This window comes from Papio anubis, chromosome 1 (assembly GCF_008728515.1).
Source record: "Papio anubis isolate 15944 chromosome 1, Panubis1.0, whole genome shotgun sequence".
Classification (NCBI taxonomy): Eukaryota; Metazoa; Chordata; class Mammalia; order Primates; family Cercopithecidae; genus Papio; species Papio anubis.
Window position 1 is genome coordinate 11,851,324 of NC_044976.1, and position 71,558 is coordinate 11,922,881.

General features: G+C 49.1%; 1 protein-coding gene across 1 annotated transcript; it reads right to left on the reverse strand.

Moving 5' to 3' along the window:
* Window positions 1-4,273: 4,273 nt before the first annotated feature.
* Window positions 4,274-47,149, reverse strand: LRRC38 (leucine rich repeat containing 38). Its single transcript, XM_003891145.5, has 2 exons — window positions 46,112-47,149; window positions 4,274-5,395 (listed from the first exon to the last, which is right to left on the reverse strand). The coding sequence occupies exons 1-2, from the start codon at window positions 46,740-46,742 to the stop codon at window positions 5,142-5,144; spliced, it is 885 nt and encodes a 294-aa protein (XP_003891194.1). The 5' UTR covers window positions 46,743-47,149; the 3' UTR covers window positions 4,274-5,141.
* Between the last annotated feature and the right edge of the window lie 24,409 nt (window positions 47,150-71,558).

Consider the following 71,558-nt stretch of genomic DNA (forward strand, 5'->3'; position numbering starts at 1 on the left):
ATTGTGGGGACAGCCGAGCTGATTGGAAACTGCTCCCTTTCTCTTCCCACCCCCAGCTCCATCCTGCACCTTAGGGGTCTATGCACACCTGTGTGGACATCCCACCCTCACATCCAACCTCTATTCACATTCCCCGCCACCATCTTGTGTGGCCACTCAGCCTGCTCTAAAGCAGGGTTGCTGGGAAGATGCCCACATCTAAGCTTGCAATCGTTTTTGCCAGAAATCGGGGGCCCCAGGTACCCAGAAAATGTTCTAGAAAGGGACATGTGTGGGTGGCCATGGATTCCTTCCTCCCTAGGGAAGAGCACAGTTGGAGGACTGGAGCAGGGCCCCCTAAAGCCTGGAGGAGGACTGGAGCCAGGCCCCCTAAAGCCTGGAGGAGGACTGGAGCAGAGCCCCCTAAAGCACTGGACCCAAGATAGCGCCCCTCTTGCCCAGGTCCAAGGGCTGTACTAGTTGTATCCGCTGTCATCATAGCATTCATTACTGATGAATTTGATTGTGATGTTGGAATCCTCTAGTCATAAGGTCTTGAGAGCAAGACAGTAAGACATTTTGGTGGTTTTGACTCTTCACTGGGGGGATCTGAGATGTTGGATTTGAGGCTTGGAATAAAGTCATCTTGGGTGCATATGGCAACTGCAGGCTGCTTTTCCAGAAGCTCAGCATGCAGCCTCAAGAAACATGTCCCTCCACGCTGCTCTCGCCAGGCCTGCACCTGCTGACCTAAGAAGGGAATGCAGGTGGCTAAGAGAGGCAGTGCATGCAGGGGTCAGAGCACCTGTGGCCAAATCCCACTCTGTCACTGACAGACTGCATCCCCCCGGCAAGTTACTCCCAGACCCAAACCAGCTCTCTCAATGGCAAAATGGAAGTGATGGAATCGTAAAGACTAGGTAGTAATGGTACCTGCCTCATACAATTTGAGTGGTTTACAGGAGGAAATCCGCATGAAGGCTTGGTCCAGCATCTCATACAGAGTATGCCTCTAATACACATGAACTATGAGCAGAACCAAGAGTACAGGCTTTGGAGTCCAATAGCCACAAGTCTTTTCGGGCTCAGTTGCTTCCTGTAATCTACCTACTTTCTCTGAGCCTCAGTTTCCTTATCTACAAAACTGGGATGATAGTGGTTCTTACCTGGAGTTGTAAGGATGCGTACATAGACCTCAGGTTTGTGGGGTAGCTAGTGTGGCAAACCATTTGCTTGCTCTTTCAACCAATACCTATGCTGGCTGTCCCACTGCTATGTGCCGGGTATGGTTCTTTTTTTTTTTTTTTTTTTTTTGAGACAGAGTCTCGCTCTGTCACCCAGGCTGGAGTGCAGTGGCACGATCTCGGCTCACTGCAACCTCCGCCTCCTGGGTTCAAGCAATTCTCCTGCCTCAGCCTCCTGAGGAGCTGGGATTACAGGCATGAGCCACCACACCCAGCTAATTTTTGTATTTTTACTAGAGATGGGGTTTCACCATGTTGGCCAGGATGGTCTCAATCTCCTGACCTCATGATCCGCCTGCCTCAGCCTCCCGAAGTGCTGGGATTACAGGCGTGAGCCACCACACCCGACCATGCTGGGCATGGTTCTAAATGCTGGGCACATGAGCTGCCCAAGTCTCTGCCCTTGGGAAGTTCAAGTTCTAGTCCAGGACGGAAAAAATAAACATGTGCACACACACATAGATCAGATCGCGGTATGAGCTGTGCAGAAAATAATACAGGGTGGTGTGATAAGGCTGACACTGAGGAAGTGATGTTTGAGCGGAGACCCAAATGACACCTTTGGAGATGTGGGAGACCCTAAACTGGTGTGTAGCCTTGTCGCTGTTAATAACGGCAATAACTTGAGGCCCAATGGTGAGTCAGAGAGCTCTAAATCATTGCCTATTGTTTGTGCAGTGTCACGTCTCAAAAGGCATTTCCCCAGTTGAGCTGTGGCTCCTGGTCAGTTTATTTTCTTGGGCCTGACTGCACATCCTCCCCACTCCCAGGTCCCCCGTGTTCTCAATGTTTTATAAAAATGTTATATGCAGGCAGTAAAGGACCGTTTTAACTGGACATCTTTTAAAGCTCCTCTTCTTCCCAAGAATCACGTTCACTCCAAAATTCTTTGGTACAGCCAGCAGAAATGACTGCCCCTGCCCTGCTCACTCGTTTATTCTGTGAAGGAACCCTGGCCCCTGTGCCACGCAGGGTTTGTGCCTTCTAAGGAAACAACTGAACCTGCTGACCAGCATGAATCACCTGAGGCAGACAGAAGGGATAAAGCAGACTCATTAAATGGGAATTCATCCACTAGAACCTACTAGAACAAGGGTCTAGTGCTATTTCCCCAGCTTAGGGTACCATGTCCCCAGGACTCTTGGAGGTACATATTATGACCTTGGCGGGGGCCAAAACCCAGTTGGGTTCAGGCCTTTAAGTCTCAGTAGTGGTGCTCCTGGGGTAGGGAGCAGGCCACGGCAGCAATTCCAACCCCACGTAGGTCTCAGCTGAATGTGTGGCCAGGCTGGGGAGGTGCTGACTTTAGATTGTGTGTCTTGCATCTAAAACTCCCAGGGGGAGCAGTGTGTGCACCAAGGGTCACAGAACATAGATGGGGCTCTCACAGGAGCTGAGGTTACCATGGAGTTCTGGAAGATGCCACTCACTTCTCTGCTGGCCCAGGGTCTCTGTGAGAAGGTAGCCCTCCTGAGTCAGGGGTCTCTTCCACTGGAGACTGCAATGCTGGGGAGCAGAGGGGTGACCCAGAGTCTCCTCTAGGCCGAAGGGCAGAAGAGTGGAGAAAGAGAGTGGGAGAGTAGGCAAGAAGGGAGGAGGTTAGGAGGCGGGAGAAGGGAGAAGCAGGACTCAGCCCAAAAGCCACCCAATCATAGGCCTTCTACGATGTGATGGTTAATTTTGTGTCAACCTGACTGGGCCATGGGGTGCCCAGATATTTGGTTAAACTATTTCCAAGTGTGTCTGTGTGTTTTTGGATGGGATTAACATTTGAACAGGTGGACTGAGTAAAGCAGATCTCATCTAATCCAATAAGGGCCTGAATACAACAAAAAGCTGGAGGAAGGAAGAATCTGCTGTTTTTCTACCTGACTGCTGAGCTGAGTCTTCTCCTGCCCTTGGCCTGGGACTACACCATCAGCTCTCCTGTCTCCAGCTCACCAACTGCAGATCACGGACTTCTCAGCCTCCATCATCTCCTGGGCCAATTCCTTACAATAAATCTCTTTGTCTGTCTGCTGTTGGTTCTGTTTCTCTGGAGAACCCTAACACACCCCACTGCCTCCGCTGGAGTGTCTTCTCCCAGTGACTCTCTGTCAACGGACCTCGTTTATTTCCTTCATGATACTTTACCTGCAATGGTAGTTTTGTTTCCCTGGTTTTGTGTGTGTGTGTGTGTGTGTGTGTGTGTTCCACCCATAAGAATGTAAAGCACAAGAGAGCAGGGAACCTGTGTTTCCTATCCAATGCATAGCCACAGTGCCTGCACCAGTACCTGGCACTTAGCAAGCACTCAATAGCTATTTATGAGAGCAAAGATGGAAGGGAGCAATGGAGGAAAGAAACAGGAATATATGATAGGAAACAATAGAGAAATGATTCTCAAAAATATCTCGAGAGTTGGTGTGAGCCCCTCATCCAAGTCTTAGCCCCCAGCCTCATCCAATGCTGCTAACACAAGCTATCTTGTATTAACGCACTGGGGCGTAAGACTTGTTTGTTTCGTATTGTCTCTGAACCAAAGTGCTGCATTCCACATCCTGGAAAACACTGCCTGTCATAGCCTGGGCACCAAAGCAATGTCACATACACCCTAAGGGCCACTGATGGGAGTTTTTCAGAGGCTAAGTCCCAGTGTTTTGTTTTGTTTTGTTTGTTTGTTTAACCATTTGGTTGATCCAATGCAACATGCTGTGTGGAATACTGGCCTCCAGGCAAGTTTACCCAAAGATCTGGAGATGATGAGTCCAGAACTGTGCCAACATAGAGAGTAGCTGGGAAGGGACTCAGGAAGCGGGTGATGGAGAACCACCTGTCTGTACTTCAGAAGGAAAAATGATGCTGAGCAGAGAGACCATCACAACGGTACAAAGCAACTAATTCTTCCTCTACAAGTCGCTACTGCTTAGGATAAAGATCAGGGTTTGAGTCATGTCAACTCAAAGTTTTCCCAACAAGCTTACCAAAATTAACAACAGACACCCTCTGGCCAGTTCTTAGCTTCTTCATGGGTCCATTTCAGCCACTATAACAGAATACCAGAGATTGAGTGGCTTACAAACAACAGATATTTATTTCTCCCAGGTCTGGAGGCTGGAAGTCTGAGATCTGGGTGCCAGCATGGTTGGGTTCTGGTGAGGGCCTGCTTCTCGGTTCATGGGCGGCTGATTTCTTGCTGCATCCTCAAGTGTTGGAGGGGTGAAGGAGTTCTCTGGGGCCACCTTTCATGAGGGCACTAATCCCATCATTTGGGCCCCATCCTCATGACATCATCTAAACCTAATCACCTCCCCAAAGCCCTACCTCCAAATACCATCACATTGGGAATTAGGTTTCAACATATAAAATTTGGGGGGAAATAAACATTGTGTCTATTGCACACGAGTTTATTAGTTCTCAGTATAACATCCCAAGGTTGCTGAGGCCTATTATATAAAGATCAAAGTTCTCGCTATTGTGGTGAATGACCGGAATTTGAATCTCCACTGTTTGAGCTGCTGTTTCTTGGAAGGAAGGCAGATGCTTCATGATCTCCCAGAACAGGTCAGAAAAAGAGTGGCGCAAAATTGTCTTTGCCATTGAAAAGCTACCAGTCCATATCTCCTGGGGGAGGCTTTTAGTCATCAGCTATGAAGCCCGACTGGGTCATCCTCTCCCCCAACACACACCTCAATCTGAGAGGCAGGTTATGCTCCAGGAATAATTCCCTCCATCCTTCCTGGGCTTCTCTGCTCTGTTGATTCTAAACTCTGAGATTGGTGGTCCCAGCAGGTGTACCCAGGGGCCAAGACACGGAACAGGCTCTGTTCCGTTCACGGACGGTGGCCAGTGCTTTTCCATTTGCAGCATTTCCCTCTCTTCTTGGAGAGAGCTTCTGGTTCGGTGCTGGAGAGTAAGAAGCGGGAGGGAGGAGGTGGCTCACTCATCCTCGTCCTCGTCTTCATCCTCCGCATCTTTGTTGGGTGCACACCTCTGGAAGCACTGCACCACGGTGGCCAGGAAGAAGCTGGAGATGATGGCCGCAATGGACACAGCCACGCCGGAGAAGATGATGATGAAGAGGTCTGTGAGCGACAGGCTGAACCTACACTCGCTGAAGCTGGCCTCCGACAGCTCGCGCAGGGATATCCTCCTGCTCTCCATGGGCAGGGAGCACTGGATTTCATCAAGGCCTGAGAAAAGGCAGGCAGAGGAGAGAGGGGTTTAGACTGCAGCTCAAGGTTGCCTAAAAGTTGACAAGGCAGGTGCTTACAAAGCTAGCAATATGCAAGCATCCTCCCAAAAATAAAGGGGGGAAAAAGACTAATTTAAATGGAATTTAAACTATAAAAAAAAAGCCTTAGAGTGATCACCATGGGAAAAACTGGAACGTGCTGGTCTTCACTGACCTATTTTCAGGGTTGTTTTTTTTTTTTTTTTTTTTTGAGACGGAGTCTGGCTCTGTCGCCCAGGCTGGAGTGCGGTGGCGCGATCTCGCCTCACTGCAAGCTCTGCCTCCCGGGTTCACGCCATTCTCCCGTCTCAGCCTCCCGAGTAGCTGGGACTACAGGCACCTGCCGGCACGACCGGCTAATTTTTGGTATTTTTCGTAGAGACAGAGTTTTACCGTATTCGCCAGGATGGTCTCAATCTCCTGACCTTGTGATCTGCCCGCCTTGGCCTCCCAAAGTTCTGGGATTACAGGTGTGAGCCACCGCGCCCGGCCTCTTTCTGTTTTGTTTTGTTTTGCTTTGTTTTGTTTTATGAGATGGAGTCTCTGTCGCCCAGGCTGGAGTGCAATGGCATGATCTCGGCTCACCTCAACCTCCACCTCCTGGGTTCAAGTGATTCTCCTGCCTCAGCCTCCCGAGTAGCTGGGATTACAGGCGTGCACCACCACACCTAATTTTAGTATTTTTAGTAAAGACAGCATTTCACCATGTTGGCCAGGCTGGTCTTGAACTCCTGACCTCAGGTGATCCACCCACCTCGGCCTCCGAAAGTGCTGGAATTACAGGCCTGAGCCACTGCGCCCAGCCAGGTTTAGTACTCTTTTGATTTTGAATTACTCAGTGCGGGGATGGAAGGGCACCATTATCTGTTTCAGGTTTAGGACCTCTGTAGACCCTAATCCAGACCTGGCTAGTAGCAGGGAGTGGAGGTTGGGGCAGATACTGTGGGATGGGTCAGTGCCAATTAGTGGATGGACCCTCCACTTGGTAGTGCTATTTTCCAAGTTAGATACTGTCCTCCTTTTCACTGTCCTCTGAGTGGAAGTGAAAGGAGAGTTAGCATGGCATTGTGGGAACCCCACAACCCTGAAAGGATTTTCCCTTGACAGGGGTGGAGAACATAAGGATGTATCTGAAGGTGGCCTTCAAATAGTACTTGGTACTTGGAAGCTTGGAGGAAGCTTCCATGTGCTTAGGAGTCACCTAAAGACTGTTAAAATGCAGGTTCGAGGCACCACCTATGGGGAATCTGATTCAGTAGGTCTGGGGTAGGGCCCCAAACTCTGTATGTTTAATAAGTATTTTTAATAACCAGGTGTTTCTGATGCTGTGTGAATCCTGAGGCCCACTTCAAGAAGCATTATTTTCTAGTTGTCAAGAGGAGGATGGGAAGGGATTTGAGAACTTCTAGGACACTCACTTCCACTAGGACCAGAGAAGCCCTTTTTTTTTTTTAATTTATGTACTCATTTATTTTTGAGACAGAGTCTCGCTCTGTTGCTCAGGCTGGAGTGCAGTGGCACGATCAGGGCTCACCACAACCTCCACCTCCTCGGTTCAAGTGATTCTTGTGCCTCAGCCTCCCGAGTAGCTGGGATCACAGGTGTGCGCCACCACACCCAGCTAATTTTTGTATTGTTAGTAGAGATGAAGTTTCACCGTGTTGGCCAGGCTGGTCTCAAACTCCTGGCCTCAAGTGATCTGCCCACCTCGGCCTCCCAAAGTGCTGGAATGACAGGTGTGAGCCACCGCACCTGGCCTCAGAGGAGCCCTTCAAAACTGTGTTTTGTATGTTAGGATTGTCTTCCCAATTTCACTTGAAGAGTGTTTGACTAATTCATGAAGACGTTTCAAACCCTCCAGCCTAGAAAAAGACCACAAGTGAGTATGTGCTGAGCGAGAACTTTATAATTACTAACATATACGCGCTACGCAGACCTTACCACAGGCCAGGCATTGCTCTAAGCATCTGGCTATATCGATTCATTTAATCCTTCCAACCACTCCATGGGGGCATGTTCCATTATCATCCCCATTTTACAGACAGGGGGCAGGCTCAGAGTGGGAATGTAACTTGCCCAAAGCTGTACAGCTAGTAAGTGGCTGAGCCTGGATTACAAGTCAAGCAATCTGTCTCCAGAGACCTGGCCTGTAGCCACTATGTCTCCAAAAGGAAGAGAAAGGAGAAGAAAGCCAAGAAGAGAAGCGCCAGGGATGCAGGTGATGCAGACACAGGAAAGTGATGCTTTCTTGCCATGGCTGCTATCACATGACAGTGACAGAAGCTGCCAGTCAGCTGGTGGTGTCCTAGCATAATGGGCTTATAACATTCTAGAGACACCTCCCAAGGACGGTTCCCTTATCACTAAACTACCGCTTTTAGGGAATCCCACCGGCCACCACGTGCGGTAGAAGGCAGCTTTGAGAATGACAGACAGGTGGATTCTGTACCCTTCATCTACTCATATGAATCAAAAGGGAGACCTGCCTGAGAGGTGAGAAATTGGGCACCATGAGAGGTGGCTCTCCATATGCTCATTTATTCATTTAATAAGATGTACTGGCTGGGCGTGGAGGCTCATGCCTGTAATCTCAGCACTTTGGGAGGCCGAGGTGGATGGATCACTTAAGGTCAGGAGTTCGGGACCAGCCTGGCCAACGTGGTGAAACCCTGTTTCTACTAAAAAATACAAAAATTAGCTAGGCATGGTGGTGTGTGGCTGTAATTCCAGCTACTCAGGAGGCTGAGGGACGAGAATCACTTGAACCTGGGAGGCAGAGGTTGCAGTGAGCTGAGATCGCGCCACTGCACTCCAGCCTGGGTGACAGAGTGAGACTCCATCTCAAAAAAAAAAGAAGTATTGAAGATGGGGTTTCACCATGTTGCCCAGGCTTGAACTTGTACTTTTCCTGGGCCAAGGGGTTGGTGATATACAAGGCAACTAAGTCCTCTACCCTCAGAGAGTGTAAATTCTAGTTCAACAAGATAGACATTGATTTATGCTGCCGATGTTTTTGAGTATTTGCCATGTACTAGGTCCTGGGGATACAGCAGGAAACAAAACAAAGCCTTCATGCAGCTTACATTTTAGACAATAAATGAATAGTTCAAGACATATGTAAAATGTGTAGGATGAAACAGCAGAGTAGAATGATAAAGTCTGGGACAAATAATTGTCTTTAGAAGGGATGGTCAGGAGGTATTATTTCAGTTAAGGGTGAAAGGATGAGATGAACCAGCCATGAGAAGAACACTCTAGGCAGAGACAAGAAGCTGGGAAAGAGGCCGGGTGTGGTGGCTCATGTCTACAATCCCAGCACTCTGGGAGGCCAAGATGAGAGATTCACTTGAGCTCAGGAGTTCGAGACCAGCCTGGGCAACACAGCAAGACCCTGTCTCCACAAAAAATTTAAAATTTTGCCAGGTGTGGTGGTACACACCTGTAGTTCAAGCTACTCAGGAGGCTGAGGCAGGAGGATCATTTGAGCCTGGAAGACTGAGGCTATGATCACGCCACTGCACTCTAGCTCAGACAACACAGTGAGACTCTGTGTCAAAAAAAAAAAAAAAAAATGTTAGGAAAGAGCTCGGCATTTGGGGAACACAATGTAGCCGGGGGTAGCTTAGTGAACATAGGATAATTTAGCATTAGCTTAGGTGAGAAACACAGCATGTGTTGAGATGAAGCCCCTGATGGTTAAGGTCTCTGAATAAATATTATGAACAGAGCACCCCTCCCCATCCCCATTACCAGCCCTCCTTGGACATGAACCAAAGAAATAGCTTATGTGGTACAGAGCTGCTGAAGACTGTTTGTTACCAAGCATAATCATCCTGACTGATACACAATACAACCTATGTTCAAATTCAAATGATGACCATGATTTTACAAACCTCAGTAATAAGAGAATGAATGGTATTAGAATGCATAAAGAGCTCAGATCTTTTGTTTCTGATCTGGAAGAGGAGAGAAAAATAAAGTAGTAGTAACTAATGGTCATGTTGCACTTACTATGTGCAGATCTTGTTCTAATCGCTACACACATTTTTACTCACAACAATCTTATGAGGTTAAGTACTGTTATTATGCCCATTTCATGAATGAGAAAACTGAGAGCATTTGCATAGCTTGACTTTGGCAATACAGCTTCACAGTGATGAAGCCAGGATTTGAACTCAGCCATTTGGCTGTGGAAGCTTACTCTTATCCTTTGATTAACAAGGTGCCCTTTTCCCAGTGAGAATAGCCAGAGAGATGCAAGGACGCCATGTTGACATGAAGCTCAACTGCCTTCAGCCACTGCATGCCTCTGGCTTCGTTCAACTCTCAGGAAAACCTTCACCTACTCTCTTTTTTAGTGCTTCCAGGTTTCAAAAAGCTGACCCTTAACCCATTTCCAGCATCATGTGAAAATTGAAATGATGTCTTCACACCTCGCTAATTAGCAGGCTTCTGTCCTGCAAAAAGCAACCCTGCTAATTACACAGCAAGCCTGCAACCACCCTGGGGGGTTTTGTGTGTCTTTTCTTCTCCATCTCAGAAACTGAAGATGGAGGAATAGTGTCTGAGCATCCTCCTTCCTTCTGTCCTGCGCCATCTTTTATGTAGTCTACAGCCAACCCATCGATGCTTCTGTCCCATGGGAACCATTGCCTAGCAACAAGACTCTGCCATTCCCTTCTTTGCCGGAATCAGTGTCTGCTTTATATACCCAAGGAATTAGCTGGACCAGAGCTCTGCAGGCCTCCTCAATTTACACTTGATTACTGTTTTTGACTGGTTCTTTTTCTTAAAGAGGCCAAACTTCTGCCTACTTCTGAGAATTTTAAATGTATTTGAATAAAACAGGAGAGATTTATCTTTTCAAAAATAAAAATAAAAACAGGAGCACTTTAAAACAAAGTTATACTGGGCTTTTTTTTTTTTTTTGCAGACACTGATGTCTTCAATGAAAAAATGGAAAAATAGCAATCAACCTACCTCCTAACAGCCCACCCCAGCCAAAAACGTTACGAAAATAAATAAGATGGACACCAACAGACTGTGTGAAGCACAGACAGTTTCTAAAGCCAGCAGATTATTTGCAGCCTCCAAACAAGTGACAGATCATTATTTAGCTGGAGAAATTTTCTAGAAATCCTCATCTTCAGGAAGCGGTATCAACCGGAAAACAACCACAACCCAACAACGTAATCCCACAGCGCCTGCCGTTTAAATCCAACCTTTGCAAGCCACGACTTCCCAAGTCAGTTCTGGTGCCTTGAGACTCATCTTGGCATCTTTGCAAAGTGACAGTTTTAGAAAATGTCATCTCACATTTCTGTGTGGCTAGAAGAAATGGACTTGTTTGGAAAATGGTGCACACAAGCCCACCGGGGTGGGGACTTTGGAACGGCAGTGCTTAGTGGAGCTTTCATAATAAGATCCACTGACTTGATGAGCTTTCATAGCTCACAAAGGGCAGAGAAATACGAAGAGTTGGACAAAGAGAGTCTGCCAGGCAGACAGAGCCCAGCACAAGGCTGAGGGGGGTATTGCTACAAAAGCTGTCTACAAAGGCTGTAAAGCCAACAGCACAACTCTGGACTTGGCATAGGCAGATTCCAGGGTCCCGTCTTCTCCCCTAGCGGACCCTTGTTTAGACCAAGGTTTCTCAACTTAGCCATTACTGACATTTGGGACAGGATCATTTTTTGACATAGGGCCTGTCCTGTGTCCTATAGAATGTTTAGCAGCATCCCTGCTGGCCTCCACCCACCAGATGCCAACGGCACACCCCACCCAGAGTGACAATCAAAACTGTCTCCAGTCCGGGTGCAGTGGCTCATGCCTGTAATCCCAGTACTTTGGGAGGCCGAGGCGAGTGGATTACCTGAGGTCAGGAGTTCGAGACCACCCTGGCCAACATGGTGAAACCCTGTCTGTACTAAAAATACAAAAATTAGCTGGGCATGGTGGCACATGCCTGTAATCCCAACTACCTGGGAGGCTGAGGCAGGAGAATTGCTTGAACCCAGGAGATGGAGGCTGCAGTGAGCTGAGATCATACCACTGCACTCCAGTCTAGATAACAAGAGCGAAACTCTGTCTCAAAAAAAAAAAAAAAACTGTCTCCAGACACTGCTATATGTCTCCTGGATTGGGAAGGACAAAGTCACCTCAGTTGAGGATCACTGCTTTAGACTGAAATGCTCTACTAAGTATGCAGCTATTATGTAGACTTTTAAATTTTTTTTTAAAGATGGGGTCTCACTATATGCCCAGTGATATGGTTTGGCTGCGTCCTTACCCACATCTCACCTTGAATTATAATAATCCCCAACTGTTACGGTGGAGATAATTGAATCATGGGGTTGGTAGGTTTCCCTCAGACTGTTCTCCTGGTAGTGAATAAGTCTCACTACCAAGACATTTTTATAAAGGGGAGTTCCCCTCTACCTGTGCTCTTGCCTGCCACCACGTAAGACATGAGTTTGCTCCTCATTCGTCTTCCACCATGATTGTGAGGCCTCCCCAGCCATGTGGAACTGTGAGTCCATTAAACCTCTTTCCTTTATAAATTACCCAGTCTCAGGTATGTCTTTATTAGCAGCATGAGAACAGACTAATACACCCAGGCTGGTCTCGAACTGCTGTCCTCAAGCCATCCTCCCACCTCAGCTTCCCAAAGCTCTGAGATTAAAGGCGTGAGCCACCAGGCCCAGCCATTAGGTGGCTATCATAGACTAAACATTTAGATCCCCAAAATGCAGATATGGAAGCCCTAGCCCCCAGTGTGATGGTAGTTGGAGGTGAGGCCTCTGGGAGGCAGTGAGGGTTAGATGAGATTAGGTAATTAGGGTGTGGACGTCCTGATGGGATTAGTGTTCTTCCTCCCCACCCCCGCAAAAGATGGACTCTCACTCTGGAGTGCAGTGGCATGATCTCGACTCACCACAACCTCTGCTTCCTGGGTTCAAGCGATTCTCCTGCCTCAGCCTCCCGAGTAGCTGGGATTACAGGTGTGCGCCACAAGGCCCCGTTAATTTTTTTTTGTAGTTTTAGTGGAGACGGGGTTTCACCATGTTGGCCAGACTGGTCTCAAACTCCTGACCTCAAATGATCCACCCACCTTGGCCTCCCAAAGTGCTGGGACTACAGATGTGAGACACCGCATCTGGCCAGGGATTAGTGTTCTTATGGGTTTTTTTGTTTGTTTGTTTGTTTTGTTTTTGTTTTTTTTGAGATGGAGTCTCGCTCTGTCACCCAGGCTGGAGTAGAGTGGCGCAATCTTGGCTCACTGCAAGCTCCACCTCCCAGGTTCACGCCATTCTCCTGCCTCAGCCTCCAGAGTAGCTGGGACTACAGGCACCCGCCACCATGCCTGGCTAATTTTTTTTTGTATTTTTTTAGTAGAGACGGGGTTTCACCATGTTAGCCAGGATAGTCTCGATCTCCTGACCTCGTGATCCGTCTGCCTCGGCCTCCCAAAGTGCTGGGATTACAGGCGTGAGCCACTGTACCCGGCTAATGTATTCTTATAAGAGACACCAGAGAGCTCTCCCAATCTGTCTCTGTCTCTTTCTTTCTCTCTCTCTCTCTCTCTCTCTGCCATGTGAGGACCCAGCAAGAAGGCGACCATCTGCAAGCCAGGAAGAGGGCCCTCTCCAGAGACGGAGAGGACCCTCTCCCAGCCCTGCTGGTATCCTGATCTCAGACTTCCACCTTCCAGAACTGTGAGGAAAGAAATGCCTGCTTGTTAAGCCACCAATCTATGGTGTTTTCTTATGGCAGCCTGAGAAGACTAAGATAGTAACCTTCTAAGACAGACCTATTTTTAGTCAATAAATAGACATTTAGTTATTAAATGGCTTCCTTTAATTCATGCATTTAGTGAAACAGGTGAGGCTTCATGCTACATGCCATTCAGGATACAAAAGGAAGGAAGGGAGGATGGAAGGGAGGCAGGGAGAGAAGGAGGAAGAGAGAGAGACAGAGAGAGGTGGCCCTGGCCTCATGGAGCTTAGGTCTTACAGAAGAGGCATCAGGACACAGGCACAAAAGAGAACATTTAAAGTAGAAAGTGCAAAGCCCTGCCAGGCACAGCGGCTCACGCCTGTAATCCCAGCACTTTGGGAAGCCGAGGCTGGTGGATAGCCTGAACTCAGGAGTTCGAGACCACCCCGGGCAACATGGTGAAACCCCGTCTCTACTAAAAATACCAAAAAAACTAACCAGGTATGGTGGCACACACCTCTAGTCCCAGCTGCTTGGGAGGCTGAGACAGGAGAATCTCTTGAGCCCCAGAGGCAAAGGTTGCAGTGAGCCGAGATCGCGCCACTGCACTCCAGCTTGGGCTACCAAGTAAGACTCTGTCTCAGAAAAAAGAAAAAAGAAAGTGCAAAGCCCCACAGGAGAGGTCAAGGGCAAGCCCAGAGGGGGCTTTGGGGGCTGGATCAGCAGGACAGTGGAAGGGTGGACTGGCAGACGGCATGTGGAGGTAAGGATGGGATCCCTGCAATGTTCCTGCTTGACCTTGGAATGTTCTTTTCCCGACCCGTCCCTTCAGCTGTCTAAGTTAAGAATAGCGAACGAAAGCCAATACTTCACAGCACCTGGTGTGTGCCTGGCACACTTGAAGCTTCACAGAACGTACTCGCCTTGTTTATTCCTCAGGCCAACCCGATCGGAAGGCCACTGCAAATATCCACATCTTACGGCTGACCAAACTGAGGCACAGAGAGGGCAAGTCACTTGCCCGGGGCCACGCAGCAGGGAAATACCAGAGCTGGGCCTGACCCCAGCTGGTCTGGCTCTGCAGCTTGGCCACTGCGTCGTGCCTCCCATTCTCCCAGGCACGAGACCCAGGGCTGCACCAGCCTGGCCCAGCCCCTCCCAACAAGCCCCTTCGAGGCACAGTATCTTTTTAATTTTACTAATTAATTTATTTAATTTTGAGACAGAGTCTTGCTCTGTAGCCCAGGCTGGAGTGCCGTGGTGTGATCTTGGCTCACCGGAACCTCTGCCTCCCGAGCTCAGGCAATTCTCCTGCCTCAGCCTCCCGAGTAACTGGAATTACAGGTGCACGCCACCACCCCCAGCTAATTTTTGTATTTTTAGTAGAGATGGGGTTTCACCATATTGGCCAGGCTGGTCTCGAACTCCTGACCTCAGGTGATCCACCTGCCTCGGCCTCCCAAAGTGCTGGGTGAAGCCACGGGGCATCCAGGGAGCACAGTTTCTGGAAACCCTTGTCAGAAGGGCTTCCTGGATGCCCCGAAAAACAGAATGGAGAGATGCTGCCCATGTTAGGGTTAGGACGGACCCCAGGCTGGGCCACTGTACCTCCTGGTGCCTGTGTGACCCTGGGCCAGGCCTAGCCACCCTGAGTGCCACCTGGAGGTGACACTGTGAACATGAAACAAGGGAATATCTGAAAAGCTCTCACCACAGTACCTGGCCACACCCGTACTCAAGAACCCTGTGGTTAGCATTGTTCAGATTTTTGAAGTTGCAGACTGAGCCTGCATCTGACTCCAGACATATGAGGAGGGTGCCCGTGTTAGGGTGCTCCAGAGAAACAGAACCAACAGGGGAGTGGAGGAGCAGGGAGGAGTGCGGAGGCGAGGGGAGGAGGGGAGAAGGAGCGAGCACGCGTGTGCGTGTGCGCGCGCGTGTGTGTGTGTAGAGAGATTTATTATAAGTACCTCTAGTCATTCCTCTGCTCAACCACCCTCAGTGGCTCCCCATCTCTCTTAAAATGAAATCCACAGTCCGTATCATCCCTGCTAAACCCCTCCACTCTGCCTTGCTTGCCGTTCCTCAAACACCCCGGCAGAGGCCGTGCCCTCGCGGCCTCTGCACCTGCCTGCTCTGCCTGGCTCACTCCTTCCCTTTCTTCAGGCGACTCTAGGCGGTCACCTTCTCAAAGAGGCCTCCCTGCCTCCATTCAAAGCAGGTGCTCTCCCCACCCCATCATCCTCCATCTCCCCCTTCCTTCTTTAGTTTTCTCTGCGCAGGTATTTATTTTCTGCCTCCCTGCTCCTCCCCCACCCCCAGGTCGGCTATGTGAGGTCCAGCATTTTGTTTTGTTCCCTGCTGTATACCTAGGACTAGAACTTGTAAATGATCAACCTATGAATAAAGACAGGATCAGAGAACATGGCTTAGATGTGTGGCCACAAAGGAGTTCTGAAGCCAGTTCCCCTATCAGACAGGTGGATCCCCAGTGGCCGATGGTGCTGGACCGGCACAGGCCCCTGCCTTCCAGGACAAAAGTTCTTTTCCCCAAATTCACCAGCAGGTAACTTGCAACTCTCTGGAGGAGAGAGAAGCTGTGTATGTTTTCATGCTTTCCTCTCTTGGGAGGCGGAAATTCTCATTGATCTTTGGAAACAGAGTGGAGATGCATCAGCCAGCCTCTCCTGCAGCCTCACCATATGCCAGATATTCTTCTAAGCACCCTGCATTGCCTGCACGCCTTTTGTCTACAGAACAAATTCTGCGGCTGGTCCTGGGATGATTCTGGTTCGCAGATAAGCAAACTGAACAGTTATGTTACCTGCTTGAGGTTATCCAGCTAAGATAACTGGAAGAGCCACGATCTAGAATCAGGTGATCTCACCCTAGTGCCTATGCAGTCAGCCAGTACCCTTTCCTGTTGCCTTAAGAATGCTTGCACAGGCGGGACGCAGTGGCTCACACCTGCAATCCCAGCACTTTGGGAGGCTGAGGCAGGCGGATCACTTGAGGTTGGGAGTTCAAGACCAGCCTGACCAACATACAGAAACCCCGTCTCTACCAAAAATACAAAATTAGCCAGGCATGATGGCGCATGCCTGTAATCCCAACTACTCAGGTGGCTGAGACAGGAGAATCGCTTGAACCCGAGAGGCAGGGGTTGTGATGAGCCGAGATCGCGCCATTGTACTCCAGCCTAGGCAACAAAAGCAAAACCTCGTGAAGAAGAAAGAAGAAAGAAGAAAGAAGAAAGAAGAAGAAGAAGAAGAAGAAGAAGAAGAAGAAGAAGAAGAGGAAGAGGAGGAAGAGGAAGAAGAGGAAGAAGAGGAAGAGGAAGAAGAGGAAGAAGAAGAAGAAGAAGAAGAGGAAGAAGAGGAAGAAGAAGAAGAATGCTTGTACAAGTTATTGCCAGGACACTAAGACCCACAGGGTCCTATAATGATGCCAAAGCTGCACAATGTCTTGTCAACCTGGTTTGGGGCCCATGCTACCTCCATTGGTGGCCTGAGCCTGGAGTACTCAGGGCAAAGAGCACTAAAAGGTCATTCTAGGAGGGTTGAATGCTGTGTTTGTTTTTTGGGCTGCTGTTACAAATTACCACAAACTGAGGGGCTTAAAACAAATTTATTATCTCATAGTTTTAGAGGCCAGGATTCTGAAATCAAGGTGTCAGCCAGGCTGGGCTCCCTCCGAAGGCTCTGGGGAGAATCCTTCCTGGACTCCTCCAGCTTCTGGTGGTTCCTCTTTTTTTTTTTTTTTTTTGAGATGGAGTCTCGCTGTGTCCCCAGGCTGGAGTGCAGTTTGCCTCCCGGGTTCAAGAGATTCTCCTGCCTCAGCCTCCCAAGTAGGTGGGATTACAGGTGCCCGCCACCACACCCAGCTAATTTTTGTATTTTTAGTAGAGATGGGGTTTCATCATGTTGGCCAGGCTGGTCTCAAACTCTTCTGGTGGTTCTTGACATCTTTTGGCTTATGCCTGCCTCTCCCTCTGTCTCCACACAGCCTCTGCTCCGAGTCTCCAATTTGCAAGTCTCCCTCTGCCTTTCTCTTACAAGGACATCTGCCACTGGATTTGGGACAGTCCTACCCTCAATCCAGGATGCCCTCATCTCCAGATCCTTCATGTAATTGCATTTGCAAAGACCCTTTTTCCAAACACAGGTCACATTCATAGGCGCCAAGGCTTAGGACTTGGACAAGCCTTTTCAGGGGATGCAGTTCAACCCACTATAGGTATCACATATTTCATAGCCACCTGTTGCCCCCTGGCTTCTCCCCCTTCATCTCTCCTGAGGCAAATCCCCAGCTTCTTTTGGGGCAATCACTTCTCACCCATTAAATATGTCTTGGTGCAGCTAGCTTCCTTCCTTCCTCCCTCCCTCCCTGCCTCCCTCCCTCCCTCCCTTCCATCTTTCTTTCTTTCTCTCTCTCTCTCTCTCTTTCTTTCTTTCTTTCTTCCTTTTTCTTTTTTTTGAGACAGGGTCTCATTCTATCACCCAGGCTGGAATGCAGCGGCATGGTCATGGCTCACTGCAACCTCCACCTCCTGGGTTCAACCAATCTTCCCACCTCAGCCTCTCAAGTAACTGGGGCTACAGGCATGTGCCACCACACCGGGCTAATTTTTATATTTTTAGTAGAGACGATTTCGCCATGTTGCCCAGGCTGGTCTTGAACTCCCAGACTCAAGTGATCCACCTGCCTCAACCTCCTAAAGTGCTGGGATTACAGGTGTGAGCCACTGCACCTAGCTTAACTTTCTTAAAATGTGGGGCCCTCTCCTGGCATAGAGGTTGGTACCCAACCCACACTGAGCCAGAGTCTGTCTGTCCCAGGACACTGAGTCTTGGGTGGATTGACTGAATAGAAGGCTGGAACCCGTTCAGTCCAGCCAGCAGCTCTGCCTGGAGAAACTGTCCATTCGTTCTGCGTTCTCCACCTGCAGAGCTACCCCATTCTCTTCTGAGCCTGCCTCTCCAGGCTTCTCTTCAGTTCTGTGAACTATCTGACATCCCTGCAACAAATTCCTTCCCTCCCTACATTAGACAGAGTTGGCTTCTGTTTATGCTCAAGACACCCAACCGATGGATTCTAGGACAATGGAATTCAGGAACGAATTGGGCTCCTGTCCTAACTGTCAGCCTTTGTCCCACAGCCACAGATCATTTAACTGGGTCCTGCTGTTCTATAAAACCACGTGCGTGGTGGCACGAGGGCTTCGGCAGGCAGCGGGAGTCATGCGGCTCTCACCTCCCCACAATGGGCAGGTTGACTTCCTAGCGTTCGTCTTGTGATGGGTCTACCTCCAACCCACTGAAACCAAAGTGGGCTCCATCTCATTCTGGCCTAGGCAGAACAGGGTCCGCAGCACCCTCCCCTTATAACCACGACTTCCTTCTCTTCCAGGGCACATTCAGAAGAGACAGGCATCTCCCTTGTGCAGGGCGGCTCGGTGGCCTGCCTGTCACCACCTGTCTGGACTCCCTCCCCTTGAGTGATGCCTTCTCCCCAGCAGCTGACACCTGAGCTGGAGAGGGTGAGGAGCTGCCATTCTCCAGAAATAGACAGTGACACAGCGGATGTTAGATTGAGATTAATCTCTTGCACCGGACCGGCCCCTTGCCAACAAACAGGCCTGCAGCCCCAGGATCTCTCAGGGCCTTTCCCCTCATCTGGCCCCCTGGGAACTGCATAACTCAGATTAACAACAGGCTCTGGTAAGCACTTTTTGTCATTAAAAATATATTTTTGTTTTCCTAACTCCACTTATTAGGCAAAGCTCACATATATACTGAGACAATAAAAATAATCAAAGAGAAGGTAGAATTAAAAAAAAAAACAGTTAACATTTGGCTTATACCTTTCTAGACTGTGTGTGTGTGTGTGTGTGTGTGTGGTGTGTGTATGTATGTACATAAAACTATCAAGTAGAAATATACTCCACCACTCTGTCGGATAACCATACTGGGAACGTCTTTCCATTCAACAAATATAATTATAAGATACCATTTTTAATGGCTGCAGGGTATTTTACTGTGTAGATGAGCCATGATTTACTCACCCAACCCCAGGATGTTTCCAGTTTTCTCTCTTAGAACTAATGCTGCTATGAACAGCCTTGTACACATTTTTTTTCTTTTTTCTGAGACGGAGTCCTGCTCTGTCACCTAGGCTGGAGTGCAGTGGTGGTGGGATCTCAGCTCACTGCAACCTCCGCCTCCTGGGTTCAAGCAATTCTCCTGCCTCAGCTCCTGAGCAGCTGGAATTACCGGCACTTGCCACCATGCCTGGCTAATTTTTGTATATTTAGTAGAGACGGGGTTTTACCATGTTGGCCAGGCTGGTCTTGAACTCCTGACCTCGTGATCCGCCCGCCTCGGCCTCCCAAAGTGCTGGGATTACAGGCATGAGCCACCGCGCCTGGCTGAACACATTCTTAATTATTTCCCTAAGATACATTCCCACAAGTTGAAGGTTGTGGGTGAGTCCTTGAACTTGTGCCAACACTGGATTTTGTCACTCTTTCATCTTTATCAATCTGATAAGCCATGAAAGGATATATTGTTGATTTGGTTTGCATTTATCTGATTATCAGGAGAGCTGAACGTTGTATTACGTGCTTACTGGAAACTTGGATGTGTCCTTCTGTGAACTGCCTGCCCAGGAGCTGTGACATGAGCTTTGCAAGTCTTCCCAAGGTGAGAGGCCGTCGTGCAAAGGGGGAATTGGAGAGAAATACAGTGGATCCAGCCCACCCAACCCCACCCATTTCCACAAACTTCAACTTGTGGGAATGTGTCTTGGGGAAATCATGAAGAATGTGGGCAAGGCTGTTCACAGCAGTATTGCTTCTAGGAGAGAAAACTGGAAACCTCCCGGGGCTGAGTAAATCGTGGCTCATCTACACAATAAAATATCCTGCAGCCATTACTGTAGCTACAACTTCAGGGAAGGCAGGTTCTTCCTCCCATGGCCTAGAGGAAGGACCAACATGGAAGGTTCTCCAGGGACCACTGGGCATTGGTCCCTCTGCTCTTGGCAAGAGCTTACTACTCCCCGTCACTCTCTTCTGCTTTCCCTCCCTGGCTAAGAGAGCCCAGCCTATGCTGGTAGAATACCTTCCCCTGCCCTCCCTGCCAGCCTCCAGGAACTCCAATCCCAAAGGCCCAGGAAATAACAGCGGCTTTTTGGCCTTTCAGGCCACAGCCAGCCTTGGTTTCACAGTATCATAGAGGATCTGAAGCCATCTTTGGTATCTCTCACTTTCCCTCCCTCCCTACCCCTCTCCCTTATTTTACATATGAGAGGCCCAGAGAACTTGGGCAATTTGTCTAAGGTCACTTGGAGTCTAGACTGGAACCCAGGTCTCCTGACTCCCTGTGTAGTGCTCTGCCCAGGCACCAGGTCCTTAATTCGCCCTGAGCATCTGGGGAAGCTGCACGTGCTACAGTCGCTGCTGCAGCCGCTTCAAGCCGCAGAAAAATATTATTCTTAAGGAGGCAGCTGAGAGGGGACCGCAGGGCTTGCTCCTCTCCTGGGGACACGGGTGCCAGGAACACCAGCTCTAATTTCTGATAGTGCTGACCTGTGTTCTCTACCACCACTTTCATTAAATATCGACAGTGGCATAGGGCAAAAATTCCCAATTAAACTCCCGTCTCGCCTCCACCGCAGACACTTCGTCTGATTGAGTAATAAGCTGATTTTGCTAAGAAGAAGCTGCATCTGCAGCTTTGGGTCAAGGGTTCACCCTGGCTTGTCCTGGCTCCACAGAGTGTGTCCTGTAGAAGGGGCAGTGCAGTAACGGGGACCCTGCACCAGGGGTGTGACCTGTGTCTGAATGCCACACGCTAGCCTGAGTCCCACCCCTCATCTTAAAACACTGACATCAGTCACACACATAAGCGAGGAAAATCGACTGACCGTTCATGTGATTTTTGTAATCTGTCCTTCCCCTGGTAAGAAACGAGCAGAGGATGATCATAGAATTTTCTTTGTTTGTTTGTTTTTGAGACAGAGTCTCGCTCTGTCACCCAGGCTGGCATGAATTGGTGCAACCTTGGCTCACCACAACCTCTGCCTCTCGGGTTAAAGCCATTCTCCTGCCTCAGCCTCCTGAGTAGCTGGAATTACAGGCACCTGCTACCATGCCTGGCTAATTTTTGTATTTTTAGTAGAGACGGGGTTTCACCATGCTGGCCAGGCTGGTCTTGAACTCCTGACCTCAAGTGATCTGCCTGCCTCAACCTCCTAAAGTGCTGGGATTACAGGCATGAGCCACTGTGCCCAGCCTTATAGATAATTATACTCTTGGGAAGGAAGCAAGAGTTTCCACTATTCTCACTGATGTCACCATCACCCCTGTCATCTCGATCATCCCTGCCACTGCTGCTCCCATCACCTCCCCACGTCCACCCCTACCCCGACCTGCTCCATCATCCAAAATAAACACTTCCTAAGAGTTGAGCCCTATGCTGAGTACTAAGGAACTAACCTGTGTCTGGTGACTACAGATGATCTGGTTAGAGAGAACCTTCTGGTTAGGCAGTGTGAGGAAATCCAGGAATGGTCCATGAGTCTCGTACCTCCCATAGGCTGTCATGGTGCTCAGAGCTCCACACGGCCTCTGGATGGACAGGCACCCACTGTGGCTCCCTCCCAGGCCTGCCCTTCTAAAGTCTCCATTGTCCCAAGTTCATCTGTAATGGTGGGCTCACCGGCACGCTGGAAGCAGAGACGTGTTGTGTGTCTCAGGATATGCAGAGGTGTGTGTCCCCTCCCATGACACTGTCAAGCAGGCATCCTAATGGGAAGTAACATTTCTAGAAACTCCTGCTATTTATCAGGAACTACAATGAGTACTTCCCAGTTACCATTTAACCCCTTTGCCCAACAACCCTTTAGGGCATTGGTTCTCCGCTGGGGGTGATCTTGCCCATCAGGGGGATTTGTCGATGTCTGGAGACATTTTTGGTTGTCACCCTAGGTGGGGCACCAGTAGCATCTGGAAGGTGGAAGACAAGGATGCCATGGAACATCCCATACTGCACAAGACAGCACCCACAACACAGAAGTAGCCAGCCTCACTCACACAGCAGCTGTGCTGAGTGTGAGATGCCCTGCCTTGGGGTATTTTTTAAATCCAGTTCAAAAATTTTTATTTTTCATTTTTTAGACAGGGTCTTACTCTGTCGCCCAGGCTGGAGTGCAGTGGCATGATCTCAGCTCACTGCAGCCTCGACCTCTTGGGCTCAGGCGATCCTCCCACCTCAGCCTCCTGAGTGACTGGGATGACAGTCATGTGTAACCCCACTCCTGGCTAATTTTTTGTATTTATTTGTAGAGACAGGGTTTAGCCATGTTACCCAGGTTGGCCAAAACAAATTTTTTTTTTTTTTTTTTTTTTGAGACAGAGTCTTGCTCTGTCGCCCAGGCTGCAGTGCAGTGGCACAATCTCGGCTCACTGCAAGCTCCGCCTCCCGGGTTCACGCGATTCTCCTGCCTCAGCCTCAAGAGTAGCTGGGACTACAGGCGCCTGCCACCACGCCTGGCTAATTTTTTTAATTTTTAGTAGAGACAGGGTTTCACCGTGTTAACCAGGATGGTCTCGATCTCCTGACCTCGTGAACTGCCCTCCTCGGCCTCTCAAAGTGCTGGGATTATAGGCATGAGCCACCATGCCCGGCCCCCAAAATAATTTTAATTGTGGTAAAATTTATAACACAACAATGTGAAGGTAGCTTCATGCTAGAGAAACAAACTGTCCACTTGAAAATGGCTAAGATGATATATTTAAATCTTAGCTATTTTCTTTTATTTTTTTTTTTAGACGGAGTCTCGCTCTGTCACTCAGGCTGGAGTGCAGTGGTGACATCTCGGCTCACTGCAACCTCTGCCTCCCAGGTTCAAGTGATTCTCCTGCCTCAGCCTCCAGAGTAGCTGAGATTACAGGTGTGTGCCACCATGCCCAGCTAATTTTTGTATTTTTAGCAGAGACGGGGTTTCATCATGCTGGCCAGGCTGGTCTCGAACTCCTGACCTCAGGTGATCCACCCGCCTCAGCCTCCTAAAGTGCTGGGATTACAGGCGTGAGCCCCAGCGCCCAGCCAAATCTTAGCCATTTTCAGGTGGAGAGTTTCTCTAGCGTTGTTACATTCACATCGTTGTGCGATCATCACCACCATCCACCTCCAGAACTCCTTCCATCTTCCCAAACTGAAAGTCTGTCCACATTAAACACTAACTCCCCATTCCCCCTCCTCCCAGGCACGGGCAAATATTATTCTACTTTCTCTTCTATGAGTTTGACTATTCTAGGTACTGCATAGAAGTGAAATCATACAATATTTGTCCTTTTGTGATTAATTTCACGTAGAATAATGTCCTCAAGGTTCATCCATGTTGTAGTGCATGTCAGAATTCCCTTGCTTTTTAAGGCTGCACAATAATCCATTTCATGGATAGACAATATGTTGTTTTTACATTTAATTGGAGGAAAAATATAATGTAAAAAATAGAGAAAATTTTCATTCTTTTTTTTGAGACAGAGTTTCGCTCTTTTTGCCCAGGGCTGGAGTGCAATGGCGCGATCTCGGCTCACCGCAACCTCCGCCTCCCGGGTTCAAGCGATTCTCCTGCCTCAGCCCCCCGAGTAGCTGCGATTACAGGCATGTGCCACCACCCCGGCTAATTTTGTATTTTTAGTAGAGACGGGGTTTCTCCATGTTGGTCAGGCTGGTCTTGAACTCCCGACCTCAGGTGATCCACCTGCCTCGGCCTCCCAAAGTGCTGGGATTACAAGCGTGAGCCACCGCGCCCGGCGAAAATTTTCATTCTTATAAAAAGCACTTTTGGCCGGGTGTGGTGGCTCACGCTTGTAATCCCAGCACTTTGGGAGGCTGAGGCAGGTGGATCACCTGAAGTCAGGAGTTTAAGACCAGCCTGGCCAACATGGCGAAACCCCATCTCTACTAAAAATACAAAAATTAGCCAGGAGTGGTGGTGGCAGGTGCCTGTAATCCCAGCTGTTCGGGAGGCTGAGGCAGGAGAATCGCTTGAACCTGAAAGGTGGAGGTTGCAGTGAGCAGACATCGCACCACTGCACTCCAGCCTGGTCGACAGAGCGAGACTTCATCTCAAAAAAAAAAAAAAACGGGGGGGCACTTTTAAAAAACATACTATTACCCAGCCCTGAAACTCTATGAATTCTTCTCTTACTCATCCAGGACCTGTTTGACTGGCGCCTCTGTAGACCCAGCAGATCTCAAGCCAACCTAACATAGCGTTCACAATTGTATCACAAAGATGTAACGCATCTCTGCTCTGCCACTCCCCTCTCTCCTCTGACCCAGGCCTAACCTCTGACCACGTGAGGCCTGTGTCTCTTGGGAGTTCCCTGGGAGCCACGCTGTCCCTGGGATGGAGATTCTCCCTCTGTGTCTGTGCTGTGTGTGAGTTATTCCAGGGATATCTTCCTGTGAATGCCAGCATCTCAGCCTCAGCTCACGAAGTGCTCTCTATGCTTCAAATAGCTGCAAAACAATTTACCAATAAAAGTAATTCCGATTTTCCTGGCAAGTCGGAAATCAAGTTGCTTTTTTTTTTGTTTTGTTTCTGTATTTATAATTTTTCTAGCAGCAAGGGCCATGGTAGACCTAGGTTCCCAGCAGCAGATATCTGCACCTGGTGGTCTTTAGCGGGGTTCAATACTGCAGCAACTGCTGTCACCAGGGCCAGAGTTGTGGTAGGGGAAGTGACCTCGAGGTGGGGCCTTTGGGGTGGACAAGGGGAGGTTTCATGAGAAATGAGCCTACACAGGTGGAGGAGACTTCGCCATTATCTGACCTTCTACCGTCACGGTGGGGACACAGCAGTGAGATTACTTCCCTGGAGGAGATACTGACCGACCCTCTAAGTCGTCCACATGCTAATCCTCAGAATCTGTGAATATGCTGCCTTGCAAGGCAGAAGAGGCTTTGCCGATGTGATTAGATTAAGGTTCTTGGGATTGGGGGATGATCCTGGATTTGCAGGCAGTCCTGATAGAATCACGAGGGTCCTTATAAGAGGGAGGCAGGAGGATCAGAGTGGGAGAAAGAGATATGCCGATGTAAAGAGAGGTCACGGGGAGGTGCCCAAGAGCCGGGGGGTGCCGGCACCCTGTAACCTGGAAAGGCAAAAGGACACAGACATCGTGATTTTAGCCTGTAAGACACATTTTGGGCTGGGCACGGTGGCTCATGCCTGTAATCCCTGCATTTTGGGAGGCTGAGGTGGGTGGACCACAAGACCGGCCTGCCCAACATGGTGAAACCCCGTATCTACTAAAAATACAAAAATTAGCTAGGCGTGGTGGCGCGCTCCTGTAATCCCAGCTAATCGGGAAGTTGAGGCAGGAGAATCACTTGAACCCAGGAGGCAGAGGTTGCAGTGAGCTGAGATGGCGCCACTGCACTCCAGCCTGGGCAACAGAGGGAGACTCCATCTCAAAAAAAAAAAAGAAAAAAAAAGACGCATTTTGGACATCTGACCTCCAGAACTGGAAGATAACAGATTTGTGTCATTATAAGCCCTACAACGTGGTCGTTTGTTCCAGCAGTAATAAGAAACTCACACGTACCCCTAGGTCACACAGTGAGTCAGTGGCAGAGCTGAGCCCAGGAGCCAGGTGTCCGCACTCTCAGTTCCACCCATGTTCAGCAGTTCGTCATTGAGACACATCTGTGGCTCAGTGTGAGCCTCAGGAACTGGGTCCTTTGAGTGTTAACACTGACTGACTGCAGTGACAATAACAGTGGCATTGACGTGCTCTGTGTGCCAGGCACTGTGCTAGACTTTATTTATTTATTTTTTTTTCATTTCTTCCTTGCTATATAATGTGGTAGGCTTTTTACAGGGATTCTCTCTCTGGCCCTCATGGTAGATTTGTGAATTTTTTTTTTTTTTTGAGATGGAGTCTCGCTCTGTCGCCCAGGCTGGAGTGCAGTGGCACAATCTCGGCTCACTGCAAGCTCCGCCTCCTGGGTTCACGCCATTCTCCTGCCTCAGCCTCCCAAGTAGCTGGGACTATAGGCGCTAGCCACTACGCCGGGCTAATTTTTTTGTATTTTTATTAGACACGGAGTTTCACTGTGTTAGCCAGGATGGTCTCGATCTCCTGACCTCGTAATCCGCCCACCTCGGCCTCCCAAACTTTGGTTTCCAAAGTGCTGGGATTACAGGCGTGAGCCACTGCACCCGGCCTTGTGACTATTTTTGTCCACTTTTTATACATAAGAAAACTGAAGCACATAGCGGTGAAGCAGTTTGCCCAGGCTCACACAGCTGGTAAATAAAGGCACTGAATTTAAACGATGGTGGATCGAAATCAAAAGTCTGTGTTCCTAGCCACTGTGATGTATCTATCCCCCTCTAAGGGGTGCCATGCAATATGAGGGGAGCAGTGCTGAACCAGGAACTGGGGGGCTTGGCTCTTGCCTCGGCTTCTCACTAGTTCGCTGTGTGACTTTGTGCAAGTCACTTGGTCTCTCTGAGCTGTGGTTTCCTACCTGAAAATGAAGAAAGGCAGGTTACCTGACCCTACAGTCTACGCATGTGTCTTCTGGAATGTTGGCTCCACGAGGGCAGAGCCATGGTCAGCCTCGCTATGTCCTAGGCAGCTGGACTTAAATTTGCTTTCGGCAGGTGTTTGGTCTGCTCTGGTTTCTGCTTATATGTTCAGGTCACCTTTGGTTTAGCCCCTGCGAGGCCAGGTTCTGAAGCAGGGAAGCTAAGTTTGGCTCTCAGCCTAAAGCAGGAGCCATGGACACAAGGGAGTGGGGATACAAGTTTCTGCTATGCGATTTGAGACCACAGAAGAATCAGGGACAAAGATCCTGGAACCGGTCTCTCTGAAGCATGGAGCAGAAGCAAGACAAATATTCATGAAGGAAAGAATGAGGATGAGCTGGTGACATACACGGTGGGATAGCCCCAGTGTGTCTGGGAGCCCAGGCTGCACGGGCCCACAGGAAGAGCTGTAGAAGGTCAGTATTCTGGCTCAAGGGTAGCTGAACATAAACTAGATGTACGTGATACATATTTAGAAGCCGATTCTGGTTGCTGGTGGGTGATCCAATTTCTGACAAGGATCCGGTGTGAGCAGAATGAGACCTGAGACATGCAAGAGGCTGGGAGCTTTGCATGTCCTCTGCTGCAGGCTTAAGGGCTCTGTCTATTTAGGTTCAGAAAGGAACGTGGTGGAGACGGGGAGGGAGGGAAGAGGAGTGACTGCTCTGGGTATCAAAGGAGGCACAGTCACTGGTTTATCAGCACTCTGGACCCTCCTTCAAGACCTACTCCTTTGGTCAGCAGAAGCAGAATAGGAACCCCAGAAAGAATCACAGGACTCAAGCACCCTGGGCAGAAATCCCACCTGATACATGATGCTCCTTGCAGCACCACTAAAAAGTGGTCATCTGGACTCTGCTCGAATGCCCCTAGTGATGGCAACCTCATTACCTCCCAAAGGCAGCCCATTTTCAGAGCCCTAATGAGGTTAGACAGTTCTCATTATGGTACATCGAGTTCTGTTTCCCTGTAGCTCCCAATCATGGGCCCATCTTCTGAGGTCAGAACAAGTCTCCGGTGTTCAGTGACAGCCCCTCAGGCGCCTGTAGACAGGCATTATGTTCTTCCAAGTCTCTACTCTTGAGAGTTGAACATCAATTTTCCTGTATCAGCACAGTCTTACTCTCCGAATACAAAGAGTGTCTGACATTTTCTAATGAACAGGAAACCCAGGTAACGGCTTACAAATTGTGATTAGAAGGGGTCTGGGGGCCTCAACCTTCCTACTCTCCAAACACCCCTATCCAAGCATCACCATGTCTGAGAGTCTATACAAACTCATGCCTCAATGATCGACAGCGCTTATCAGATATATATATAATATTATATATAATATAATATATATATTATATATCATATGTATACATTACATATGATTATATATACATATATTATATATATATAATGGAGAGAGAGAAAGAGAAAGAGAGAGTCTCGTTCTGTCACCCAGGCTGGGGTGCAGTGGCAAGATCCTAGCTCACTGTAATCTCAAACAATCCTGGCCTCAAGTGATCCTCTTGCCTCAGCTTCCCAAGTAGCTGGGACTACAGGTGTGTGCCACCAAACCTAGCTTTTTTTAAAAATTTTTTTTTGTAGAGATGGGGTTTCACTATGTTTCCTAGGCTGGTCTCAAACTCCTGGGCTCAAGCAATCCTCCCGCCTCAGGCTCCCAAGTGCTGGGATTACAGGCGTGAGCCACCTCACTCAGCCCCCTTCTGTCTTTACTGCATTTATCTCTGGTTAAGCCTCAAGTTGCTAACACTCCAGCAAGAACCAGTTGACCATACTGGCTTCTCTCAGCAAGGGACAATTCTGGAGGCCTATTCCTCTCCATTTCTCCTCCCTTTGCCTTGGCTCAGCATCCACCCACCATGTCATTCATCCCTTCAACGCATATGTATGGAACACCTGCAAGCGCGGTCCTAGCACTGTGGCTAAAACACTGAACAGAACAGACAAGGCCATGCTCTTGTGGCTATAACTAAGTGAAACAGATGATGGGTAAATGAGTAAAATGTATAATATGACCCATAGGGACTGGTGCAACAGGAAGAGGAGCAGGGGGACAGGAAAGGAGAGCCAGAGGCAGTGGGGTACAGGGTGGAATGGGGCTGTGGCTCAGGGATAAGGTGGCATTTGAGAAAGGGTCTGAGAGGAGGGAGGGGCCTAGTCATGCTGACACCCAGAGGGAGGTCATCCTGGCAGAGGAAGTAGCAGGTGCAAAGGTCCTGAGGTAAGGAAGTACCTGATGAGCTTCAGGAATGACAAGGAATCTGAGGTGCCCAGGCCAGTGTGAATGAAGGGAGAAGAGCAAGAAATTTGATCAGAAAGGAACTAGGAGGAGGACAGATCACAGGAGGCCTTGTGAGCCGCTGGAAGGACTTTTACTTCTGCTCTTCACGATACAGGAGCCCCTGGAGAGCTCTGAGCCGAGGAGGAACATGACTTGATACCTGACAAGCAGGGAGGGGTCACTGCTCCAGAAAAAGCTCTCATAGGAGAAGGTAGAAGTCAAATTTGTTTTTAACACGTGTTTAATCCACTCTGGTTTCCACTAATATGGTCAAGTTACCTTTGATTTACCTCCCTCCAAGTCAAGGTTCTAACTCAGGAAGACTCACTGAGTTTGGTTCTTAGCCTGAAGCAAGAGTGGAAGCTCATGGCTAAGAGACTCTAGTTTCTGACATGAGATTTGAGGCGCCGCAAAATGGTTAGCAACAAAGATCCTGGAGTCACACCTCAGCTCTGCCACTTCTTGACTGGTGACCACCTTGGTTTCCTCTCTGGGGGAATTGCTCCACATAAACTGGAGTGATTCTGAAGACTTCATATGAAAAAAAAAGAAAAATAGCTCATGATTAATTTTTCTATGATTACAAGTTGAAATGACATTTTGGGCCGAGCACGGTGACTGATGCCTGTAATCCCAGCACTTTGGGAGGCCAAGGAGGGCAGATCACCTGAGACCAGCCTGACCAATACAGAGAAACCCCGTCTCTACTAAAACTACAAAATTAGCTGGGTGTGGTGGCACTTGCCTGTAATCCCAGCTACTCAGGAGGCTGAGGCAGGAGAATCGCTTGAAGCCTGGAGGCAGAGGTTGCCATGAGACGAGATTGCACCACTCCACTCCAGCCTGGGCAACAAGAGTGCAAAACTCCATCACATATACACACACAAAGACATTTTGGATATGCTGGATTAAATAAAATATCCAAGATCATCTCATCTGCTCATTTTTCTGTTTTAAATACGGCTGCTGGAACATCTGGAATTATCTCTGCAGCTTGCATTCTATTTCTATCAGGCCACGCAGCCCAAGAGTTTTCAGCTCAGCGCCTGGAATCGAGCAGATAATTGACAAAATGAAGCCAGGGGAGGAGCCTGCTCCGGGGCAGGAAGCAGAGAGGACCCCCAACCAAAACATAAAAATAAAAAAAGGGCCCAGTTTGTGTTTTAGTGCTTATTTCCCCACATGCAAACCAAGGAAAGCAACTTATTTGGATATTATAAAATCTGAGGGCTGAGAGGCAGGGCATGGTGGCTCACATCTGTAATCCCAGCACTTTGGGAGGCCGACGTGGGCAGATCACAAGATCAGGAGTTCAAGACCAGCCCGAACATGGTGACACCATGTCTCTACTAAAAATATAAAAATTAGCCAGGTGTGGTGGTGCGCGCCTATAGTCTCAGCTATTCGGAAGGCTGAGGCAGGAGAATCCCTTGAACCTGGGAGGCGGAGGTTGCAGTGAGCCAAAATTGTGCCACTGCACTCCAGCCTGGGTGACGAAGCAAGACTCTGTCTCAAAAAACAAACAAACAAACAAACAAACCCTGAGGGCTGGACCCATTCTGGAGGCTGTAAACCACTCCCTGCCTCTGACACGTGAGCTGTTAGCATTATACCCTGCAGGTGTCTCCTGGGGTGGCTGCAATGCAATACCACCAACTGGGTGGCTTATACAACAGAAATGCTTGTCTCAGAATTCTGCAGGCTGAACATCTGAGATGAAGGCATCGGCAGTGCTGGTTCCCTCCAAGGGCTGTAGGAAGAATCTGTTCCCGGCCTCCCCACTGGCTCCGGTGGTTTGCTGGGAATCTCCGGCTTTCCTTAGTTTGTAGGTACAACACCTCCACCTCTGCCTTCCTCTTCACAGGGCATTCTCCCGGTGTGCGTGTCTGTCGCTATGTCTGTCCAAATTGCCCCTTTTTATAAGGACACCAGTCATACTGAGTTCAGACTAACATCTGCAACGGTGATCCTACTGCATTTTTTGTTTGTTTGTTTGCTTTTTTGAGACAGAGTCTCACTAGTCTCACTCTATTGCCCAGGCTGGAGTGCAGTGGCATGATCTCAGCTCACTATGCAACCTCCGCCTCCCAAGTTCAAGCAATTCTCCTGCCTCCACCTCCCAAGCAGCCGGGATTACAGGTACCCGCCACCACACCCGGCTAATTTTTGTACTTTTAGTAGAGATGGGGTTTCACCATGTTGGCCAGGCTGGTCTCAAACTCCTGACCTCAAGTGATCCACCCACCTCCGCCTCCCAAAGTGCTGGGATCACAGGCATGAGCCACCGCGCCTGGCTGGATGATCCTATTTCTAAACAATAGAAATAGGATCAGGTCACATTCTGAAGTATTTAGGGTTAAGACTTCCATGTATGAACTTGGGGGTGACAGGGAGACACAATTCAACCCAGAGCATCCTTTTCCGTTGCTCCTTGCTCAGAAATCTACAGGAATTTGCTTCTTTTGTCAGGATCCTGGCATGGCCCACTCAAACAGGATTATTTGAACAGAGTCTAACAAAGGGGCTGGTTACAAAGGTGTGTACTGGATTTCGAAAGTCAACAGGGATACTGCGGTACCCCAGGGCTCAGGCCAGTGGGCGGGGTGGTCTTACGGCCCCAGCCTGAAGAGATAAGGAGAGCAGGCAGTTATGTAAGGCAGAGAGGCAGCAGGACTGGAGCTGTGTGCGGACTTCCAGACCACAGTGTGACCCACGGGAGGTTGCTCGCAGCAGGTATGCACGCTTTCTGTATGTGTATTGTGAAAGAAAAATAAATCTCACCCAAATCACTAAGCCAAAGGGAAAAGTCAAGCTGGGAACTGTGTAGGGCGAACCTGCCTCCCATTCTCTTCCTAAATAAGATAGCTACAAAGATTGGCCGGGCTTGGTGGCTCATGCCTGTAATCCCAGCACTTTGGGAGGCCGAAGCAGGCGGATTACCTGAGGGCAGGAGTTGGAGATCAGCCTGGCCAGCATGGAGGAACCCCGTCTCTACTAAAAATACAAAAATTAGCCAGGCAGGGTAGCACACGCCTATAATCCTGGCTACTTGGGAAGCTGAAGCAGGAGAATCACTTGAACCCGGGAGGCAGAGGTTGCAGGGAGCTGAGATCATGCCACTGCACTCTAGCCTGGGCGACAGAGTGAGACTCTGTCTCGGGAAAAAAAAAAAAAAAAGCTACAAGATTTAAAAAGAAAAGAAAAAAGCTACATACCTCCCTCACAATTTGCCCACAACGAAATTCTCTGTGGACAAAGGGCAGGCAGAGCTCAGAGTCATCTCTCTGTTCATATGAGACAAATGCCCATCTGATTGCTTCCTTTAACCTACTCTTTCACTCAGACAGACTGTGGCATAAGTGACTATTCCTATAAATTGCGCATTCAGCAAAAGACTAATCAGAAACTTGAAAGAATGAAACTGTTTGTCTCTTACTTACCTATGACCTGGAGGCCCCCTCCCCACTTCGAATTGTCCCACCTTTCCGGACCGAACCAGTGTACATCTAACATATATTGACGGATGTCTCATGTCTTCCTAAAATGTATAAAACCAAGCTGTGACCCGACCACCTTAGGCCCATGTCGTCAGGACATCCTGAGGCTGTGTCACAGACACATCCTGAACCTTAGTAAAATACACTTTCTAAATTCACTGAAACCTGTCTCAGATACCTTTTGGTTTACGGTGTTATACTAAAACAAAAGGTTATAAAGTGAACACCAGAAAGCAAACGAAAGAGAAATTTTAAATGATACGACATTCTGGAAAAGGCAAAGCTAGAGGCGGCGAAAAGATCAGTGGTCACCAGGGGTTGAGGAGGGAGGGGAGAGGAATGAATGAGCGGGACACAGAGATTTTTAGGGGCAGTAAAACTATTCTCTGTGATTCTATGATTGGGAAGGATGACATGACATAATCCACTTGTCAAAACCCATGGAATATGCAACACAGAGTGGACCCTCATGTACACTTGCTGTGGGCTTCAGTGAATAATCACGGTCACATTGGTTTATGCAATATATGGTACGGATGTGGCATACTAATATATATACGCATATGTATTAGTATATACTAAATAGTAGGTGGCATAGTAATATATATATGAATATATACAGCATATATAGAGAGTATATATACTATAGATAGTACTTAGGTGTTTACGGTACAGAGGTGACATATTAATGTAAGATGTTAAAATAGGGGAAACTGCAGGGTCAAGAGTAAAGGGAAATCTTTACTGTCTGCTTAATTTTCCATAAACCTCAAATTGCTCTTAACAAAGTCTATTATTTATTTATTTATTTAGAAACGGAATCTCACTCTGTTGCCCAGGCTGAGGTGCAGTAGTGTGATCTCGGCTCACTCCAACTTCCAACTACTGGGTTCAAGCGATTCTCCTGCCTCAGCCTCCCTACCAGCTGGGATTACAAGTGCGCGCCACCATGCCCAGATAATTTTTGGATTTTTTTGTTTTTTGGGGGGTTTTTTGTTTGTTTGTTTTGAGATGGAGTCTTGCTCTATTTCCCAGTCTGGAGTGCAGTGGCGAGATCTTGGCTCACTGCAACTTCCAATTCCCGGGTTCAAGCAATTGTCCTGCCTCAGCCTCCCTAGCAGCTGGGATTACAGGTGTGCGCCACCATGCCCGGCTCATTTTTGTGTTTGTTTGTTTGTTTTTTGAGACGGAGTCTCGCTCTGTCACCCAGGCTGGAATGCAGTGGCGCGATCTCAGCTCACTGCAAGCTCCACCTCCCGGGTTCACACTATTCTTCTGGCTCAGCCTCCCGAGTAGCTGGGACTACAGGCGCCCACCACCACGCCAGGCTTATTTATTTATTTATTTATTTATTTATTTATTTATTTATTTTGAGACAGAATCTTGCTCTGTTACCCAGGCTGGAGTGCAGTGGCGCGATCTCAGCTCACTGCAACCTCCGCCTCCCGGGTTCATGCCATTCTGCTGCCTCAGCCTCCCCAGCAGCTGGAACTACAGGTGCATGCTGCCATGCCCAGCTAATTTTTTATTGTTTTTTTGTATTTTTAGTAGAGACGGGGTTTCACCGTGTTAGCCAGGCTGCTCTCGATCTCCTGACCTCAGGTGATCTGCCCACCTCAGCCTCCCAAAGTGCTGGGATTACAGGTGTGAGCCACTGTACCCAGCCAAAGTCTATTAATTATTTTAAAAAATAAAATAAAACCACCTTTTCACCCAGAGAAAATCACTATTGACACTAGGCTGTCTATCCCTCTGGTCAGTTTTCTAGGGAACTTACTTCTTTCCCCTGACCTCGGGGCTCCCATACCTGCCCCCTCTTGCTTCCCCAGTCTTGCTGCTCCCTGGCCAAGAGGGCAAGAGGCATTGGCCAAGAGGGTTCCTCACCCCCTCACCGCCTCCTCCCTCTGACTCGTGCACACACAAATGAACGCTGGAGCCGGGGTTTCCCATCAGCAAGCAGTTCTTGTGGCCTGGACCATCACCCTCTCTCCTTCTCTGGCTGCCCTGTTGTTATTCTGTGGCTTGCCATGTGACTTGGAAGGGGAGATGAGGAACGGTCTATAAACCACTGTCATTTTACTGGGCTAACACGAGCTCTCCTCATTTGCAAGCGCTCCTCCATTCTCTTCTAAAGATTTTTCACATCTGTGTTTCCTCGATCCTCTCGACAACCCTCAGGATGACAGGCAAGGGAACAAACACTCAGGGAAGTTAGGTGACCTGTCAAGTCAACAAGGATGTCCTGACCCTCGGCTCTAAGCCCTCTGCCCCCTCCAGGCGACCACCTCAACTTTCACTTCTGATGTAGATGATCACTTATGATGGTAACATCTAAAAGCACACATCATCTCATTGGGGTCTTATGAAAAAGCAATGCTATTCTTTCCAATAACGCAAGGAGGAAGGTATTTTTTCATATGAAGACAGGAACATATTCTTGCACCTCCTGATTTGAAAGAGATGTCCTGGGGTGGTGGGACATTGCCACAGGAACCCACCCAGGGGACCTTTGCTGGGAGCCTCAGACTCTTTCATCCTGTGCCCTGCAGGAGGCTGGCACAAGAGGCCCCAGCTCAGCTTACATCAGAACGAACAGGGGCCTTCTTGGTCACCTAGAGCAGGGATCTACCACTGGTGGCCAGTGGGAGGAACACGTTTTGGAGTTCAGCCAGCGTTCAAAGTGTGTGTTTGTTGTTTGTTTGTTTGTTTTTGAGACAGTCTCGCTCTGTCACCCAGGCTGGAGTGCACTGGCGTGATCTCGGCTCACTGCAAGCTCCGCCCTCTGGGTTCACACCATTCTCCTGCCTCAGTCTCCCAAGTAGCTGGGACTACAGACGCCCACCACCACGCCTGGCTAATTTTTAGTAGAGACGGGGTTTCACTGTGTTAGCCAGGCTGGTCTCGATCTCCTGACCTCAGGTGATCTGCCCGCCTCGGCCTCCCAAAGTGCTGGGATTACAGGTGTGAGCCACGGCGCCCGGCCCGCTCTGAATTGTTTATATACCTATATTCTCTGCTGACTCCAACCAGCTGCTTCTCCTGCTAACCTCACCCAGCAGACCCAGGGGCATCTGGGGTCTCACTCCTTCACTCCTTATCTGGGAAAATCCACTCTCTGGGAGGTGAGAAGGATGAAGCCGAGAGAAGCACGTGACTCTTAGATCCCACCGGGAGCTAACGTTGGAGCCAGGATTGGGACCACGGTCCTTGTCTGTTCGGTTTCTATTGGCCTTTGAGAAGCTGCCCCTTCATCTTGAATGGCCCATAGCTCCCTCGATGTCCTGACTACCTGACCTTGACATTTACCACATATCCAGCTGGGAGGATGGAGAAGATGGGACGCCAGGGGACTCCTGATTGGCAGCCTCCGCAGCGCGAGAGCCGGCCGAGAGCCGCTGGGAGGACGTGCTTTCCCAGATCCTGCTGTCTGCGTGGGTTGTCACACGTTTGGGATTTGACAGGCAATTCCTTAGTTCAGTGGGTTTTGTAAGTCTGTATACGTATCTGGTCTATTTGGCTACACTTCTATGCTTTAAACAAAGACAAAATAATAACAGCTTCTATATGTGGTGATGGAGGAAATCGCTCAAAAGCTTCTTTATATGACTATCATTTGAGGTCAAAGGAGAGATGCTATCACCTACATTTGACCAGGGGACACTGAGGACCAGGAACATCAGGGGACTTATCTGCCATCAGACAGCTCACTGGAAGCACAGACAGTCATGGACGCCTGGGGGTGGCTGCCCAGCCCTGCCCCAGACCCATGGTAACCACAGTACATATTTTTTGCCACACGGATAGGAAAACAGAGAAAGCCCATCAATACGCAGAGAGAAAAATAAGAAAACAGCATGAGGCTGGGCACAGTAGCTCACGCCTGTAATCCCAGCACTTTGGGAGGCCGAGGCTGGTGGATCACGAGGCCAGGAGTTTGAGACCAGCCTGGCCAATGTGACAAAACCCCGTCTCTACTAAAAATACAAAAAAAAGCTGGGTGTGGTAGTGTACACACCTGTAATCCCAGCTACTCAGGAGGTTGAGGCACGAGAATCGCTTGAACCCGAGAGGCAGAGGTTACAGTGAGCCGAGATCGTGCCACTGTACTCCAGCCTGGGCAACAGAGCGAGACTCTGTCAAAAGACAGAGGAGAGGGGGAGGGGAGGCGAGGGAAAGGGAGGGGGAAAAAGAGAAAGAAAGAAAGAGAGAAAGAAAGAAAGAAAGAACGAATGAAAGAGAAAGGAAGGAAGGAAGGAGGGAGGGGAAGGGGAAGGGGGAAAAGAAAGAAAAAGAAAAGAGAGAAGGAGAGAGAGAAAGAAAAAGAGAGGGACGGAGGGGAAAAGAAACGAAAGGAAATAAAGGAAGAAAGAAAAAAGAAAAGAAGAAAGAAAGAAAGAAGAAAAGAAAAGAGGAACAAAGAAAGAAAAAACAGTATGAGAAGCAGAGACAAGCATAGCAGCGAGGAAAGGGGGTGCTGTGTTCCCTGTGCCCCAGTTCTGCTCCCACGACTTCCTGGGGCTTGACTGACTGTTGAGGACCAAGGGTTCCTGGCCAAACCTGCGTCTTTAAGGGTAACTCTCCTATTTGCTTACTCCAGATGACACTGGTTTCTGTTTCTGTGAATTGATAAGCAAAGCTGTCCAATTCAGCTGGGGTTAAACCGAGACCTGTGGCCTCGGCATCCTGAACTCTGTCCAATGGCCACGCCCACTGTGCCTAGCAGAGGAGGGAAGAACATCGCAGCGCCTCTCCAGGACTCCTCTCCCCTCCTAGCACCACTCCCGCAGATGGGGACAGAGTAGCCGCTCCCTCCCTCCTGCATAGCAGGAGGCTACCAGGGATTTGACCAAGATCGCAACAACCCAATCTCGGAAAGAAACCCTGAGAATGTGCATTCTGGGCCCTGCCTTGGCTGAAGGCAATCCGGATATGCTTTGCTGACTGAAGTCACCGAGGGGTATTTGCTGAAAACAAAAACAAAGGCCAGTGATTTGGGCCTGTCCCTGGATGACCCTTAGGAATATGCATTCCTCGGCTCGCTCACTCCCACAGCCCCACTGAGACCCTCCTAGTCTCCTACGCAGGGTGCGGCTGACAGCAGCAGGCTGGAGGTCCTGATGCTTTTCGTTTTTTGTTTGTTTGTTTGTTTGTTTGTTTGTTTGTTGAGACAGAATCTCACTCAGTCGCCCAGGCTGGAGTGCAGTAGCATGATCTCGGCTCACTGCAACCTCTGACTCCCAGGTTCAAGCAATTCTCCTGCCTCAGCCTCCCAAGTAGCTGGGATTACAGGTGTGTACCACTGTGCCCAGCTAGTTTTTTGTATTTTTAGTAGAGATGGGGTTTCACCATCTTGGCCAGGCTGGTCTTGAACTCCTGACTTCAGGCAATCCGCCCGCCTCGGCCTCCCAAAGTGCTGGGATTACAGGCTTGAGCCGCCACGCCTGGCCCTGATACATTTTCACAGCCCGCACCAACCCGAAGGTTGATAAGGCCGGGCAAGCACCTCATCCCTGCAAACCATGATCCAGACCACAAGATGCTAGGACAGCAGGAACCACACAGCCACTTGGCTTAAAGGGCTTAACACTTTGGGTAACTGAGTCGGCTGGAACTTGCCTGCTGTACCTACTGGTGATACTGTCCTCTCCAAACCAAATCCCCTCCTGGGTTCCCCTGGGGCTATCTGTCCACTGTCTTACGTTGTTCAGCAAAAAGGGGTCCCTTTGAGTTCATTGATAGAGTAACTGGATGAGTGGAACATTTTCAGAAAGATCTGGTTTTTGAGGCCAGAGTAGGATGACCCTGTGGGGGCTGTCCAGGGAGCAACTAAGGCAGACCCCTCGGTGAGGTTGCCTTAGGTGAAGCTTGCAGTTGGCTTGGCACCAGACAGCCAGACCACAGTGCCCATAAGAGCTGGCACCTGGCTCCTAGACACTGATAATGGTGAGAAAGGTGACACCCCAGTGACTCAACTCTAAGAGACAAGTTAAACATGCAGTGGACTGTGGCACACAGGACATGTACCGACTCATCAACAGCAAGACAGCTTTTACTTGCATGAAAACTGAGACCTCAGTAAGCCTCTGCCCAGGAACACGGCTCTCTCAGGTATAAACACACACAACATGTTCACTTGACTGGTAAGCAAATAACGCAAATTAAAGCAATAAGGAGATGTTGTCACTTTGCCCAGCAAATTGAAAAACATTTTTTAAAAATGAGAATAAAAAATGTTGGGGGCCAGGCACGGTGGCTCACACCTGTAATCCCAGCACTCTGCCAGGCCGAGGTGGGTGGATCACCTGAGGACAGGAGTTTGAGACAAGCCTGGCCAATACTGTGAAACCCCATCTCTACTAAAAATACAAACATTAGCCGGGTGTGGTGGCATGCGCCTGTCATCCCAGCTACTTGGGAGGCTGAGGCAGGAGAATCACTTGAACCTGAAGGTGGAGGTTGCAGTGAGCTGAGATCATGCCACTGCACTCCAGCCTGGGTGACACAGCGAAATTCCATCTCAAAACAAACAAACACAAACAATGGGAAAGGTGTGGCTGCGCCTGTACTCTCTGCTAATGGTGCCAGGCAGCTGGCACCATTAAGGCATTCAGGGGTTTTAAAAAAAGGATAGACTTGGCTGGGCTCGGTGGCTCACGCCTGTAATACCAGCACTTTGGGAGGCCAAGGTGGGCAGATCACCTGAAGTCAGGGGCTCGAGATCAGCTTTGCCAACATGGTAAAACCCCGTCTCTACTAAAAATACAAAAATCAGCCGGGCATGGTGACGGACACCTGTAATCCCAGCTACTGGGGAGGCTGAGGCAGTAGAAGAGCTTGAACCCGGGAGGCGGAGGTTGCAGTGAGCTGAGATCGCGCCACTGCACTCCAGCCTAGGCAGCAGAGCGAGACTCCGTCTCAAAAAAATAAAAAAAAGCATAGACTTTCACCCTGTGTTTCCACCCCAAATAAAATAACCAGAGGTTTCCACAGACTTTCCATGTGTAAGGATATTCAGCTCAGCACTGTCTACATACAAAAAATAAAAGGAAACAAACCCACACTTCTAACAACAGGGGATGGGTCCAATTCATAAATCTATAAAATGACCTATTCTCAAGGCCATTTCAAGTTAAATCCTCCGACAACTGTAATGACAGGAAATGCTCCCAATTCAGTAACAGAAAAAAATCATTTTGCGAATGTATAGTATCATATCAATCGTTTAAATATACATATATGTAAGAATACAACTAGAATAAAATGTAGCAAAACTTTAATAGCAAGGGGATTCTGGATTCCTTTTATTTTCTTCATGATACTTTTGGCATTTCCCCAGTCTAATAACAGGAGCCTGTTATTTTTATCAACAGGAACATAAAGCTGCTTTTATTTTCTCAAAGAAGAAAAAGAAATAGAGTTACCGGGAGAAAGGACCAGCGTGACCTTCAGGCAAGCACCGGGTTTGTCCCTCAGGCTGAAATACCATTTATGCTGTCAGTATGACAAGAACTCCTCATTCCTCTGACCAACCCAGGCCCTCACAGGGTCTGACATCAGAAAACAGAAGTGGAGCTTCGGGGAGATGGGGAGCGGCTCCCCCAGCAAGCCCCAAGTCAGGCCTGGTAAGCTGATGGGGTTAAATGATGTGACCTGCCTGCCATGACGCCCTTCCTAGACAGGATGGTGCCTTCAGGGTCTGCCCCATGGGGCACCCAAGCCCCTGAACGCTCAGATGCTCCAGACGCTCTTTAGTGGATATTTTCTGGGAAGCTGTCTCCACCCAGGAGCCAGGGTTCACCACAGACCCAAGGCATGACATGTGGTTCTGTTTAATTCCGCCCCAGTCCATCCTTCCTCCCAGCCTTGCCCTCCCTACACCTCCGTGCATCAAGGTCATACAGCGAGAGAATCAGCTCGAATCTCTTTCCTAGTGCTGTAGGCTGTGACCTTCAGGCTACACGTGGCTGCGGCTAGAAAGGGAGGTGCCAGAGGGTGCCTGGGTGAATGCAGCCTCCCACCTTGACACCTGCAAGTGCTCCTCCTACGATACACTTCCAGGCATGCTGTGGGCTGTGTCAGCTGCTCTGTGCCCCTCCAAAGCCAAGCCCAGAGTCCAATGACCCCTACCAAGCCTCATGCCCACTGGCCTCGGTTTCTCAAACCCAGCGGCATTTTCTCCCTATGGCCCAGGACCAGGGCTAGGGACAGCACGTGTAAAGTCCTTCCACACTATGACAGCATTTCAGGCCCATGAGCCCAGAGCCCCAGTGCACCCAAGAGCTCTGCCCTCCCAAATGCACAGAGACTACGGCCCCCTGAACTCCCGCAGAGGGGGCTTTGGAGGTCACCTCCCCTGGGGGCCTCGACTTCCTAACTTTTAAAACCAGGTCAATCTCCCCTTCCCTAAAACTGTAGAACTTCAGACTTGGAAGGAGCCTTATGGTCTTCCTACCTACACTCTTTGTTTATAAGAGAAAAATCTAAGGCACAGAGGACAGGCAACTTATACACAGTCCCACAGTGAGTGAGTTACTGCACCACAGAGCCAGCGAAAAGCCCCAGCTCTCGCATGCATAGGAATCCCCGGAGGTGTGGAGCTTGCTAACATGCAGATCCCCAGGCCTCAGCCCCCTACCCCCAAGCCCTCATTCAGTCGTAGATCTAGGGGCCTGTGAATCAAGCTGTACTTCACACAAGCCCCCCTGGAGATTCTCATGCAGGTGGTTCTCGGGTGACGCTTTGAGACACGCCATGGTGCTCCTTTTGTGTCTTTATGTCCTGCCCACTTCGCTGGGCTGCTATGCAGAGAAGATAACGGGACGACGTGAAAGGCTTTGAAGATCACTGCCAGGCGAAGACAGTCCTTGCACTGCTTCCTGGTCTCCTCTGAGCCCTCCTCACTCTCCCGCTCTGCCTTGGCTTCCAGATCTGGAGCCCTTTCTAATACTTAAAAAGAGATCAGTCGGGCATGGTGGCTCACGCCTGTAATCCCAGCACTTTGGGAGGCTGAGGCGCGATCACCTGAGGTCAGGAGCTCGAGACCAACCTGACCAACATGGTGAAACCCTGTCTCTACTAGAAATACAAAGTGATGGTGTGGCCTTGTACCTGTAATCCCAGCTACTCGGGAGGCTGAGGGCAGGAGAATGGCTTGAACCTGGGAGAGGAGGTTGCAGTGGGCAGAGATTACACCACTGCACTCCAGCCTGAGCAGCAATGGCTGCATCTCAAAAAAAAAAAACAAAAAGAGATCATCACTGTCCTTTTGGCGATACACTGTCCTAAACTGCCTGGAACCCCACTGTCTCACGGGAGAACCACCAGACTAGGCCACTGTCACCCAAACGGATCAGTGATGTTGGGGGTGAGTCATGCTGGGGATACTCTCATTCTCCCTCTTTTTGAGACAGAGTCTCACTCTGCCACCCCAGGCTGGAGTGCAGTGGCCCAATCTCGGCTCACTGCAGCCTCGCCTCCCAGGGTTCAAGCAATTCTCCTGCTCCTTCAATAACTAATCCTCGTCTTACCACCAATTGCAACTTAACTTTTTTTTTATTTTTTTAAAGTAGAGACGGTCTCATAGGCCAGTGGTTTCGAACTCCTGACCTCAAGTGGTCTGCCCGCCTAGGCCTCCCAAAGTGTTGGGATTACAGGCATGAGCCACTGCGCCTGGCCTCATTCTCGTTTTCTATGCGTATCAGAAAGAACTGGGTGTGGGTTCAACACTCCTGAATTCAAGTTCACCTCAGCCACTATGTAACCTGTGCAAACTTCTTCACTTCTTTGTACCTCTTTTGGTTTCCTGTTGGGTAAGCCGTAGGTAAAGGTACCTGCTAGGCACTGGGGTTGTATTAAAAGAGACAGCACTTGTAAACTACAAGGCGGCTGGTACCCATAAGATAGGGTGGTAGGGTTGCCAGATAAAATGCAGGATCCCCAGTTCATGTTAAATTTCAGAAAAACAATAAATAACGTTTTGGATACGTCCCAAATATTACATGGGACCTACTTATACTAAAATATTATTTGTCATTTATCTGAAATTCAACATTAATTGGGCATCTTGGGTGTTTTGGTTTGTTGCATTGTCGTGTTTTGGTTTTTGCTGATTGGCTGCTGGGTATTCTGGCATCCGTTGGCCCTCCTCCCACCAGCAAGGCAGTTCCTCCTCAGTCCTCAGACTCAGATTCCCCCAGCTCCTGGACCATGGAAGGGCCTGGACGGAGGGTACCACTGGGCCTTGACAGCCTTTTCTTCCTCCCCTCTGCTGCATGCTCTGGGGCCGAGTGCTCCCCGTCAGCCCTGTGGCCACAGGGGGAGGCTCACCTGGCAGACAGTACAATGTCTGCAACTGTCACAGCTAGACAAGGTCACAGGGAGAACGCTCTGGGCTCTGTCTTGTTTATCTGGGGGACAAGGGGGCAGGGAGGCAAGGGAAAGCAAGGGCAGCCTCCTCTTTGCTCCTTCCTTCAATTTCCTCCCCTGGAAGAGGCAGAAGGCCTGCCTAGAAAGCCCTGGAACTTGTACCCTAATGGAGCCTGGTTTTCTCTGGCAGGAAGTGGGTGGTCCTCAGGGAGGAGGTGCTTTGAGCCAGGAGATCCTGGTGCACCCCCAGCTCTGGGTTTAACTCTCTGTGTGATCTAAGGCAAACTACATCACTTCTTTAGTCAAAACAGGATAATAACAACAGCGCCAATTAAAACACTGATATAGTACACACTGTAAGCCAAGCACTGTTCTTGGTCCTTTATAAATAATGCCCTTTGAACCCTCCTAACAAGCCTAGAAGGTGGGTACTGTATCAGCCCCATTTTACAGGTGAGGAAACGGGTACAAAAAGATCACACAATCAGTAAGAAGTAGAGGCAGGATTTGAAGGTAAGCAGCTTGGCGCCGGTCTGGGCTCTGAGCTGTCTCTGTGAAAAGTAGAAAAAGCACAAATGCAGGAGGAGGTAGGAGGGGGCGATGAACACCTATTGAGCACCTACAGCACGCTAAGCAAGACAGTGTCCTTTACAGAGATGATCTCATTTAAATCTCACAGCAAGCATGGCAGAGGACACCGTTACCACATTCTGAATCCAGATGCAGAGAAACTGAGGCTTGGAGAGGTCAGGGACTTGCCTAGGATTATAAACCTGAGTCCAAACCTGAATGTGGGTCTCACTTCAAGGTATGTGCTGGGACCTCCACCACCCACCCTGCATCTGGCTCACAGTTTAGGAGACACTCTCGGGCCACACAGCATGGACAGTGGCAGTGAGACCAGAGCGGCTCGTGACACTGCACCCTGCGAGGTGCTCTGGAGCTGCGTCCATCCTCTCCCTACTGACTGAGACAAAGCCACACCCCCAACCCCTGTTCCCAGGGCCCTGGATATAGCTCCTTGCTCTGAACCTGTCCATCCTTCCTCCAGTCTTTCCCATCTTAGTCCAGTTTCTTCCCCACATCACAGAGAGCAGGAGGAGGAACATTTTGCCTCGATTGCTCTTGTTACTCTCACCCACATCACCTTGTTTGGATCCCGACAACCACTGGGTTGGATGGACTACACAGCATTACCCATATCCTGATTTCACTCAAAGGGAAGGTGAAGCTTAAAAAAGTGGAGTGACCCGGCCGGGCACAGTGGCTCACGCCCGTAATCCCAGCACTTTGGGAGGCCAAGGTGGGTGGATCACAAGGTCAGGAGATCGAGACCATCTGGCTAACATAGTGAAACCCTGTCTCTACTGAAAATACAAAAAATTAGCTGGGCATTGTGGCAGACGCCTGTAGTCCCAGCTACTCAGGAGGCTGAGGCAGGAGAATGGCTCGAACCCAGGAGGCAGAGCTTGCAGTGAGCCGAGATCGTGCCACTGCACTCTAACCTGAGTGACAGACCGAGACTCTGTCTAAAAAAAAAAAAAAAAAAAACTGGAGTGACCCACCCAGAGTCCCCCAGATTTTAGGCCAGGACTTAAACCCATGTCTTCAGACTCCAAATCCAGGGCTCTTTGGAGATCTTAGAGGTCAACTCAAGTATTCTAGAGATGAGGAAACTGAGGCCCAGATGGGACAAGTGGCCCGTTCAAGGTCACAGCCACCACAGCAGAACTGAGACAAACCCACAGCTCCCGACTTCATAACACCTTGCCTTCACTTGGAAGACAACTGGAGCCAATAAACCAACCCAACCAACAACAGGGGTGAATGGTGCCAACCCCACTGAAAACGAAAGGCGGAAGCAAGCAGGACGGAGGTGCACCCCATGCCACCGTGAGCTCTTCATCCGGTCACTCCTGTCTCCAGGACCGAGTCTACTGGTGGGGAGGGTCTGGGGAGCCAGACAAGTGGATGAGGACACAGTTTAAAGGTGGGGACTCTGCACCCTGCAGGCCAGATCGTTTTCGGAATTTCAGCCAGCCTGGGCTGAAAGTGCTGGCTCAGGGGCCTGCCTTTGCTGAGGAGTGAGCGCCCCGAAGCATGGGGTGTGTTTGATGACAGTTGGGAATGAAGATATGAATGCAGGAGTTCAGCACACAGATGAACAGCATCCTTGATTTCTCCATAAATGGGGGGAAAAAAGATATTCTGAAGCTAAATCTGCATGTATGTCACCTTTGATGATGTGTGCCTTGCAGCTGTGGTTCCAATTCTGCTGAAATCTTGGGAGCAAGGTGGGAGACAGAGTTCAGCTCTGAGACGTCACTGCGGGCACTGGTGCTCACAGGGTCACAAGTGGAAGGCTGGAATCCACTTAGGGGAAGGACACCCACCTGCCACCTCACTCTGGGTACTCATCCCTGTGGATGCTGGGGTCCCCTCCTTCTCAGCTCCACCCCTGCTCCCTTCCTGTGGGCCTTAATGGAGCCCCTTAACTCCCTCTGCCCTGGTGTTCCCGTCTGCCAAGCGGGTATGTATGCCCATGCTGCCATTGGAAGGGTGCACCAGGAAAGCAAAGGGGGCACCAGCCCACTCCATTTTGGTTCAGCGTTTTCACATCTGGCTGAAAAGCCACAGAGAACTACAAATCATTACTGCATCATTGGCTCTTAATGGGCTGCCATTATTCCTCATCAGAAATCTTCCTCACCCATATTAGACAGAAGAACAAACTGGAGCTGAGAAGCTGAGAGGCCAGGTTAGGCTCGGGAGGCTGCTGGAGAGCCCGTGGAACTGGCTGACTCCCCGTGCACGGTACTGAGAATAGGGCCTTTTCCCATACAGTAGGCTGCGTTCTGCTTACCAGAGACCTACAAGTAATCCACACCCGCCAGTCCTAGGACCCAAAGCCCAGGGAGATGATCGGGGCATCCCGAGAACAGGAAGGTCCCTAACTTGGGAAAGTGAGTTACTGGAGAAACAGGGGAAGAAGTCCAGCCCCGGGGTTCAGAAACTCCAAAGAATTCCAGATGTGTCCCTCTCCACCCACTTCCTCAGCGGAGACCCAGGAAAAGTTCAGGATCCCCCAAGCCTCCTCTTCCAAACTCAACCCAAGGCTCCTCGCACCCAGACTGGGGTCTGGGGGGCCTCTCCCTGGCCCCCTCCCTCCTCCAGCCCAGCCGGTCCGGCTCACCTTTGGGCAGTTTGGATGCGTTTTCCTGGATCCAGGAGAAGAGGTGGGCGAAGTCACAGTCGCAGAGCCAGGGGTTCCCGTCCAGACGCAGGGAGCGCAGCGCGGGCAGCGCGGCCAGGGCAGCCACGCTGAGGCTGCGCAGGTTGTTGTCGTTGAGCTCCAGCACCTGCAGCGACTCCAGGGTCTCGAAGGCGGCTTCGTGCACGCCCGCCAGGTTGTTGTTAGCCAGACTAAGCTTCACCAGCCTCCCGGCCGAGCGGAAAGCGCCGGCGCCCAGCTGGGTCAGGTTGTTGTAGCTGAGGTCGAGGAATACGAGCTTGGCCGAGCCGCTGAACGTGCCCTCCTCCAGCGAGCGCAGCGAGTTGTTCCTGAAGTCCAGGTAGACCAGGTCGCCGTAGAAGATGAAGAAGTCCTCGGGGATCTGCTGGATGCGGTTGCCGGCCACCAGCAGCTTGCGCACGTCCAGGGGAAAGGGGTCGGGCACGCTGGGCAGCCCGCGGTCGCTGCAGTCCACGGTGTGCGGGTCGGTGCAGGCGCAGCCCGCGGGGCACGCGTGCCCGGGCGCGAGCAGCAGCAGGAGGCTGCAGAGCCGGAGCGCCGCGGCGGCGCAGGCTGGGGCGCGGGGGCGCATGGCCGGGGGGCCCGCGCCGGCCGCGGCGACACCGAGGCGGCTCTCGGAGCGAGTCCTGGCGCGGGGCGGCGCAGTGAGGCACTGGCTGCCGGGCGCCGGGAGCCGGAGGGCGGCCCGGGCGGGGAGGGCGTGCGCCCGGGCGCGCGAAGGCTATGGAGCGCGGCGCAGAAGGACTGGGGGAGCCCGGACAGTAGGGACGGAGAGGGGAGGGGCGGGGAGGGAGGGGCGAGGGACTCACCAAAGGATTTCCCCGGACAGGAAATTAACGCGCTAGAAAAATCCCTTGGGAGAGGCAGGAGCGGTAGGGGGGGCCGAGTGGCCGTCCCCAGAACGCGGCCCCACCCTGGCAGCTGATTTCCGAGATCGGGAAGTAAGACGCCCCGCGCACTGGGCCGCGCTGCACTTGACGTCTAAGTTCAGTTACCAAGCCCAGGAGTGGTTTCCTTAAGGCGTGTCCCGGGCGTGCGCCCCGCCCCCTCGCGCCCGCCTGGTGCCAAAGCACGCTCCCTGCACGCCACCCCATGTCGCCAAAGGGAGTGGGACCTAGGTCACTCTGAGTCTACTCCGGGGGCAATTCCCGCAGTCTCTCGGGTGCCGCGCCAGGGGCTGCTGGTCTGAATTTGGGCGGGGTTCCAAGGAGAGAGATAGTGGCTAGTCTTCCCTTTTCCCTCCCCCACCTGCACTTGAACTATCTTAGGCCGGAGGGTGAGTGAGGCAGGTGGTTGCCAGGGCCCCCGCTGTGGCCTAAAGGAAGGCCAGGGCCAGTCAGCACTTTCATGCTGGCCCCGAACTTCTGGATGGAACTGGCATCCACGCAAGGATCAGCTGCGGGTCTGACAGGTCCAGCATCTGAGGCTCTGAGGCCTGGAGTCACCAGGTCTGGCTTCCAAGCTGTGTGGCCTCAGACCAGTGCCTCTGCCTCTCTGAACCTGGTAGCTCCATCTGTGAAATGGGAAAGGGTAATATATATCTCACCAGCTTTGAGGGAGGACCAAGAAGTCAATAACAAAGTTCAAAAATTATCTTTTCCTCTCTCCCCCTCAAAACCCCACCTTGGATAGCCTAGGGAGGCGGTTGGGAACGTGCCAAGGCTGAGATGAAAGGACAGTGAAGAACTGCTGATATCAGCCTCCGACATGGCAGGAAAATTCCCTCTTCACCACCCCCATGCCAAACTCCTTTCCTTCTCATTCTAGAAACTTCTGTATGGGGAGGGGTCCCCACAGAGCTACCAAGAGATTGTCCTGCTGTTGGCTATTTTGGTCCAAATGGCCTGGAATTGACAGACTCCCTCTAGACCAAAATAACCCAGGGAACAGCTGTTGGGCAGCGGGCCCCCGGAGACCCTGCCCTGGCCCCTGGCCGTGCTGGGGATTGGTGGAGCCTCGGATTCTGAAGCCATAAAGCTAAGCCCTCGGCCTTCTTCCAAAGGTACAGGCCGACTTGATGCCTCTGAGCCATGGGATGAAAGCACTGATCCACTGGGATGGAGCCAAGGGCTCAACAGATGAGCATATTTGCAGGAGCCCTGGGGAAGAGGCGGGGGAGACTCAGGGGGAAGCTTTGAGGCACCTGGAGTCCTGCAGCTCTTCCCCTACTTACATTCCAGGCCACTAAGCCAGACCTCCCTGAGTTCTCCATCTCTGTCTCCACTCTCCCAGGGTGCCCAATTTGCCGTTGCCATCCCCAGCTTCAAGGGCTCAGCTTCCCCACCCCGGTCTCATGCTCTTAAAGAGGCAGGTGCCCGGGGGAGTGGTCTGAATGCTCCCAGAGTGGATGAAAATGCTTCTGCCTACATAAATGATGCATAAATTACAGAAGAGTCACACAAAGTGCAGGCAGGTGGCAGAATAAACACATCTCCCACCCTTGCAACTCTGCAAAAGCAGCCTGAACCGAACTGTTGCACTCTGCCAATCTCAGGCTTGGCTTTGGCTGCTCCCTCCTGTACTGAGGGGAACCTATTACTGGTTTGAGCCCTTAGCATCATTGTTTCATGACACCCGCATTTGGCTGGGCTGCCATCTTGCATGTGCATGCCATGTATCTGTATGTCTGAGTGTGTACACAAGCCCTCTCTGCCAAGTGGTCTGGTTGGCTGGAGCACTGGCCTATATAAATCAAGACCCTGGGTCTGGTCCTGGCCCCACCGTTAGCCACAGAATCTTTCACAAGCCACTTGATCTCTCTGGGGACTTCTCAGCCCGGGTCCCCAGATACTATGAAGAGGAGGTCTTTTCAAAATTTAAAAAAGTCTGGTGAAAATTAGGCCTTTATCTTTGAGGAGGTCTCCCGCATTAAATTCTGCAATTCTTGGCAGTGAACTTAATGGTAACGCTAGTCCTTTTGTGCAGAACTGGCATTCATAGGTGACTTTAAGAAAAACAAAGATGGCCGCGCGCGGTGGCTCAAGCCTGTAATCTCAGCACTTTGGGAGGCTGAGACGGGTGGATCATGAGGTCAGGAGATCGAGACCACCCTGGCTAACACGGTGAAACCCCGTGTCTACTAAAAAATACAAAAAAAAACTAGCCGGGCGAGGTGGCGGGCGCCTGTAGTCCCAGCTACTCGGGAGGCTGAGGCAGGAGAATGATGTGAACCCGGGAGGCGGAGCTTGCAGTGAGCTGAGATCCGGCCACTGCACTCCAGCCTGGGCGACAGAGCGAGACTCCGTCTCAAAAAAAAAAAAAGAAAAAGAAAAACAAAGATGAGTTTCTACTTAATAAATGCAAGTATTTAGTTGACAACGGCTTGCAAAACAGGGGAATGCATGGTAGTAAAATATTAAGAGGGGCTCTTGGTAACAAACCTGTTGAGAAATACCACTCCTAGCCTTGATTTCCTCATCCTGAAACTAAGGAAAAAATACCTTTCTTCTTCCTTTCCACAGACAACGTGACGGCCACATGGAGAAGTATTTGTATGGGAACATGATTTGAAAGGTCTCTGGAGAAATATTGCAGATAAAAGTGGCCACAAATCTTGCCATGGCAGGAACGACTTGTTTCCACGAGTGTCCCCCAAAGTTCCTTGGATCCAAATGTAAGCATTCTTTTCATTAATATCAGCAGAACTAGACGTGGTTGGGCTTTGTGGGGAGCAGGGAGGTATCTCAGATTCCCGAGCTCTCATCCCTTGGGGGAAATGCAAGCTTCGCCACCTCTAATTTTTTCCCCCGACAAATAAAACAGAGCCATGACCTCAGCAAGGTCACAATATGAGTCAGTGACAGGCGCTGGAAATAGAACACAGGCATTCCGAGTCCTCACCTGCGCCGCTCACCAATTCACCCACTCACCCCCTCCCCAGGAAGGGAGTCTCTTATCCTTGACAGCCAACACTGCAGGTAACAAACATTGCAGGTAACAGAGAGGAAGCTTGGGAGATTCCGCTTGTCAGCTCTGTTTCCGTATGTATTCTCAGAGTCAGCACACCTTGTAATTCCTATTCAACAGGCTCAAAGCAGGAGTGTGGCAAATACCCAAGGTATCCCTATGATTTAAAAACCTGATGTCATGCCTTCCCCAACCCCCCCCCGGGGAATCCTCACTCCTCTCTGTGTTCTCTGAGCTACAGAGCACGTCATGTCTCACTCTCCATCCTTGTCCAATTCCCCATGAGGTTGGGCCTTGGGAAGCTATGTGCAAGGCGGTACCCAGGAAACCCCACCCTGCGATGCCCGGTTGCTGTAAGCAAGAAAAATTCAATAATAAGAATATCCCCCTTTGGTCACCAGACTGACATTTATATTAGCCAAAATCCTATGCCTCGAGTTATAAACAAGATGCTGCCAGTATTTTATGTGTAGAAGTTGAAGTGCAAATACCAGGTTTGAATGATAAGAGTATGGCTGGTGTTTGGTGACGTCATTTGCGTTACTGGCATGTTTCACCTCTGAGCAGCACCTGGCTGACCTGGCCAGGGAGCGTGACGACATCCCATGGGCCCCAGGAAAGGAGACACGCTCTAGCCCTTGACTTGGGGCAGCCTGCCTCGACGGAACAGGCTCCCTGCTCCACGGACACAGCTGTGTCTTTGTCACCAGCCTGTTAACTGGCTGAACCCAAGCAACTCCAACTCTGTGTTCCGGTCGTACGGCCGCTGCCCTTTTTAGCTACCACCGCTAGGGGGCACCACCTGCTGCCTGCACTGCTCAAAACTGAGCGCTTCTCTCAACGCAGTTTACTCTCTGGAGCAAGCCTGGACCCACGTTTTAGAAGAAAAACTCCCGCCTTTGGTTTCGCCTCTGGCAGCAGGAAATGAATCTTCCACCAGCGTAAATGGGAGCCAGGATGGTGGTGGCCGTTGGGCACATGGGTTTGAAATTAGACAGATCTTGGGCAAGTTACTTAACTTTTCTAAGCCTCAGTTTTCCCATCTAGGAAATGGGATAATACTAATGTCTACTTCACTGGGTTGTTATGAGGATGAAATGAGGTGTCTGTCAAGGGCTTAGCAGTGAAACTGACACGTAGTGGAAACACAATAAATGGTAACTGCATGATGATCTATTTATCCACATGGAGCAAATAAAGGTTTCATGTAGACAGATATTCTTCAGATAAAGAACTTACGTGTTTATTTCTCTGGAATATACTAACTAGTGATGCCCTAACATTTTAGGGTCAGTTGTAGTAACTCTCCCTGCCCTGAACCACTCTCTGCTCCAAGTGTAACCCATTTGAGACAGACACACACCCCTACACCCCCGAGCCCTCTCCAGCTCTGGCTGACTCTGTGATCACAGTTACAGGGGAGCGGCTTCCCTCCCTCTGGCCTGCTGGCTTGGTTGGTCTGAGCATGGGCAGGCTAATGAGACGGAGGACACAGGGTCAGTCCCTCAGCCTGGCACAAGGAGACATCTGTTCTCTGCTCACGACCGGGGCTCCTAATGCTGGCCGGCCATCCAGAAAATGTGTGACCTTGAGTAGGGTTGAAGAAGGGTGGAGAGAGTTTCGCCCTGTCCCAGGAGGAGAAAAACAAGAATCCACAGTGCCATCCTCCTATAGGTAGGAGTTGCAAGCCCTGGGAAGCCGGGGAGTCATCCCCAGTTCCTCGTTACGTGACCCTCTCTGGATCCACTGGCAAACCCCCTTGGCTCTGCTTCTCTGCATCTCCACCACTACCTCCTGAGCCCAAACCGGCATCATCTTTTACAGCAGCCCCTGGCTGGCCAGCTGGCTCCCACTCTTGCCCATCCCCCACCCACACAATATTTAAGGAAGCCAAAGTGACCCTTTGAAAATACACATCAGATCAAGTCACCTCCCTTCTTAGACACCTCCAGTGACTTCCTGTGAGTGGCAGGCAGCCTTCTAAGATGACCCCCAATGATCCCCACCGCCAGCTATTCCTTGAATGGAGATAGGACCTATGACTTGCTTCTAACAAATAGAATATGGCAGAGGCAATGCAGCTCAGTTCTGTGTTCAGGTTCTGTCTTGCCGGCAGACTATGTGATCTCCCTGAACAATTTGTCTCCTGCACAGTTTGATGAGGAAAGCTATTCTGTTGGAGAGACCCTCATGGTGAGGAACAGGGTTGGGGGTGCTCAGATCGACAGCCCCCTGAGAAGCTGAATCCTGCCAACAACCACCGGAGCTTGAAGTGGGGCCTTCCCCAGTTGAACCCAGACTACAGCCCAGCCTATACCTTGACTGCGACCTGTGACACTCCCTGAAGGAGAGGACCCAGAGAAAGCCTGCCCAGACTCCTGAAACAGTGAGCTTTGAAATGTGTTTTGTATGAAACTGCTAAAAAAGGGTAATTTGTTACACGGCAATAGCTAACTGATACACTAAAGGAGCTTGGAACAAGAGCCCACCAGATCCTGCATGACCTGGCTCCATGTTCCTTCCCCTAACCCCCTGATTTGGGACCCCTCTTCTCTTGGTTCACCACACTCTAGGCTTTTCATACACCTAATTCCTCATGTTTGTTTCCACCACCAGACCTTTGCCCTTTGCTGTGCCCTCCACTGGCAGTGCTTCCTTCCCAGCTCCTGGCATGGTTGGTGCCATTTGGTCATTTGGGCGTTCTCAGCCCAAATGTCACCTCCCCAAACTGGCATTCACTCCTATCTTTCTCCAGTCACTCTCCCTTGTCTCCCTAAGTTGCTTCCCTTCTTTTCCTGGCTTCAACATGTTTATTACTCCCTGGCATTACCCAGCTTGCTGGTTTGATTACTTATTCACACGACCTTCCACCACTAAAATGGAACATTTATAAGGGCCAATCTTTTTATCTTTTCTTTTTATTTATTTATGTATTTATTTTATTTATTTAGATAGGTTCTTACTCTATCACCCAGACTGAAGTGCAGTGGGGCAGTCATGGCTCACTGCAGTCCCAACCTCCCAGGCTCAAGAGATCCTCCCACCTCAGCCTTCCAAGTAGCTGGTACTACAGGCACATGCTATCACACCTGGCTAGTTTTTGTTTGTTTTTTTTTTTTACTTTTTGTAGAGATGGGGGTCTCACTATGTTGCCCAGGCTGGTCTCAAACTCCTGGGCTCAAGTTATCCTCCTGCCTCAGTCTCCCAAAGTACTGAGATTACAGATGTGAACCACTGTGCCAGATCAGGCTCAATGCTTCATCCCAGTTCCTAGAATCAGCCCCAGAACACTCAAGAATTGATTAATTAACTAATTGTCACCTGTAAATGATGCCTGTCAACTAGGCTACCAGTTTCTCAGCAGCATCTCACCTAGAGAAGCTCATTCATCATTTCTGGTAGAGCAAGGAACTTCATCCCTCCAAAGACGGCCTTGGTTTCTTTCCCCTGGAAGGAACGAGATTTGCATGGGGAACACAAAGCACTCCAACTGTACCCCTGAAGTAGCCTGGGAGTTTGGGGCTCCCCCAAACACATATCTAGTTCCTCTTCATCAAAAGCATGCGGCACCCCATCAATGATGTCATCACGTCCACCTTTGCGCCTTTATGCATACCCTCTTCCTGGCTTGCCTCTCACCATGTTCCCAGTTTGCTTAAGGAAATTTGGCCTCCTCCAGGAAGTCCTTCTAGAATTACCCTGAACAATTCCCTGGTCCCCTTTATTCTCTATTCCAGGAGAATAAGTGCTGTGCTAGGTATGGAGCACAGAGAGGGCACAGGTGTAGCCTCATGCTCAAGGAGCTCAGGGCTCAAGAGGCAGTCACAAGAAGAAATAACCACTGTTTTATTAGAGTTGGAACTTAGGTTTTGGTCTCTAAAACTCGAATTCATATAGTGTTATTAAGTATATCAAAATAGAAGCTGTACATTTGGGTAGAGTCAGAGCTAAAAACATTGGCCCTTGAGCCAGTTAGCCCGTATTCAGATCCCGGTTCCATCCTTTCTGAGCTGCTGTTCTTCTGCAAGTGAAGTCATCGCCATAAACCTTTCATCTGTAAAACGGGGACTCACCGTATCTACCTCATAGGGTTATTGTGAAGATTCAATGAGATAATAGACAAATTAGCATTTGGCATAGCACCTGTGGGATTCTCAATACCTAGTACCATCTGAAGGTGGGAACATTCTCATCCATTTGGATACCTCCAGCAAAAAACCTTCTCTTGCCTTCTTAATATTCCAAAGGAAGGCATTCAACTGGGTCCCCAGGAGACAAAGATAGAGTAGACAGCCTCAGTTCTCAGGTGACTCACAACCTCCTTGAAGAGACAGGCCACGCACAGCAAGGACTTGTTCTGTACAGTAACTGCCAAACAAGTACTGTGGGTTAATAAATGTCACAGGCATTTGGAGGAGTCAGGGATGTCTGGGCCAGGATGATTGGAGAAAGCCACATCTTGACATAGCAGACCGTATTTTCCGAATCAGATCTCGGAGCATACGGCCATGCAGCTTCATGCTTCTCTACCCCGGCACACAGGGTTCCCTGCCAGTCCACTTGGCAGGCCCCTGCTCACTCTCAAAAATGCCTTGCATTCCTCCGTAAGGCCTTGACCTTCCCAGGTACAGCCAAATTGCTTCCTCCCTTGTATCTTTCCTCCGTTGTGTTACTGTCCCTTGTATGCAGTGTGGTATCTATTGATAACATATTTCTGTCCTTTCCTGGATTATTACTCGGCTCTAGTATGAGAAAGAACAGGTCCTCCTGAACAAAGACTATGTCTTCTCCGTGTTTATATCCGGGAACCCAGCATAGGACACCACACAGGGCAGGTGCTCAAGGCATCTTTGCCAAATGAATGAATGAGCGCATGCGTGACAAGCAAATGCTTCTGCCATGTGGAATGATTGGTAGACAAAGCATTTGAGGTCAGGATTGCCTTGGAAGGCTCTGGAGGCGCAGGTCTCTGTGATGCTGCTGCTGTGATGATCTGTTTAACCCCGCAAATACCGCAGAAGGTGGCCTTGGGACTTCCCCTCCTTGCTCATGATCTCCCCTCCTGATAATAACGATGGTGACCTGAGCACTGTCACAGCCATATGCAACACTGCAGAGACCCCTCACACCCATGCTCTCAAGTGAGCCTCAGAGCAGCTGTGTCGGGGGCTGGTCGGCCCGCATCTTTGTGCCCATTTTACAAAAACCGCTAGTGGGTGGCTGGTTACTCACCCTTTGGCAGCTGAGTAGCCCTAAGGATACCTGACATTTCAAACCCAAAGGCAAGTTTCCTGTACTCCTTTTGCTGCCCTTGGGGCCTACCGCATAGGGTTATCTAATGATGGGAGGTTATTAGGGGGCTGTTGATCGCATGGACTGACTGATTAGAGGTAGGGCCTCAGAGCCTGGAATTTTACATTTTATTTTGGATCAATAAAAATTTGACAGCTAAAACACTGCTCAGCAAACGTATCTGATTGCTGAGCAGTATTTCCGCTGTCATGACTGGCTGCTGAGCGGTATTTCCGCTGTCATGACTGGCTGCTGAGCGGTATTTCTGCTGTCATGACTGGCCTCCCCTGCCCTCCCCTGGCCCATCCTGCAGACGTGAGCACACACTCACGTGCACGCACCTCCCTCCTTCCAGGTAAGTCTTGCTGAGACAGCAGAATAGAAAATGGCATAATCCAAAGGTAGAATGGTATAAAGCCACCAGAATTCTCTCTAGTACCTGCGGAGGCACACACACAAGGCTGTTTTATATAAATTTGTGTGCAATTTGCATACATTTGCATATGCTCCCAAAGCTATCTCATTGAGTTCTTGAAACAAGTGACAGGTAAAGCCACTCCACCTACACCAGCCAATGGCAAAAGAAGAGACCCATTTGCCATCCAGGCAGCCATGGCTTCTTCTACCCTTTAAATTATTCTAAATTAGCATAAAATCACTGTTAAGTATTGATGTTACTGAAGATCCCAAAGGCTGGAGAAAACATGACATGGATGCAATCATAAGAATAGTGCTGCCAGGCATGGGGGGCACCTGTAATTCCAGCACTTTGGGAGGCCGAGGCGGGCGGATCATGAGGTCAAGAGATTGAGACCAGCCTGGCTAACATAGTGAAATCCCCTCTCTACTAAAAATGCAAAAAAAAAAAAAAAAAAAATTATCCGGGAGTGGTGGTAGGTGCTTGTGGTCCCAGCTGCTCGGGAGGCTGAGGCAGGAGAATCTCTTGAACCCAGGAGGCGGAGGTTGCGGTGAGTCAAGATCGCACCACTTCACTCCAGCCTGGGTGACAGAGCGAGACTCCGTCTCAAAGTAATAATAATAATGATAGTGATAATAATAATCTCTAGTACTGAGCACATATATGTCAGGCATTTCTCTATGAGCTTTAAATATATTATCTTAATCTCCTCAATAATCCAAAGGGTAGATCCAATTTTTACCATTTTACTGGTGAGGAAGCTGAGATCCACAGGGTTGAGGCCACATGGCTTGTCAGTGATTCAAACACAAGAATTCTGACTCCATTCATTTATGTGCCAATATTAGTTTAAGCACCTACTATGAGCCAGATATTATTCTAGGCACTAGAAACACGGCAATGAAGGAAAAAGACCGAGTCTCAGTTGTCACAAAGCATTAATATGTGTAAGTTAGGGTAAGGTTGGGTAGGAACAAAGAGAACCCAAAATTTATTAAAGAGCAAAGAAGTGAATTTCTTTTTTTTTCTTCTTTTTTTTTTTTGAGACAAAGTCTCACTCCATGGCCCAGGCTGGAATGCAATGACACCATCTCAGCTCACTGCAACCTCCACCTTCCATGCTCAAGCGATTCTCCTGCCTCAGTCTCCTGAGTAGCTGGGATTACAGGTGAGCACCACCATGCCTGGCTACTTTTTGTATTTTTTGTAGATACAGGCTTTTGCCATGTTGGCCAGGCTGGTCTCGAGCTCCTGACCTCAAGTGATCTGCCTGCCTTGGCCTCCTAAAGTGCTGTGATAACAGGCATGAGCCCCAGCACCCGGCCTGAATTTCTTTCTTGAGTAGTAATTCAAGTTGTATGTCCCAGACTGATGGACAATCTTGCTCTAGCCACATGGTCATGTGGAAAACCCTGGTCCCTTGCACATCATTGCTCTTCTAAGCACCTAGGACACTGTCTTCACCGGCTTAGGTGAGACTGGGCTGCCGCCACATCCTTGTGTAGCCACGGGAAGGTGGGAAGGAATTCGGAGAGGCCACATCTACCATGCCGAAGCCCAGGTCTGGGAGGGGCAGCCATTGTTTCTGTTTCCTTTATGTAGGTGAGAACCTAGGCCTGTGGACCCATCCTACTTTAAAAGGGGTTTAGTCAAGAGCCAAGGAAAAAGGGAGAATGGATTTGGGTGGGCAACCAGCAGCCTTTGCCATGAAATGACATTCACAAGGCAAATACATTTGTTAGATGATGTCACAGAGCAATAAAGGCAACGAAGATAAAGCAGAGGAAAGGCTGGAGAGGGATGGGGTCACATTTTTAGACACAGTCATCAGCTCTTAATCACTGTCCCTAACTGACCCCCGATTCCACCCATGCTCACGGTGACAATGAGGAAGGCTTAGGAGAGCCTCAAGCACTTCCTGAACCAAATAAGGTCAACTTATGTCCAGCCAAGTAGTCAGGTACCCTGGCCAAGCAAGAGTTTACTAGACTAGACTTGACCTTCATAGAGGCTCTCATGCCTTTTGTCAAGGAATTTTTATTTATTAGTCATTTTATTTTCATTAAAAAAAAAAAAACTTTCAGGGTAGCTAAGGGAAGGTATTGTCATCTCCCTTTGATGAAAGGAGAACTTGAGGCTTGAAAATGTTCAGTTAAAAAACAAACTATTAGGCTGGACGCGGTGGCTCACGCCTGTAATCCCAGCACTTTGGGAGGCCAAAGCGGGTGGATCACGAGGTCAGGAGTTCAAGACCAGCCTGACCAATATGGTGAAACTCAGTTTCTACTGAAAATACAAAAATTAGCTGGGCATGGTGGTGCATGCCTGTAGTCCCAGCTACTTGGGAGGCTGAGGCAGGAGAATCGCCTGAACCCGGGAGACAGAGGTTGCAGTGAGCCGAGATCACACCACTGCACTCCAGCCTGGGCTACAGAGTGAGACTCTGCCTCAAAATATATATATAGAGAGAGAGAGCTCCTATATTTGTATCCCAAGGCTCCAGTGCCTCGGGATACAAAGGCAAATGGGATGTGGTTCCCTAGACAAGTTGACGAGTAGTGTGGTATGCAGACATAGAAGCAAGTAATTTTTCGAAATATACAATGATAAAAGTATGTACAAAATACAGCAGTACAGAGGAGGAAAGGAATAATAATTCTACTTGGGTGAGAAGGATCGAGAGAGGGTATTATAGTAGAGGTGATGGCTGACCAGGGTTTTGAAGGATGAATAGGAGTTCTCTAAGCAGATGGGGAATCTCTTCTAGGTAAGGAAAATATGTTCCAGAGAGGGAAAACTGCATATATAAAAGCATAAAGGTCTAACAAGGTGAAATGCTTCATGAATTTGGCTATGAACATTTGAGAAAGGCTCACTAAACCTTTACAATGGGTGCTAGAAAATAACCCAGGTCTCCCAATTCCTTTTTTGTTGTTGTTCAGTTGGAGTTTGCTCTTGTTGCCCAGGTGGAGTGCAATGGCGTGATCTTGGCTCACTGCAACCTCCACCTCCTGGATCCAAGCAATTCTCATGCCTCAGCCTCCCGAGTAGCTGGGATTACAGGCATGCACCACCATGCCTGGCTAATTTTGTATTTTTAGTAGAGATGGAGTTTCTCCATGTTGGTCAGGCTGGTCTCGAACTCCTGACCTCAGGTGATCTGCCTGCCTCGGCCTCCCAAAGTGCTGGGATTACAGACGTGAACCACCGCACCCAGCAGGTCTCCCAATTCCTAGTCCATACTAGTTTTCGACCTTCTCTTTTTTTTTTTTTTTTTTTTAAGACAGAGTCTGGCTGTGTCACCCAGGCCGGAGTGCAGTGGCGTAATCTTGGTTCACTGCAACCTCCGCCTCCTGGGTTCACGCCATTCTCCTGCCTCAGTCTCCCAGAGTAGCTGGGATTACAGGTGTGAGCCACCGCGCCTGGCCTAAGTTTTTGACCTTTTTTTGCAGCCATCCCAGGGTCTGATGAAAAAAATCCCTGGCTATGCACAAGCATTTTACACTTAACCTTTGCCAAAGGGCCAAGAAGCAGTGTGTACAAGCATTTTAAAAGCTGTGATCTCGTTCACCCAACGATGCCTACGAAGTGCTTTCTTTTTTTTTCTTTTCTTTTTTTTTTTTTTTTTTTGAGTTGGGCTCGCTTTGTCGCCCAGACTGGAATGCAGTGGCACGATCTCGGCTCACTGCAACCTCTGTCTCCCAGGCGTGTGGATCACGAGGTCAAGAGATCGAGACCATCCTGGCCAACATGGTGAAACCCTGTCTCTACCAAAAATACAAAAATTAGCCGGACATGGTTGTGTGTGCCTGTAGTCTCAGCTACTCAGGAGGTTGAGGCAGGAGAATCGCTTGAATCCGGGAGGCAGAGGTTGCAGTGAGCTGAGATCATGCTACTACAACCTCTGCCTCCCGGGTTCAAGCGATTCTCCTGCCTCAGCCTCCTGAGTAGCTGGGACTACAGGTACATGCCACCAAACCCAGCTAATTTTTTGTATTTCTAGTAAAGATGGGGTTTCACCATGTTGGCCAGGATGGTCTTGATCTCTTGACCTCGTGATCCACCTGCTTCAGCCTCCCAAAGTGCTGGGATTACAGGTGTGAGCCACTGCACTTGGCCAGCAATCCTATTGGTTTATGTTATTTATGGCCGGGTGTGGTGGCTCACACCTGTAAGTGATCCCAGCACTTTGGGAGGCCAAGGTGGGAGAATCAGTGGAGCCCAGGAGTTCGAGATCAGCCTGGACAATATGGTGAACCCCCATCTCTACTAAAAATACAAAAATTAGCCAGGCATGGTGGCGCACTCCTTTAGCCCTAGCTACTTGGGAGCTTGGGAGACTGAGGTGGGAGGATCACTTCAGCCTGGGGAGGTCCGGGCTATAATGAGCTGTGATCATTCCAACTGTATTCTAGCCTGGATGACACAATGAGACCCCATCTCAAAATTTAAAAATAAAAAAGGAAATGTTATTTTAGAAGACTATTTAGTGATATAAAAAGTCATACAACTAAGTGAAAACGGTTTACAAAACCTTACATGGGGTATAGTTCTAATCTCATTTTATAGACACACACAGAAAGAAAATAGAATAAATATTAACCAAGCATATCTCTAAGTGGAACCTGATAATCCAGAAAAAGATATTCAAACCAAAGGAAAAACTTCTCCAGCTTCACCCTTAAAGTGAGTCCAAACACTGATCAAAGATTTCAGTGTCCAGTTGTGCCCTCATGAGGACGGGGTCTTTCTACCTTCATCTCTGGCCACCCTGTCTCCTGCTCACCTCTGTGCCTTCACCGTGCTGTGATTCTAACCCCCTCTTGCCTGCCTGGGATAGAACAGAACAGGAAAGGTCAGAAAAGGTGCGTGGGGTGAGACTTCAGGGCGTGTGGAGAGTGAGAGGGTTGGAGCCTGGGAACAGCTGTGCAGAATTAAGCAAATTGGAGAGAAGAGAACCAGGGAGAGAGGAGAGAGAAACTGAATGTGCCTAACCCGACCTCTTTTCTCTTCCTTAGGAGGCTTGTTCTCCTCCCACCTGGGGGTTTGCAAAGGCGGCTCCACCTTAGCAGTGGGGAGGCCCACGCTGGCCCCACTCTGCCTATACCCGGGCAGGTACATCTGTGTGTTTCCATTGCAGAATATGCGCTTAATTTCAGATTTAAATAACTTCTTCTCCATTGTCACCTATCTGTGTTCCCGTAGTGCTTGGTACTGACCTCTAATGCGCCTCTAGCCTCGCTGAGCTATAGAGATTTGTTTATGTGTCCGTCGCCTGCACAAAATCGTGAGCCCTGTCAGGGCAGACTGCAGGGACTGTGACTCGCTCTTCTCATCAGACCCTGTCCCAGCACCTGGCCCATTACAGGTGCTCAGAAAAGGCCAGACCTGTTTTTGTTGTCGTTGTTGTTGTTGTTGTTGTTGTTGTTTGAGACAGAGTCTTGCTTTGTCGCCAGGCTGGAGTGCAGTGGTGTAATCTCAGCTCACTGCAACCTCCACTTCCCGGTTTCAAGTGGTTCTCCTACCTCAGCCTCCAGAGCAGCTAGGATTACAGACGCAAGCCACCATGCCGGGCTAATTTTTGTATTTTTAGTAGAGATGGGGTTTCACTATGTTGGCCAGGCTGGTCTCAAACTCCTGACCTCAGGTGATCCACCCGCCTTGGCCTCCAAAGTGCTGGAATTATAGGAATGAACAATCACACCCGGCCTGTTGTTTTAATATTTTGGATAATCCAATTATAAGCCAGGAATACAGGCAAAGAATCTCTATGGTGTCAAATTCAAAGAAATGTCATCGCCATCTTGTAACCTAAAGTAGCTAAAATATAAATTCAATCTTTGCTGGCACTTCTTGAATAACATTAAGGAGTCTCCGAGTAATAAGCCTCAGCAACTCTTCAAAAATCTCTCCTCTCTCTCTCGCTCTCTCTCTCTTTCTCTCCGGTTCCCTTCTCTCCAGTTTCCTTAAATCTGCACAGCTGTTTCCAGGCTCCATGTCCCTCACTCCACGCTGTCTGAAGTCTAAGCCCACTCACCTTTTCTGTCCTTTCCTGTCCTGTTTTGTGACTTTCTTTACTCATTGTCCCAATTTGGTATCTCAAAAGCCCAGAAACCAGGCTAGAAAAGGCAGAAGTCAGGCCGGGCATGGTGGCTCCCGCCTGTAATCCCAGCCCTTTGGGAGGCCGAGGCGGGTGGATCACCTGAGGTTGGGAGTTCAAGACCAACCTGACCAACATGGAGAAACCCTGTCTCTACTAAAAATACAAAATTAGCTGGGCGTGGTGGCGCACACCTGTAATCCCAGCTACTTGGGAGGCTGAGGCAGGAGAATCGTTTGAACCCGGGAGGCAGAGGTTGTTGTGGTGAGCCGAGATCGCACCATTGCACTCCAGCCTGGGCCACAAGAGTGAAACTCCGTCTCAAAAAAAAAAAAAAAGAAAAGGCAGAAGCCCAAAGGAGGTGAAGGAGAAGGCAAAGCCACAATCACTGCTCAGCCCTGGGGCTGCAGGCATGAAAGGGGACTTGTTTCTCTGTAGTTCCTGTTTATGAGATTGCACGTCGTGCTGTGCTGAGTTAGACAGAAATACAAGGCTCATTTAGAAACAGGTTGTGCAACCCGCTCCCCCCAACCCCCCCACCAAGGCCATGCCAGCCAAAACCCCCAAAGAGCTGATGTTTCTGTTGGGGGTGATGTTTCCTGCTAGTGAGGGAGCTGCTCTTGGCCTTGGCACCCATTCCTCCTGTGGGAAAAAGGGTAGCTTGGAGAAACTGAACGTGCCTAGCCCGGCCCCTCCTCTCTCTGTTCCTTTTGGGGCTTATTCTCTCATCTGGGGGTTTACAGAGGCAGCTCCACCTTAGGAGTGGGGAGGCCCACGCTGGCCCCACTCTGCCTATACCTGGGCAGGTACAGCTGTCTGTTTCCATTGCAGAATGTATACCCACTTTCAGATTTCAATGATATCGTTTTCACGGTCAGCTTTCTTGGTAATAAAAAGAATGCTTCAGTCCTCTGTCCGCTAACAGTTCTGTTATTTCTCCATTGATCTGAGCCCTGGTAGGGACGAGGGATGGTATTAATCAGGTCTCCCCAGCACCTCCCTGCTCGTGCCTCCCTCCCTCTACCTGTCTACCAGTTACCAGGAAGCCTGATGCGTGCAGCCTACGCTTTCTTACTTTCTTTTCTAGCTATGCAGTTGTTACTAACAGCTGTAACTGTTCCTCCCTGAAGCGACCCTCTTCATCTCCGGGCATCGCGATTATTAGAAACTTGTAAGGGCAGACGGGGCGTGGTGGCTCACACCTGGGAGGCCGAGGCGGGTGGATCACGAGGTCAGGAGATTGAGACCATCCTGGCCAACACGGTGAAACTCCGTCCTCTACCAAAAAATACAAAAAAAAAAAAAAAAATAGCTGGAGTTGGTGGAGGGAGACTGTAGTCCCAGCTACTCGGGAGGCTGAGACAGGAGAATGGCGTGAACCCAGGAGGCAGAGTTTGCAGTGAGCTGAGACCGCGCCACTGCACTCCAGACAGAAAGAGACTCCGTCTCAAAAAAAAAAAAAAGTTGTAAGTGCAACTCCCTCCCCCTTTTATCAGTTGGGCCTTGTTTGTCTTCTGGCTGGAATTCAAATCTGACTCCTCCTGAAGTTATATGAAGAGAGATGAAACAGCCTCTCCCTCCAGGCCCTGGTTTCCTCACCCCACGTAGAATATTCCAACAGCACCCTTTTCTCAACTTTGCTGCAATGCTTAGACTGGATAATCTGCGGAGCTCCTGGGAAATTCTAAAATGCTTTGCAAATGTAAGGCCCGTTTTCTCCTGTGCCTCTGAAGGCTATGACACACTCATCCTTCGTTCAAATATACAAGAGCAGAAGAGTTCGACACACCTGATTTTTTTTATTTGTTTTTAAACTTTTTTCTTTTATTTAGAGATGGGGGTCTTGCTATGTTGACCAGGCTGGTCCCAAACTCCTGGCCTCAAGCAAGGCTCCCATCTCAGCCTCCCAAAGTGCTAGGAATACAGGCATGAGTCACCGCACCCGGCCTGACACACCTGATTTCTCTTCCTGGGGTGGCTTGAAAAATTGGATGAGCTCTGTGGAGGCACTTTGAACTGATGCTTTTGTAGAAATCCTTCCATTCTACTTAGCATAATGCTTTTTAGGTTGATCTATGTTGTTGCATGTATTGATACTTCATTCATTTTTAAAGCTGAATAATACTTGTTTTTATGGATATAGCACACTTGATGATGTGCTTCTCTTGACAAGCATACAAGGAAACTATAGATTATTTGGGTGCTAATTTGTTTCGCTCCAAATTTGCTCTAACACACACTAACCAAGATGCAAGGGTTGTTTTGTTTGTTCATTTAAACATTAAACAGCTTAGTTCCCTGACTTGTCTCTGGGAGGCAAGGAGATTTGAAGAATACACGGTGGCTCACGCCTGTAATCCCTAGCACTTTGGGAGGCCGAGGCAGGCAGATCATGAGGTCAGGAGTTCGAGACCAACCTGGTGAAACCAGCCCTGTCTCTACTAAAAATAACAAAAATTAGCTAGGTGTGGTGGCACGCGCTTGTAATCCCAGCTACTCCAGAGGCTGAGGCAGGAGAATCACTAAACCCCAGGGGGCAGAGGTTGCAGTGAGCCGAGATGGTGCCACTGCACTCCAGCCTGAGCCACAGAGGAAGACTCTGTCTTGAAAACAAAAAAGAAAATACCCTGCAGAGTGCTCCTCTGGGTGGAGAGAATGAATTTGTTTCCACTGGCAGATGGAGATAAATGGAACCTACATGCCAGTTGCCCTTACTCTCTATGCTGCCAACATTTTGTTTCTGGGTCCTGAAAATAATTTATGATAAATTATTGTTGGAATATTCTAAATTATCGTAAGTGCTGGGACTACAGGTGTGAGCCACCTCGTTCAGCCAATTTATGATCGTTCTAATGGGGTTGTTGCATTTGAGGAAAACTTTGATAGACATTACCCATTTTTTAAGTTGGACCCCATCATGCCTGGAAATGTGTTGTAACTAGCCATGCACTTTTAAATGTTTCCTGATTCTCCTGAAAAAAAAATGTATGTTATATGTATACATAAATAAGTATCAGTTTTTTGCTGATGTAGAGGATGTATGCAATAATTTATAAGTAATAATAAATCATACAATATTCTTTATTGCATAAAGAATAAATCCCATATAGCCAACCGATTCGCACAGAATATTCTTGCTAATTTTTTGCTGAACTCTTGATCTGTAGTCAGCCTATGGTTGCTATTAAACCAGGTCATGCCAGAATTGGACTACAAATCGCTGCTTGATTGCTAACTGATTCAGCAAGGAAGATGCTTACATCATTGACTACTAAGGACAATTCCAGCATGAACATTGATTAGTCTCTTCATGTGCATTCGTTGAGTGAAATAAACAAAGATACATGTGAGAACCTCGTTAAGAATACAAACAATTTCTTTGCTAAATTAGGTAACAGTTTTCAAATACTAGAATATTTCCTCAATTGTTTTGCTAATCACAATGTAACAGTTACGGATACAACACACTTTTCAGTTTAACCTGCATTATTAATATTTTCTCCATCTGTTTCTTTTCTTTTTTTTTGAGACAGAGTCTTACTCTGTGGCCCAGGAGGAAGTGTGGCAGTGCAATCTTGGCTCACTGCAACCTTTGCCTCCCAGGCTCAAGCGATTCTCATGCCTCAGCCTCCTGAGTAGCTGGGATTACAGGCATGTGCCGCCACACCTGGCTAATTTTTGTATTTTTAGTAAAAACAGGGTTTCACTATGTTCGCCAGGCTAGTCTCGAACTCCTGACCTCAAGTGATCTACACACTTCAGCCTCCCAAAGTGCTGGGATTACAGGCGTGAGCCAGTGGGCCTGGCCATATTTTCTCCATCCCTTTCTTAACTGCACATGGTTTTTTAAAAAACAATGTGTTCAGTCCTGATATGTAGTGCTTTCCAATTGCTGTGGTGTAAATACTCCCACCACAGCTGGTTTCAAGCTGCCAAGATGCTGTCACTGAACATGGAGCTGGGAATAGATGTGGATTTTTATTTTGCTCTTTCTATTCTATTCTATTCTATTCATAGAATTTCTACCATACAGATACACAGATATCAATAATCACAAAAGCACAGACAATACTAAAAGTAGTAAAATGATTAGGACAAGATGGGTTTTGAGTATATGTTACCTTTTCTATTTTTTTCCATTCTAATCATTCCTTTTTTTTTTTGAGATGGAGTGTTTCTGTCACCCAGACTAGAGTGCATTGGTGTGATCTCAGCTCACTGCAACCTCTGCCTCCAGGGTTCAAGTGATTCTCCTGCCTCAGCCTCCCGAGTAGCTGGGATTACAGATGCATGCCACCACGCCCAGCTAATTTTTGTATTTTTAGTAGAGACAGGGTTTCACCATGTTGGCCAGGCTGGTCTCAATCAAACTCCTGACCTCGAGTGATCCACCCACCTCAGCCTCCCAAAGTGCTGGGATTATAGGTGTGAGCCACCATGCCTGGCCCCATTCTAATCATTTTATTGTGTACAATTCAGTATTGTTCAATATATTCACAGTGTTGTACAACCATCACCACTATTTAGTTCCAGAACTTTTTCATCATCCCAAACAGAAACTGCCTACTCAGTAAGCAGTCATTCCCAATCCCCTTTCCTCTGGCAACCACTAAGCTGATTTCTGTCTCTATCAATTTGCTTATTCTAGATACTTTGTATAAATAGAATTATATAATATGTGACCTTTTGTGTCTGTCTTTTTTCACTGAGCATAATGTTTCCGAAGTTCATCCATATTATAGTATGTATCACTGCTTCATTTCTTTTGATTTAGAGATAGGGTCTTGCTCTGTTGCCCAGGCTGGAGTGCAATGGCATGATAGTGGCTCACTGCAGCCTCAGCAACCTCCTGGCCTCAAGCAATCCTTTCTCCTCAGCATAGGTAGCTGAGACTATAGGTATACACCACCATGCCCAACTTATTTTTTTTCTTTAATTTTCTGTAGAGACAGGATCTTGCTATGTTGTCCAGGCTGGTCTTGAACTCCAGGCTGGTCTTGAACTCCAGGCTGGTCTTAAACTCAAGCGATCCTCCTGCCTTGGCCTCCGAAAGTGCTGGGATTATAGTCCTAAGCCACAGTGCCTGACCCCAGTACTTCATTTCTTTTTATAGCTGAATAATATTCCATTGTATGGATAGACCACATTTTGTTTATCCATCTGTTGCTGGCCGTTTGAGTTGTTTCCACCTTTTGGCTATTGTAAATAGTGCTGCTATGAACATCCATGATTACTTTCCTTTTTAATATAATTCACTTAGTTGTAAGTTTATATAATTTAATTTTTAATAATAGCTGTGTTTATCAACCGCCTTGCAAAATTCCTGGACATCTAATGATTGACTTGTAGGAGGGGCAGGAGTTGACCCCAGCACACCGATGGTTGTCACCATCTGTACAGCTCTGGGCAGATGACAAAGCCCAGAATTATGAGTCAGCAGGTCGGCATTCTGGGGCCAGTGCAGCGTCTAACTCACTTGTCATTTTGAGCACATCACTCACCGCTCTTGTCTTCTGTCTCGTTTCTAAAATAAGGCTGTTGGGCTCAGTGATGCCTAAGGTTCCTCCCTAGGGGATCTTCTGTCTAATAAGTGGCCGGGTTAGGTCAACAAATGAAATAAGCCCACAGTTACTTACCACCCAGCAGGTCAGAGAATGGTACACTCACTGTTCCTCTGAAGTTGAGCATTGTTGGTTCCATCTCCAAGACACGTTTCCATTGTCATCTCACTACGCTTGCTGTCTTCTCTTCTCAACACTTTTCCTGTCTTCCCCTGCTCCCCCAATTCTTTGGCTATAAATGCTCACTTTTCTTTGTACTGGGAATTAAGCCAATCTTTCTCCACTACTGCAAAACCCCATCACAGCAATCCCTATACCTGTCTTGATAGTCCAGAGTAAAGCTTGCCTCACCGCTTTAACAATTGTCATGAATGATTTTCTTTAACAGACCCCATCCTATGTCCAGGTGATGGGTTCAGACATGAACACATGTCCTAGCAGTTTACAGGTGAGACCTTTGATGAACAAGGTAGAGCAGGCCTTGGTGGGGACTAAGTGGCAGAAGGGAAATAAGTGGGGCATGGCAAGCCTGAAATCACCCAAGAAAAGGAATAGATTAAGCAAAATGAGCAAGTTATGTGTGTGAAGAACCACGTCAGTCTGTAAGCATTTATTGAGCACCTCCTGTGTGCACACAGAGCCCTTAATCAGCCCTGGACCAAGTATTGGGAGGAAAGGAAGGTAATGGAAGGTACAATTCTTTTAGTCGTCGTCGTCGTTTTGAGACGGAGTCTCGCTCTGTCGTCCAGGCTGGAGTGCAGTGGCGCTGCCCTGGCTCACTGCAACCTCCGCTTCTCGGGTTCAAGTGATTCTCCTGCCTCAGGCACGTGCCACCACACCTGGCTAATTTTTGTATTTTAGTAGAGGTGGGGTTTTCGCCATGTTGGCCAGGCTGGTCTCGAACTCCTGACCTCAGGTGATCTGCCCACCTTGGCCTCCCAAAGTACTGGGATTACAGGCAGGAGCCACCACGCCCGGCTGGCAGGTACAATTCTGAGGACCCCAGGGCTCAGTCCCACAAGACTGTCCCCACTGCAGAGGCCGGTTCCATGGGTGTGAGTTCTCGGTTCCAACAGTCCAACTGTAATCCGGACATGGTTGGCTCATCAGGGAAATGCTGTTAATCATCTCTGGGTTTAAAGGGAAGCACTTAGAGCCACTCAAATCAGATTGGAGACACTGAATTTGGAAACTATCCAGTGTCTAACAGGAGGCTAGCCGTCTGATTCCTTAGGGAGCGAATGACCTCAGCAGAGGGTGGATTTTATCGCAGGAAAGGATGAGAGGAGGTGAGGGGGAATGCCTCATTGGAAGTGACACCTAATTACCAGTTTCCCATCCTGTTTTCAGGCCCTGCAAAATAGAGTCCTTCTGGGTATCTGGTCTACCCTTCACCTGCAAATGCAAGACATACATACAAACAGGGTAAATCAGGGCTGTTTCCTCAGCTTAATCACGAGCTCCTGTAAGGGCAGAAAATGACTCTCGCGTTGTGATGCTCCATTTCCCACTCCTGCTTAGTTATTCGGGAGCTGTTGATGGGTGACACTTGCCTCAGAATTGCGGTGACTTTCAATACCCCTAAGTGTAGAATTTAAGGAGGAAGGCCTCTGCACAGAATGATAATCATATTGGGGGGGGGGGATTGCTGCCTGGAAAACAGGTATATATCTTAGATGAGAAAACACCTTACTGAGACTCTCAGAAAAGAACTTGTGAGGGGATAGTTTTTGCTAAAACATACCCATTGTCCGATGATGAAGGAATGGATGAGCAGAAAGGGAAGGAGGTGACTTCTCATCTCATCTGGGATATACATGCCCTCGCTTCAGGGATGAGACGTGTTCCTGGAAAGGTAACTGCAAATTGGAATTTTTATAGCCCGAACCACCTTTTCCATTACTTTCCCTGCAAAAATGAGTCCTCGGAATATTCTTAGGCTCTAGGATGTAATAAAACCGCAGCTAAGGCTCTAGCACATTTTTTCACGTTATCGCTTTTTAGCTGAAACTGACCGTTTTCTTATATTAAAAAAATCACATTCCGAAAAACATGACATAAACTAGCTGGGGTTATTTCTCCGTGTGGTACAATCATTTCAGTGTCAACAACCGTTTACTGGAGAGCCTGTAAGTTTGGGGCACCTGGCTAAGCATTTTCACACAGTATCTCATTTGGCTGCCACCCCAATTCTGTGAGCTAGATATTACCTCCATTTTGGGAGAGGTAATAATAAAGTTTAGGAAAATTGAGGAAGGGATCCCTGTTCATGAAGCAGCAGTGGCAGAGCTGGAATTGAAACTCAGGTTTGAGCAAGTGTGGGCCTGGATACTTCACCTCTACCACAGCTGCCTAATTTAAAGTGTTAAAATAAGAAACGCAAACAACAATAACCCCAACAGTAACAACCTCAGCGATGATCTGAGATAGGACGCGGCCCCAGTTTCTAACAGGTTGCTCTCTCAAGGATCCTTTAAGAAGGTAAGGAAACCAGCTTTTGCCGTTCAGACCTCAGGTCCAAACTCTTTCTGAAATCTGCTGCCCAACATAACAGCTTGGGCAAGACTGAATGGGTGATAAGACAAAGGGACCCAACTACTCCAAAGCCAATCTGGAAGGGACCAGGAGGAGTGTACATCTCTAGCACACATGTGAAGAGTGAAAGAGCCAGCTGCTGAAACTCACAAGAGCCTGAGGGTCCAGGAAGCCCAAGCTAGCACATCCAGATTGACTCTCACATGTGCTTTGCTTTGCTTTTTTTTTTTTTTTTTTTGAGATGGAGTTTAAGCTCTTGTAGCCCAGGCTGGAGTGCAATGGCACTAATCTTGGCTCCACCTGGCCTCCACCTCCTGGGTTCAAAGCGATTCTCCTGCCTCAGCCTCCTGAGTAGCTGGAATTACAGGCACCTGTCACCACACCCAGCTAATTTTTGTATTTTTAGTAGAGACAGGGTTTCTTCATGTTGGCCAGGCTGATCTCAAATTCCTGACCTCAGGTGATCTGCCGGCCTCAGCCTCCCAAAGTGCTGGGATTACAGGCGTGCACCACCACGCCTGGCTAATTTTGTATTTTTAGCAGAGATGGGGTTTCTCCATGTTGGTCAGGCTGGTCTCGAACTCCCGACCTCAGGTGATCTGCTCGCCTCGGCCTCCCAAAGTGCTGGGATTACAGGTATGAGCTACTGTGCCCAGCCCCAAATTTGCTTTTCTAAGGATGCCAGTACTCAGCTGTGTGGTGGTCAGCCTCTAAGATGGCCTCCAATGGTCCCCCCTCCTGGAATTCACACCCGTGTGGAATCCCCTCCCACACTGTGCTAGGGTGTTCCCCATGACCAACAGCGTATGGTATGCCAATTCTGATATTAGGTTACAGAAAGACTGCAACTTCCAGCTTGGCTTCTCTCTCTCTGTCTCTCAAGTCTCTCTGGGGAAAGTCAACTGCCATGTGATGAAGACAGTAAGTCTGTGAGGATGCCCATCTAACAAAGAACTGTGGTCTCCTGTCAACAGTCAACAAGAAACTGAGGCCTCCTCCAAAAGCCACATGAGTGAGCTTGGAAGCTAATTCTCAGTCCTAGCAAACTGCAGCCCCTTCTATTTTTTTTTTTTTTTTTTTTGAGGGCGTAATCTTGCTCTATTTACTTGGGTTAGAGTGCAGTGGCGCGATCTCGGCTCACTGCAAGCTCTGCCTCCCGGGTTCACACCATTCTCCCACCTCAGCCTCCCAAGTAGCTGGGACTACAGGCACCCGCCACCACACCCAGCTAATTTTTGTATCTTTAGTAGAGATGGGGTTTCACCCGTGTTAGCCAGGATGGTCTCGATCTCCTGACCTCGTGATCAGCCGTCTTGGCCTCCCAAAGTGCTGGGATTACAGTGAGCCAGCTGGCCAGCCATAAACACTTCTGATGTCCTGAACATCTTCTCTGGAGAGATCTGGAACCAGAATCATCCAGTGAAGCTCCTACCAGACAGTGGCATGATCTCGGCTCACTGCAACCTCCACCTTCCAGGTACCCCTCCCAGCCTCCTGGCAGTTTGCAGTGCCCACACCACCACACCCGGCTAACTTTGCATTATTTTTAATAGAGATGGGACACTATGTTGGCCA

Coding starts and splice junctions, on each gene's coding strand:
- LRRC38 (XM_003891145.5), bottom strand. CDS start 46,742: ATGCGCCCCCGCGCCCCAGCCTGCGCCGCCGCGGCGCTCCGGCTCTGC. Junction 5,396..46,111: donor CGCATCCAAACTGCCCAAAG/GTGAGCCGGACC, acceptor GCCTTTTCTCAG/GCCTTGATGAAATCCAGTGC.